The 72,089-nt window shown below is 42.7% G+C and overlaps 1 protein-coding gene across 1 annotated transcript; it reads right to left on the minus strand.

Annotated features, from left to right (window-relative positions):
• Nucleotides 1–2,676: 2,676 nt before the first annotated feature.
• Nucleotides 2,677–36,143, minus strand: tnr (tenascin R (restrictin, janusin); the record flags this gene model as incomplete). Its single annotated transcript, XM_080836479.1, has 21 exons — nucleotides 2,677–2,793; nucleotides 3,532–3,695; nucleotides 3,990–4,151; nucleotides 6,807–6,903; nucleotides 7,185–7,336; nucleotides 7,862–7,994; nucleotides 9,957–10,087; nucleotides 12,040–12,183; nucleotides 13,494–13,613; nucleotides 17,834–17,977; nucleotides 18,110–18,229; nucleotides 20,313–20,576; nucleotides 21,287–21,550; nucleotides 21,818–21,907; nucleotides 22,900–23,103; nucleotides 23,430–23,699; nucleotides 25,596–25,746; nucleotides 27,656–27,771; nucleotides 28,838–29,101; nucleotides 34,441–34,917; nucleotides 35,630–36,143. The coding sequence occupies 21 exons, from the start codon at nucleotides 36,141–36,143 to the stop codon at nucleotides 2,677–2,679; spliced, it is 4,098 nt and encodes a 1,365-aa protein (XP_080692605.1).
• Nucleotides 36,144–72,089: the final 35,946 nt, after the last annotated feature.

Raw genomic sequence — 72,089 nt, forward strand, 5'->3', positions numbered from 1 at the left:
CACATATCCATGGGGGCCTTAGTGCCAGGCCCGTGCCATCCATCTGAAAACGGTCTGCGTTTGGCTGTGAGGAATGAAGACATCACAGACCAGCTTCCAGGCCTCATTAGTAGAGAGCTTGTCAGTAAACTAGTGCTCAGTGAACTGTGCCATATAAATACACAGAGGGACTCGAGCAACATATGGGGCCATTGCTGCTATTTCCCAGCAGTGCCGAATGGGAGTGATGGCGAAAGACAGAAGGGGTTTGTGTGTGTGTGTGTGTGTGTGTGTGTGTGTGTGTGTGTATGTGGGGGGAGGGGTTATGAGGGGAGCGCTTCCCCAAATTCCATCTATCTAAATGACTCTCCAACAGGTCATAGCTGAAGAAATGCCAGTCACTAAGAAAGCAGAACAACATTCAAACTTAAATGGGTCTAATTTTAAGACTGTTCACGTTCTGTATGTTTTCACACACATTACTGTTAATTATGGACTTCTCCCTTGCCTTTTTTTCTCCACTGTGCATTATCTGTTACCTCTCTCTGCAACTGTGATTAAATACAGTTGCCTTTCCATTGAAAGCAAACACAGGAACAAACAGGCAAACAAAATAAGGTCTGCAGGTCAGCACCTAGTTTCCTTAGATGCTAAAGCATGACTTGCATGGTTTAAGTTACATGATTGTTTGTTAGAAGATTATGAAATATATTCAGACTTTAAATAAATGGTTATCAGTAATGTAGACATAGACATGTAGGTGTCAAATGCGAAATGTTATAGATCTTGAGGTAAAGTCACATTGTGTGAGTAAACATGAAATACATCACTTATCAGTTAGCACAAAGGGACATTGCATCTGTTACAGTCTTCAATCTACTTTTCTCCATAAAGCCGTATTTCCATCTCCTGTACAAAATACATTGAGGCAAAGGCAATCTACTGAGTAAATACACATCCTAGTCAAGCTTTAAAAATAAGAACACGTTCGAGGGATAGCCACTCCTGTCAGAGGTCGCTCTGAGGCTGCCCGTCACGTCTCACTTCCTATCTGGTCAATTTGTTCCAGAGAAGAAAACAAAACACTTCCTTCTGCAGACTTTCTCATGACACATTTTCGTGGTTGCGCTGGTGACAATTAATCATACCATGCATGCAAACATTTTACGCCTTGTGCGACTGACTCCGCATAAGTTGTGGCGGTTAGAGTGTTGCTCGAGACGTGTCAGAGCTTCAAAGTGCTTGCTTCTGCTTTAGTCTTCTTCTAAACAAACAGGAAACGACGCTACAAGACCAATTCAACTCTTCCCGGCGCTCCCAATCACTTTTAGCACATGGAAATAATCTAAAAGACACATCGGAGCTCGGAGTTACTGACACACTGGAACTAGGGGTTACTGACACACCGGAACATGAAGTTACTGACCATTTCAAGTTGAAAGGAATGTGAACGTTAAACCACGTAAAGGCATGGGTAGGGTGCAAACTTGCAGTTGGTGTTTATAGGGACACCTTACTCTCTATAAGCCTTGCTTTTCAAATATGTTCAAATGGATACGGATACAGAAGAGGGCTGGTGTTGTTTTGGACAGATTTCTTGGTGGTCAATAACAATAACCTACTGCAATCTATGGTTATATCCAGTAAACACACAAAAAAGTGGAGGAACAAAGCACCTTTCTGAAATAATAAATAAAGCACAAAATACCATTTCATGAACAACCGACACGTATAACTATGATGTGGTTAGGGTCTGCATGTAAATGGTCAAAATAAAAATGAATATTTCATGGGCATTCATTGTCTAACGATTACTTTGATAAGGGTAATTCATAGGTGTATTTATTTGAAATAATCCAAATATTCTGTTACATTTTAGCCAATAAAATGTCAAGTGAGTGACACGTTTGTCCAAGTTTTTGTACATTGCTCTAATTCACATCTTTGGCTCTCCTGAAAGCAACAAAAGAGAAATGGGATCAAGAAGGAACCCTTTCTGTGCGCAATTAACATTTTCTCACATTACCCTTAAGGACTGTATACATTTCTCATTTGATCAATTCAGGGGTTTACAGTTGTGTGATTACATAATACAAACTAAGAGTTATAAATAATAAAGCAGAACTGGGCCTACAAAGTCATTTCCCGTTCATAATGAATGCAAATCTACAATGGCCGGTCAGAGGGCATTCAATTAAAAAATGGTCTCTAATTTGACTAAAAGAAGACTAAGCTTTGTGTCGTGATCCCAGGAATTCAGTTACAATATCAGTTATAAAAATAGAGGCATCTTAAGGGCATTATGTTTTTTGTTTTTTGTTAAAGTCTCTTTTTCTCTCAAACAGGAAAAAAATAACAGCTTCTCTGATTTTTCTTTCTTATGATGTTGCTTGAATGTATATATATGTATATATATATATATATATACCTATATATATATATATATATTTTTTTTAGGGCATTTGTGGTGTGTGAGTAGCACCCCTGATGCCCTCACATCTCCCCAATAGCACTACCTGTTTTACATCAAAGAAACGGCCTTAAGACTACAGCTCTCCTAGGGACGGTGGTGTCTTCTTTTCATCATTTGTAGATTGATGCCGTAGCTTTACCTATCTTTCTCCCAGCCTGTGTAAAAAATAGGGACAGCCAGCAAGACGAGGGGCAGGGGTTAGGGGATAAGAGTATGGGGGATTATCAAGGGGTAGACCGCCTTCGCTTTCCACTTATGCTTCGGTAGTTAAATGGCCGCATCTTCATCTCGACGAAAGGGATGGAGAACTCATGTCCTTTCCAGTGGTACCAGTTAATACCCTGCAAGAAAAAGAAATGGCATTAGACAAGGAGTGAACAGGGTGAGTTTGAACAGTTTGAAATGACAGACACAGATTATGAATATAATCTTAACCATCTGAATATTTCATAAAGGGTGGCTCCCCTCCGTTAAGATCCCCTTTAGACACAAGTTACTGTGATGAGGCTTGCTGAAAGAAACTAAGAATTTTCCACAGAGCTCATTATTGTTATCCCCCAGACATTGATGTGAGACTCTATTGACTTGTGTTACATCACAGTGAGATTAAATGAATTTAGACTGAGAGAGAGAGAGAGAGAGGGAGATAATCTAATTCTGAGACCAAAAGAGAGAGAGAGAGAGATGCTCTGTCTTATTTATATTCATCCACACAGTGCAGATCTCATCGTGTCAAAATGAGATCTGCTCAGTATTTCATTATGCATTAGCTTACAGCACTTTCCCTGACACGCTTGAACTCACTGTTGAATCCGACGAAATCTACTCATTTTTTTACGAACATGACCGCAGAACAAATCACTCACAATGACAAGTGGCCTTGCCCAGGTGTGAAGCACCGACGGATAACATTGCTTTTGAGAAGAGAGGTGTGAGAACACAAAACCCATAAAGCTTACAGTAGGAGCCTTGTCTTTGCTGCACTTTCCTCTTCCTGTTTTTTTTTCTGTATTTTGGCAGTTGACCTAAGGCCTGCAGTGTGCACCCGGAGGAGCTAGCTGGGAAAGGTCTGGGCTCACCTGACTGTGTCTTGACTCCCCGTATTTGCCGTTGAGGTTGGCCCTATGGCAGTTCTTGTACCACCAGGCCCCTTTGTAGGAGAGGGCACAGTTTGTCACGGCAATGTCATTGTCCCTGTCCTTAGTGGAGAAGGGTCGACCCTGGTGGTAGGAGAGAGAGTCCCCTGGAATCATAGAAACAAGTTTCTTTGAGACTTAGTTTGTCTAATCCAGTTTTTATACAATATGCAATGTTATATACCAAAATGTCTCCTTGACCATCACCCGAAAAAAATCCCAGAGCTATGTCAAAAATCCTTTATTTAGAAGCTTTGAGGGTAGCACAGTGGTAGTGCTGATCAAATAGACATTACGTTACATAGCAACTCATCATAAGTAAAAGTACAGGCATGCAGGAAAAAATAAAATCCTGGCTTTCTAGATTGGTACTCCCTTGTAGCTTTCTTAGCTGGACACACCTGCTGTGCCGTTGTAGTCCCCTATCCTCAGTTTGTAGAGGCTCCTGGCATCCCCGAGGGCAAACTTATCGTAGGTGGCATACACGGACTCCGGCCCATCTTTCATGTCAATCCGCATCTCGTAGCGTCCTTGAGAAGCAATCCTCTGAATGTTGTCCAAGCCTGGATTGGGGGAAAAAAGAGACCCAGCTCAGCTGTGTCCATGGAGACAAGCGATACCGCCTATCTCACACTTCAACAAGCACATCGGCTCTGCATCCCTGGCCATCCATGACACAAACTCTCATCCTTTGAATCCTAAAGCCCCCCCCAACCCCCCACCCCTCAAAATGAAACATGTGCCGTGTGCTGATAAGAAGATGCCATGTGTGATGTCAAGGCATTTTCCTGTCAGTCAGTCCATCTCTGGACAAGCAGTGACGATAAGAACCAAAACCCAGCAGATTACATCCCATCCTCCCACGATGTGACAAACTGGGCTATAAGAAGAAGAGAACCCTAATTATTCTCTTTTTTCCAGAAAAATTATTCTGTCATGTTCTAGATGTTCACTGATAGGTAGTGATAGGATTTAGGTAATTTTCCATATCTGTCAAGCAGATCTGCAATGCAGGGGATGGGCATGAACTTGCTCTCATTTCAAGGAACTGAGCTGTGGTGGTGTGACAGCACATGAGATAGAAATCAACATTTCAAAGCCAGGCCCATAGTGATGGGAGAGAAACGATAGCTGTAATAAGATTTGTAAAACACAGTGTGAAACCTCATTTACAGTGCAAAAGTGGACTATCACATAGGCTGAGACTGATATCACCGATTTCACATTGGCTTAATTATAAAGGATTACAAACTGAGGCAGTTAATCACTCCAGTATTATACAGAATATCTTATGGTATAATCTCCTATGATTATATGACCTAATCCTGAATTCAGAAGAAATGAGGGAGAAAATTAAAACGCGATAATCATCTCAGCCAGCAAACTAACCTGCAATGGACCATTGACTGTTTCCTTAAATTGACCATTATTTGCACGGCGGCAGGACACGGAGCTAGGGGAATGTATTGCATTATGGTAATTAATGATAAGGATTTTCAACACTGAAGCACTTTGTGTTACTGCTGCATATGGAAACAATATGACCTCCACTTTCAGAGGAATACCAATTGTCTGCATCAGTTTGGCCTGATGTTAAAGCAATGCGATGTGATAGCATTGCTATTTAAAGGCTTGAAACCTCTTGAGAAAAGGGTTAAGAGGAACTCAAAGAGGAGTCATATCTACACAGATTGCATCACTTGCTCTGAACCACACGTCGGCTATGATGACGGTGAGCAGTGTGCTTAAGAGATTTATGTTTGATTTATCAATAGCAAGATTGGAGAGAGAAATTACTTGACTGGGAGAGCCAGGTCACGTTTGACTGGTACACTGGATGCTCGACAACATGGAGTGTTTTTTTCTTGTGTCTCTCCAGCAAGATTGCTTTGTGCCCTGGATGAAGTGCTACTTGACAGACAGGCTTTTTTTTTCCTCTCTCTCCCAGTTTGCGTACAGTTGAGCTAGATTATAAACAATCTGCTGTTCAAATCCTGAATTCATGATTTCTCGAAAGACATGATATGATTATCTACATCCCCTTAATTTTAAGCAAGTTTAAGTTCGATTCTAGCCCTGGCCATGTATCCAATGTCTATCCATGTGCAAAGGCAGAGTATGACTGCAAAACACTAGTGAAGGATCATTGATCCTCCTGAGGATTCATAGTCTTCTGTCATTTCTTTCAAGTAGAAATAGGAAATAAACAAAAACATCCCATTGATGTTCACACAATGATATCGAAGAAAAGAAACAAACAAAAAAATAACTTAATGATATTCATGCATTCTTTTTATCACCATGACAAAACATAGCCCTTAAAACTGGGTCATGAAGACGATGTTAATTTCTAATGAATGTGTTTGGAGGGTTCTAATGCACTTTGGGGGGACATACCCAAAGCGCAGAGGTGAAGGGAAAGGAGGAATTGTTTTGTATGAAATTGGATATTTTCCTCAAAACAATAAACACTTGAAGAAAATTGGATTTCAAAGCTGGATACACTTCATTACTGATAGGCATGGACCTATTGACACAAATGACACACACACACACACACACACACACACACACACACACACACACACACACACACACACACACACACACACACACACACACACACACACACACACACACACACACACACACACACACACACACACAAATACACACAGGTGCATGTGCACACACATACACCCACACCCACAAGCACACACACAAATATACAGAGGGAGAGAGAGAGGGAGAGAATGATATATATATATATATATATATATATATATATATATATATATATATATATATATATATATAGAGAGAGAGAGAGAGAGAGAGAGAGAGAAAGATACAGTGAGGGCAGGATATGTAAGGAGAAGTGTGAGGCCTGCTAAATGTTAGATAAGGAGCGTGTGGGATACTGGGCACAGCTGTATAATGAGGGACCTCTGTTCATTTCAGAAACTGCCTCTGAGTCTGTCCCCAGTGCCCATGGCCTGAAATGACCAGCGGGGGGGAAAAAAGATGAGTTTTTCTTCGAGAAGAGGACGACGTAGGAACTGAGATTTTATGCTAGCACATGACTGGCTTAAGTATTTTGAACCTTTCTTCCCATCAAATTATTTAGGAACCCATGTCAGCCTGGAAAGATATCTGCCCATGGTAGACATAGAAGACATACCAGACATACCACATCCCCACTAAACACATCCTCTCACCTAGCCAAAACTCATCCTCCTGGTTGCCAAAACCGCTCCGGTAGTCACTCCATTTCCTAGAGAAATCAGTCAGGCCATTCTGGCGTCGTTGAAAAACCTGAAGTACAACATCCACCAAAAAGCTTGGTTAAATGATGCCATGCAACATTACAGAGATGACCAACCTAACATTGCAAAAAAACAGAAGGGTGTCATTCATATGAATGCAAAGCATTTCACTTATATTACTCATACTAATATGTACAGTATCCCCTGATCCAAAACATTTGAACCAATTCCTCTTCTGAAATATCAAGTGGTGGTATAAAATGTGTGGGGTCACAAGTGAACCATGTATAATGTGAGCCACTTCAATGCGGCGGGGAAGCGGGGACTTACAAGCCAGCCCCCGCCATCGGTGGTCATGTCGCAGTAGACCTGCACCCCCTGGCTAGGGTCCCTGTTGATGTAGATGGTGTAGACGCCACTCAGGGTTTCCCCATTCAGCAGGTGTTGGGCGCAGTTCTGTGGGGTGGCAAACAGACGGTTTCCTGTGGCAGGGGCAGGAAGTGGTTAGAAGCTGCACTTGCTTTTACTGGAAAGCTCAAGCATTCAGGCAACTCTGCAAGGAGCCGATGATTCAGTTAATTTGTTGGTTAAGAGCCCATTGATTGTGCCCTGGTCTAGTTTGGAGGTATTTACATGGCGCTGTTTGCTTACACTGGGGGAGGAGAGTGTTTGTGGGCGAACATGACAAAAACAGCGGCTCTGAATTATGCATTGAAAACACTCCAGTGAACAATATCAAAATGGTATGAGGACAAGAAAAACAAACAGCATCTTTAAGGGGGAAGTATAGCTACTTGACTCATGTGTTTACCCTTCTCTTAAACTTAGAGGGAGATTAAGAAGCCTTACAAAGGCAAGTTTCAAATTAAATTAAATCTGAAATTCTGTGAACCAGTTAAATGCAGCTCGGGGACCGGACTAACTGTATCTGGCTTTAGGGGTGGCTGTATAGCTACGGTATAGGGTTAGGGTTTGAGTGAGGGGTTAGCCCCCCTGGCTCTCCGTACCTGTGGTGAAGGACATGGACACGATAGCGCTGGTCTCCAGGCCCCGTGCCGCCTGCAGACGCACCGTGTACTCAGTAGTCTCGGCCAGGCCCTCCAGACGGATCCAAGTGTCCTCCGCATCCAGGATCAGCTCCTGAGAGCCAAGCAGGGGGAGACAAACGGCATCAGAAATTGGTGCCATCACTGATGTACCTCAGCAGGAGACTGAGTGCCTGCTGTTGCATGTAGCAGACCAAAGCATAACCCAGAAAAAACTCTCTTAGAGATTTGTGACAAATCGGTCCCAAACACATCAGTACACTTCAAGTGCATTTCCATGTAATTTCATGTTTCCCTTGGCTTTCCTCATTTGACAAGTATCAAAACATCAACCCCTGAACCTGGGCAAACAAACCTTATCATGACAGGGCACTGAACAGCGTCAACCAGGACGGGAAGGGAATTTATTTTAGTCTTAAACTCTTGACAGCTCTGTTTCCCCTCACTTCTATTTTTTTCCCCTTGCTTTCCTTCTTTTTTGACAAATACACTCTTCTCAAAATGATTTGTTATGAAAGCATCAAGCAGATCCTTTTTATATTTATAGTCTTTTTCTTCCCTTCTGTTAGGACCCAATAACAATCTGTTCCCTAAGTGAGCTGCGAGTGACAGCCGTGTAAGCCAATGACTCTGAGCCCCACATAAAATATGAAAGGGCAGGATGAAATATTCAGCCATTTTGGGGGACAATTTAAACATTTTAAGAATGGTGTTCCTTGAATTATGCAGCAAAGCAGCCCTTGAATTTAGTGAAAATGTCCGTAGGATAATGCTGGAGACTTCACTGAGGTGATTTATAAAGTGATGATAACTTAGAGTTTGGCACTGAACTGCACTGAAGGGCAATGCTGAGTAAATGAAGCATCAGACACTTGTCATAGGCTGTGAACTTCACTGCTCTAGTCTTGGGTAAAGCTTGCAGGCTGTTAGCTCTTGTGCTATAGCTGAGCTATCCATACAGCATACTGTCACTGAACACTTCTTTAATTTTCAATCCTGTCATTCTGGTTGTCATGGTTCTGCTGGAAACATAACCAAACACTCTGATTTATGTCCAAGTAGGTCCACCATCTGGAACTGGAAATCTGGAAATCTGCTAGTCTTGTGCCAATCCTGCCAGTCCATATGTTGACAACTGTTGACTTCTGAATGGGTGGATCAGTGCATAGGTCTAGGTTAAGAATCTGTGGACCAGGCTGTTGCACTGTGCACCACTGACACCCACTGGACAAACACAAGCACTGCCCACGTGGCAGATGGCACTTGAACAGGCCTGGCCCTGAATTGCCATAAGTGAGCCAGATACACTCCATATGAGGGCTAGGACTATTTCAGAGTCACAAGCCACATAGGTAGGAATATGACATCATCCTAACCCTGCTTTACTAACCCTGTGTATTTCATTCCACTATTCATGCAGCATGTGAGCTCAAAACAAATAATCACCTTATCATACGGTTCAATCATTACAGCACTAAAATAGACCCTATGGGATCATAGGGACATGGGAATGCAGATGCAGATGCAGCCTGATTAGTGGAAACAGATATGAAGTAAAACGTAAGGCGGAAGAGTGGAAGTGTTCTTGTCATTAAAAGGCAAATCCCATCTCTGATGACCCTGATAGTTAATTTGATTACATTTTATCTAGCCTACTTGAAAGAGTTTTATTAAAATGAAGCATAATTATGTAGCCAAATTATAAATATGTAAATGGTTTCTTCCCCAAGGCTAGGGGAGGTGGAATATTGTTTTATAATGCGCACATCAGACAGTTATACTTGGTCTACTGAAAAGAACTGTCCGAATGTACCATCTGCAAGTCTTGAAGCAATTTAATAAATTAAAAGTGGCAATCATGCTTGCAATATGCAATACCTAATTGATATTTGGCTTGCAGATATGAATTGGCTTGTTTAAATATGAATGAAGGAAAATTGTTAATTTTTATTGAACACTTCCGTAGCTCCTGGGTGCTCAAGATCTCCAGCGCAACCGAGATTTCCTCACAACAAGCTCCTTATACAAGAGGTGTCGCTGAGTGATTTGCACTTGCCTTACGACTGCCGTCAGCAGACTTATACGTCAGCATGTAGTTGTCGATGTCTGCGATGGGCGGTTGCCAGGAGATGAGTGCGCTCCGGTGGTTGACCTCGCTGGCTGTCAGGTTCTGCGGGGCGTCCATAGCTGCGGGATCAGATGTCGGATGACAGTTACTTTGCGCCTCGACACATTACACACATCGCCCCTTCGTCAACCTGATGGCCACAACCCCTTCACTGAGCAAACTACAGTCTTATTCTGACATAGCACCTCCCCGGCCCTTCAAACCAGAAGCCCAGCCGCTGAGCACTCTTGAGGGACAGCCATTAGCCGCATGTTAACACACCGATAACCTCTGGAAAGCCAGCTGACACGTGTAAGGTGTGGTGACGGCACCTCCCGCGGCTGGAAGAAAATGACACGCTGCGGTGTGGACACGGGAGCAGGTACCATTGCGAGAAGGCTTATCTGACAGACCGCCACTCTCCTAAGCACCTGGGAGGCTTTTTGTGCACCACACACTGATAGGCAGCGAGCTGCTGCTTCCATCCACAAGAATCTAATTTGAGATGGCAGTGATATAAAATCTTTTCCCCCTATTCCATGCTCTTTTTATGGACTGTTTTGTGTTGCAATTTGTGCCAATGAGGCCATCTTGTTTCCCTGAGTTAATTGTGTGTCCAACCTGAGAAATCAGGCAGTAACAATAGGGGGCTGAGTACAAAGTTGAACTCAACAACCTCCCACTCACTGGGCATTCAATAAATGCAATACCATGAATTCATCTCTAGAAGAGCAGGTTTAAATGATGCATTAATTGGCACTGGTAAACATAATCTGTTACTGCAGTATTTTCACCTTATGGAAAGCTTTCAACAGAGATGCATAAAACACAAATGCTATGGAATGCCAGGCAAGTATATCATTATAACTTTATATAGTGATTTGCATTTAGATAGTTCACCTAGAATGATACTGTTGTCCAAATGAGAACAACCATCAGATTTACCAGTATTATCTTCTTTTTCCCATGAGCTCAACAATCAAATCAAAACCTGCCAAAAGAGCATGTCATTCTCACATAAAAAGAGGGAGGCAATAGATAAAAGAATTACTGAAGATGTTTGTTTTTTGGGTGCTGCTGTCATTCATTGTGGGCCATGGAACCATTGTTCATTTTTATCAGAGCATAGCAGGACTTAGTAGAACGGTGTCGTTAGAGCATATCTGCTGTGTGATTAAATTGGCATTAAATTGCCAACAAAAGCGTTTGAAGTTGGGCGAACCCAAGCAGAAGCTATTAGGGGGACGGCATGTCAGGATTTTGTTGGAGGAAAGCTGACATGGGGGTGGCAAAGTCAATGGCCTGTGACTTTTCAAAGTGCAAATTAATTTCCTCTAAACAATGTAAACTAATGAAGTATTCATGGAGGCCGGGTTGATTAAAGACGAGGTTTAATGCCTTTGAAAGAACTTTCCAGTAAGTGCAAAAAACAATCCCATTCCAGAAGCAAGGGCAGAGACAAATCTGATACAACAAAAAAGTATTGTTAGTCAGGTTCCTGGTGTGTGTGTAGCATCTGTGCAGGAAGCACCACCCCCCAGTAGCAGTGCTCTCCATGCTTCATTGCAGTGGAGATCTGGGTAACTGTACTGCGTCTGCTCCCACTGGGAAATCAATGTCTTGCTGACTGGGGCTTTTTTTGTGTGGAAACTCTGAAAACAAAGTTGAACTCCCCCAACTCTGCTAAACTAGAACATTTCTGTTCCTTGTAGTCCCATGGTAAAGGGGGACACGTACATACATCAAGCTGTTGCTCTAAGGATGATGTAAAACCAGGCTGGAGGAATTGAGCAGCCATGTGTCTGACTTTATTTGCTAGATAGTGGAAATGAAGTTAGCCAGCAGTTCTCAAACCCACTCCTGGGCCTTCCATCTGTCCTTGCTCTGCACCATTGCTAAGCTGAATACACCTGGTTTAGCCCGTCAAAAGCATCATGATCACACTAGGAGGGCTCCTGTAGTTCACATGTAGTTGACTGTTCTCTCTGATGCTCTAACACGCTTGTAAGATGAATTGATGGTATATACTTACGGGTGGCGAAGTTGGAGATGACGGTGCCGCTAGTGAGAGGTCCCTTGGTGGCGTAGAGGGCCAATGAGTAGGTGGTGCTGGGGATGAGCTGGCTCAGCTGATACTCCTGCTTGTTTCCCTCCACCAGGAAGGTGTCGGCAGTGACTACAGGGAGAGTCACACAAGACAGATAAAGCTTTAAGTCTTATGATGAGCTTTCGCAAAGCCAAAATGTCAAAACATCATTAAGGACAACGAGAACGATATCAGCCACCCTGCTCGTGTCATGTTCTTGCTCCTTGCTCCTGACGCAGCCACGTGCACGGCACACTGATATTGTATAACATGTAACCTCACAGTGTACTGTTTATTGTGAAAACATTGTGCATGGTGCATGGTGTACATAGTCTATGTAGGTCTGTATTGTACTTCTTTATTGGTTGCTTGTGATGGTGCTTACTTTATGTTAAGGCAGAGAGAGTCAGAGCACAAGTATTTCATCATGTTTTTAATACACGTGACAATAAAGTTCAAGTAAAGTGAAACGCCTGCTTTCATGGCAACTCAGTTTTTTTTTTAAAGTGTCCTCTGTATGCTTCAGTTAGAAGTAAACATGTTATGCACCCAGGATACATTTGGAACCAAATTACTCTTCTTATTGTCGATCAAATTAGGAAACAACAAACAAAAACTAAAAAACTAGTGCTGTCAATCTACTAAGTCATTAATCACACAATTTGCTGTGTTTAATCACTTTTTTTCTTCTTAAGACTGAAGCTTGTAATTAAGGATATTTTAATATAAAATCACAGAATTAATGTAAAATCATCATAAAGGAAGTATATTTAAAAAAAAGTTTCCTTTTAACTTTGAACACAGATTATCTCCTGTAAAGTACAGATTTCCAATAAGACCATCAAGGCCATCAACGTTGCCTGTCATCTTCAAAGGCATATTGTGTAGGAAGGAATTTTAATTTTGAAACGGGGATTGCGATGAATATGCGGAAGAAGACAGGAGAACTTATGTGGATGGAAATACTTTGGAGGAAGCTAGCGACTGGGTCAGCCAGTCGATAGTTAGAACGTGGGGTGCAGCCCGCTGGGTAAGTTGTAAGTTGAATTGCTTTAATTGCATTGCATTCATTTTAATATTTTAAATATTTCAAAGTAATCGCAAAAAAGTAAAGCTTTAATTTGACAGCACTAGAAAAGCATGAAAGTTTAGTGTTTAATTAGGCTGTTTGAGAAGGGATTTGATAAATGCGGAGTGTGCGATAATTACGGACTGTGACTTAATCAGAAGATGGATTCTTAATGAGCACCGCTGTGAATGTGTATCTGTCTGGGATAGCGAGAGGCAGAATATGTTGAAAATTGATGAGAGCTGTATTGAGTGTATGGGCTTGTCTTGCTAGTCTATTGTTGACGGCCATATCAGTGTCTTTTGGCGGGGGGCCATACCCACAGCTTTACCTTGGTTGCGGGTGAGGGTGAGTACGTAGTTGTCCACGTTGGACAGGGGGGGATTCCACCGCAGCAGAGCCCCCTGGGGAGTCACGTTCAGGGCTGTGAGATCCATAGGCATGTCCATCGCTGCGGGAAACAAACGGTAGCGTTGTATTTACACGTAGACAAACATAAACCACTGACGGCTGGAAGTCTGTGTAAAATCGTCCTCATTTACTTTTCAGTGTGTGCAACACATTTCCCACTGTTGTCTGGTAGTAGCAACACTGCTGTGAACCGCTGCCTTGAACAGATTCCAATTTCATTAATTAGCAAGCTGACATCAAAGGGCAAAATGTGCATTGCAATATGCAAAGCTCTGAAAATACTTTCCCCCAGAAACTTGGAGATGCAAAAAAATAAGCACTTCTAACTAAGCTACAATTCTGAATGAGGACTGTTACATGCAAATATTCCTCTTCTTATTATCTAGCAGACCTCACATTGCCATGCTGTGTCTCCCTGTGTGTGTGGGTGTACGTCAGTGCAAATGGTCAGGTCATATTGCTTTACCACCATCCAATAGCGTAGCCAGAAATTTGTATTTGGGTGTGCTTGGGGAATATAAGGTGCGCCAAAGCAGAAAGTATTCTTTAGTTTAGATCAACAAAAGTTTGTTTTTGCAATTTTTTTAAGATCTCATTAAACATTATTCTGAGTACTTTCCTACTATCAGTTTTATGCAAATGTGAATATCACCATAAGGTGCCTTTGTTGTCCTCATCAGAATCACTCAGTCATCATAAAAATGTAGCAGAATCACTCAGTCATCATAAAAATGTAGCAGACTAATTAAACTCTGAGGTCTTATTATAAATGACCAAACATTAACACACATATCAGTACAATGATTTGTCTCCTGAAATGTGTTTCCTTCATTTTATACGTTAAGTGTTTTTTTTCATTGGATGTACGTGATTTTGGCATGTCCCACACACTGCTCTGCTAACTACAGTATGTGTAATAAGTGGTTAAATGAGAATTTTTTTTTTTAAATTATATAGTTCTATTGCCCACAACAAGTTATTTGATAAAATGTAAAAAAAAGTATATTCTATTTTCATAATCATATTGAACATTTTGCGCGTGTCCCTGAAATTCCTGTCCACCCTGTCATTATGGGGTAACTGCCCCTTTAAAAAAAAAAAAACCTGATCTCTTCAGTGACATCACTACCATCATTTTGTCTTTCTTCAATCAAGGCTGAAACAGTGGCTTGTTGCAGATTAAGTATTTACACTTATATTTCTTAATTTTCATCATAGTATGTGTGTAGTCGGATGTTGTCAAGCTGATCATGTCCACCCTGTCATAGTGAAATATCAATTAATATAAAAACTTTTCAGAAATTCTAAATATATTTGTAAAACAGTACACTGTCACCTTGCTAACTGAATCATGTTGCTAACTGAAGGTGCACCATGTGTTCATTAAAACCTAACATCAGCCAAAAATGTCCACCCTGTCATTGTCCACCCTGTCAGCAAGCCTTTGAATTTGTCCATGACAGGGTGGACATTGCCATTTGCATGTACAGTGTCTGCTTACAGTTAATTTATAAAAAGTGTTGGAGCTTGACCAACATGCATTTCTTACAACATAAAATCTACTTAATAAAATTAATATGAAGTTCAATGGAAAATCTCAACTTTTTATTTTAGAAATGGGTAGGTCTCAAAGGCACTGTATAGTGATATTGACCGGCCACTGATTTTGTTAACAGTTGCTTAGCAACATGTGATAGTTTCAAGAAACGAAGTGACTGGGTATGGAATTCCATGTTGATAAGATTAGCACTATTCCTACGGATCCGTTTTAATAGTTCATTAATAGTCTGCACCACCTATTGTTCAATTGTATTGCAGTGGTGGTGCAGTGGTTAGACTCTGTGCACTTTTAGTTAATTAATTGATCAGATTTTCTAATATTCTTTTTCTAAAACGTTTAATTTTCTTTCTCTGGGAGGTCTCTGTGGGCCTAAGGTTGCGTTTCATGGTACTGCTGTATCCTCCCAGCAAGTAATGGAGCTCCCATAGGTGGTTTCTGGACTTGCCATTGTAGTCTCCTTGGACAAAATCATTAATTTTAAGGGGGTTCTCAAGGAATTGTGTTTGCTGTGGACTAACGTAATCAGCTGTCCTCAGGGGCCTTCATCCAGCTTGGCCTGGTCACAACACTACTGGCTGGGTGTGCCAGTTGTAGATTGAGATGGCACAGGCACAGGCATATCCCTTGGCTGTGCTAGTGCCACCATCCCTTCCCATTGCGACTTAGTGTGTGTGTGTGTGTGTGTGTGTGTGTGTGTGTGTGTGTGTGTGTGTGTCCCTGATCCCAGGAGTGGCACAGAGCTAAATTGTGTCTGTGGAGCCACCAATCTGTTTTCGTAGTGAATGTGCCCTGATGCACTCTCTCTCCTCTCTCTGTCTCTGTCTCTGTCTCTGTCTCTTTCTCTCTCTCTCTCTCTCTCTCTCTCTCCACCCCTGTACTGGGTGACATGGGGCGATCAGCGCACCAGCAGCAGCAGTTTTGTCGGCGGTGGTAGTGGCATAAGCAGTGAGGGAGCCATGGCTTTGATTGAGTAAGCTCCCCCCACCACCGCCACTCCCTGTCTCTGACCCTCTCATTAGCTGAACTGGTGACTCGGATCCAACGCATCTCATCCCCTCGTTACCTTTTTAGAGAAAAAAAATGCAGCACTTCAGCGGCTGATAACTGCGCAGCAGTGATCCGGGCCTAAACTCCCAAAGGCTGTGGGCCTAATGCTAACGTCTTCTCTCTCTCTCTCTCCCTCTTTCAGTCTCCTCCTCTTTCTCTCTGTCGTTGCTCCCCCCACACTCTCATCTCCTCTCCTCTTCTTTCGACATCTTTCTGCATCCTCCTCCCAGCATCTTAACAGGCTCCCGGCTTACGGTGCACAGGGCAGTCTCTCATCTGACACACTGACTTTAAGAGCTTCTTCTATAGTTGCTGTTGCTACTCTCTCTCTCTCTCTCTCTCTCTTTCTCTCCCCCTCTCTCTCTCTCTCTCTCTCTTTCTCTATCCCCATCTCTCTCTCTCCCCCCCTCTCTCTCCCCCTCTCTCTCTCGCTCTCTCTCTCCCCCCCCTCTCTCTCTCTCTCTCTCCCTCTCTTTCTTTCTTTCTTTCTCTCTCTATCCTTCCTGTTGGTGTTTATCTCCATTTGAGGCGGGTCTGATGATTCTCTGTAGCCCAGCAGGCAGAGAGTGTAGGTGCCCCAGCATGTTCTATCTCCCTGCTCCCCTCTCCCTTTTCAAACGCTGGGGACTGCTGCACACGAGGCCCCTAGACCCGCCTTAATAAGCATAATTAAGATTATTTAAATATACCAAGGCAGTTTTAGGCAAACTGTTTCCACTGCACTCTAAATACAGACTTCAACTGACAAATTATCTCCACTCGTTCGCTTGGAGACTTGGAGCTTTGGAAATCAACCTGATGTCTGCTTGTCTGTAAAGAATAAATGGGAGAGAAAAACGCTGCAGTATGTTCTCGTATAATTGAAAAGGAATAGAATTCTCGCTACACACATGGTCTTGGGAGTTGAATATTTTGTATGGCTGGTAGGCCAGCAGCGATCTCTAAAACCCATGGATTATGCTGCGTGCCAATCAGAATTCTCAGCCTGTGGGTGGGCTTGGCTGTGTTCAGACGGGAAAGCGAACACGAACACACATCCCAAGTTTCGACCACAAGCAGATCTTATTTGTGGATTTTATTCCAGTCCACTATCTCTTTGCTCCGCTCTGGCATGAAAACTACACTGAGCGCACAGCTCCCTCAGTATGGGGGAGAGAGCGATGGAGGAGGGAGGTGGAGAAGGTATGGAGGTTTAAACTGGATCTATCACCCACCTCTGAGACTCACAACAGTCCCACGGCAGGAGCCTGCTCCATATTTATATTAAATCAAACTCCAGTGGAGAGTACAGCCTGTCCAACTAAATTTGTTCACAGCATCACAGTTTCACACTTTTGGTCAAAAACTAGCTAGCTAACTAGCTAAACAGCAAAAAAGCAACAGCTCTGCGGACACTAACTATAGCTCCCTACCTTACCAACTGATACATTTGGCAACGTCATGCTATAAAAATTGTGTTAGGGTTTCCGACCCAGAATACAAAACTATAGCCTAGGTGGCTTATTGGAACGACAGGTGTGCTTACCATATACAATCAAATGATGAACCTGAGGATGGTATATAAATTAGATACCTACAAAAAATGTAGGATCGTCGACTCTGTGGACCTGTGGGTTTTTAAAGCTCTGGTGCGTTGTTGAGAAAGGGCCTACCTGTGAAAACACTGGTGGTGACGATGCTGCTCTCCTGGCTCCCTCGCACCACATTGAGGTTTATCTCGTACTCAGTGGCAGGGAAGAGGCTGGTCAGGGTGTAGTTAGTGACATCACTGTCAATCACCACACTGTCCACCCTGCCTGCTCATCAATAGACGAATAACAAAACAGAAGCGTTATTTGGAAATGTGTAGCCCTGAGCAAGTCCTGTGTGAATTGCTTTAAGCATAATCGAGACCTTCAAGACAGTGACCCTTTGATGTGTGGCCGTACCTTTCGCTGACTGGTAAGACATCTTGTAGTAGTCGAAGGATGCAAGGGGCTGCTGCCATGATATTGTTACAGTGTCCTCCGTAACATACGATACTGTCATATCCCGTGGGGGGTCTATACCTGCAAAGAACAGGTTCGCCTGATTAAAAAACTGGCAACTAAATTCTGTAAAAGTAAAGTTTGATGATATATAAATGTACTAATAAAGATGCAATTCATCGTTTTTACTGTAAAAAAAACATCATCAATAAAAACATAATGCTACCAAGTAATAGTGTTCACTCCAGGCATGTTGTTTCTTTGTTAGGGGTTTTGGAATTGGGCCACAAAACACTTAAAAACCTTTCAAGTTAATTAAATGTAAAGTTGGGCATCTCCCATGAATAATGAAAACATGGCAGTCCCTGGATGGAACTCAGTAGGGTGCTTCTTTCATTACTACTACATATTTATGTCTGTAAGGGGATATATCACATTTTGTTTATGTGTCCCCAGAGCTCACAGTATCACAACAGCAAAGGTTACCCGCCGACAGGGTGTGCAAATAATTACACAGGCTGTGAGGTTCCGTGTCATTCTAGAGGGTGAAGACATGAAGAACAGATTGACTGGGGCTATTGCTGGAGAGCACAGCCATAAAACAGGGAGTGTAAAAGTGTCCCCTCCCTACCATTCTCATTACAGTAATGACTTTAATTCACAAACTAGGGGTGGCAATTCATAAGCTGGCCGTCAGCCTCATTTAAATGCTTCCGGAAGTTAAATATCCCCATGCAAATGGGCTGCGATTATTCATGAATGCATATCCTTAATTATTTTTCATTCAGCAGAGCAGTCAGTAATGTCCTTGCATTTATCCAACATTTAAAGTGCCGCTCAGACGAAACACTGTCATGTGGAAGTGCATGGTTTTAATTTGGAGTTTTGGCAGTGTCCTGATGCATGCTTGCAATATGTGCCTTTTGAAAACACATGCGCAAAAGACCCTAAAAAGACCTCTAAACAACTGTAAATTCTAAAGTTGTAGACTTCAGCTAATTCAGCTTCAGCTATGGCACAGAGAGGGTTGGCAGACTGCAAATCAATATATTTTTCTCCATTGCATAAGGAAACTTCACAGATCTCTGGGGACACTGTGACTGGTAGCTGTACTGATTATTGTATGTTGTTATTTGAAATATTAAAACATGATTTATATATAAGAGCCTGACAAGTAATTATCATAAAGGTGGACTATGGAAATGAATTATTAATAGACTGTTTAGTTTGCCCTCAGAGTCTGAAAGGCTTTCAAAGCTCACAGACTTATATTTTGGCCTGTTGTGTCTGGCACAGTATTCTGTTTTTTTTAACTTTCCTTTAAAAGAAGCTTAACGACGTGAGGAGGAAGCTTAGCATTCTGACATTACAATTTCAACTGCACAGACAATTCCAAACTCGTCGGTGGCAAGCAACCTGACCAATTGTGTCTTGGCAGAGTGTCTGAAGTGAGACTGTAACGACAGCACATCTTTCTTTCCTTTCCTTTCATCTGCATATAGCAGTGTTGCTTATACAATAGCTGAATATTTCAAGACATCTTCACGTTCAGGCAGAGGTAATTAAGAGCGGATTACAAACACTGGAATTAATTAAGAGACAAAAATAGAGGAAGAAAAAAAAAAAACTGCTTTAGTGCGACTGTGAGGAATCTTAATTAGGTGTCGAGTGAGGATGCACATTTGTCAGTCCAACAACATGGTAGTGGAAGGAAAAGTGCTACTGCTATGCTGATGAAACCCAGACAATACACTTACTGTACATCTGAATTCTTGATATTTATATTTTGCAAGCAGGCCAAATTATTATTGGTGCGAGAGCAGTGTGGTTTGTGCGAAAGTGTAGTTAATTTATTTACATCATATTCATTCTGTTATATTTATAGATATTTACAGGTTCATGCTCATATTCAATGTCAGCAGGTATTTTAGTAAATATATTGAAAATAACTTCTTATCTCCAGCGTGTTCTCTGGGTTGGTTCTTGTTTCGTTGTATAATCTCGAGGCTATGATGAGATGAACAACAGCAGCTGTTCCTTATTCGATAAACACAACTTGCCTGTCTGGGATAACCCACTCGCGTCGCTTGCAGATATTTATAGACTGCTTTCTCACAACCTGCGACCAACAGAAGCACCTGCAGGACATGCAGAAGACGTCTACCTGTAACAACTGTTCCTTCAACAGTTTCAGTGACATCACCACGGACAGTAACCAGGGTGATGATATACTTTCTTGAGGGAAGGAGGTCTCTGAATGCAGTTCTGGTTTTGGATCCATCGAGGGTGACTTGGGAGCTATGCCTGAAATCTTCGGTAGTGTAGCTCAGGACGAAGGTGTCAGCGGGAGGGGCAGGAGCGCCCCAGGCCACTGTCAGCGAATCAGACGTGATGTCCGAGAAGTAGAGCTGGGTAACAGGGCGGAACCCTGCAAGTCGATATGCAGTTGGGGCAAGAGACAGTGAATGATGGAAGTAGAATTCAATATCACAAGTTCCTAGATGGAGAACTTAGGATGTGATTGATCAGCCCCAGCAAGAGATGTTGACATTGGGGGGATTGATGCAGACTTTGGTAGAGAGATTGATGAACAAGTAAAGGATGGAGATTTGTCAATGAAGAGTGAAAATGTGACAGTATGAAAGCAAATCCAGACGTCTTAATGAGCGAATACATGAATAGAGCAAATTAGCTGCTGAGGACCACGAATACAAGAAACACTGATTTAGGTCATTATAGCACACCAGAAAGAAATGAGAAGAATCAAGAGAGAAACGTGAGACAAACAATGCGATGGCTGTTTTTTTTTCATTTGGACGAAAAGATAAGTAGTAAATGGACTGTAGAGTGAAGCTGTTAAGGATGAACAAATGCAATACAATAATAATACCAGATTAGCATATGGAAAAATGTAGTTAACACAAAGTGTCACATTGACATTGTTCTTCATTGCTAGTCTAATGCACAAGCAAGATGCCTTGTTTACAGTTATTACAAATACAATTTGAAATGTTTTCACTGAACTCTATTAGTGTTTTGCTTTGCTAGTTCCATGCCATGTTAGCATAATGATATGTTTATAAAAAAAACCTAATAACTGCAGTTACAGATACTGTGCTATGGTTTTAGATATCATACCTGTGAAAGCATCAATGCTTGCTACTGTGCTTTGCTGCCTGCCTCTCTGTGCTGCCACCGTGATTGTGTACTCAGTCCCAGGCACCAGATCGGTCAGAGTGGTCGATGTGACATCTTTGGGCATGGTGAGTTCAGTTTTAACCCCACTGGAGGATGTGTATGTGACCCGGTAGTGGTCGATGGGACCCTGCACTATACCCCACTGCAGGGTGATGGAGTTGTCTGTGGAAGCTGTCACCGTCAGGTCCATTGGGACATCCAAGTCTAGACATGATTCAAAGAGATCCATCATGACACAAGTCAAAAACTGTGCAACTTAGTGGCATCACAAAAACATTAATAATTATTAATGATCAAGATATGAATACAAAGACATGGTGAAATCAATCTATTGATTACATTAAGAGAAGAAAGAAAGATGGTATTTTGAGAAGATACAGATGGTCTTTTACTACCATTGCTTGTTTTTTTTTTTTTTACACATCTTATTTCTTTGGAACCCCTCAGAGACCAGGCTGTATTTTTTCTCACCCGTTCTGGCGTTCATGGTGGCAGGAGTGCTCTGGTTGGCGCCGAGCACAGCAGATATCCCAATGCCATACTCCGTGCCAGGCAACAGATCTGCAACAGAGCGAGGACAGAGAAAAAAAGTAAGCATAGTGGACTCTCTGAATACACTCAGAAATGATGTCCTATATAGTTGTGTTGGCCTCCACCAATTCCTTTCTTAGAAGTTGAAAAACTCCAAGCAGCGACAGATGAGCATGTCATTTCTGTGGGTCTGACAAGCACCTTCATTTGGTTGTCATGGCGTTACTGTGCAATAAAAAGAAGTGAAGAGTTCTTCTAACAGATGGTGTGCTTAATACCTGCCTACTGAAATCTGCATTCATAATGTCCAACCTTGCCAAACATCACGTTCATGTTCATCAGTGCTTTTTTGGCATGCATGGCCCAGTTTTTTTTTTTAAAGATATAATTAATCAAAGGCAGAATCGATGTGACAAGAGGGAGTTTATCAGTTTACAGAAAATGAGAGGAGAGACATTGATTTCTGTCAGGCCTTGCAGACAAGAGATCCTTCTTATCATTTTAGAGCTTTAAAGACAACTGTATGGTCCCAGCAGAGAGAAGACAGGAGGGAATAGCTGACATTTCATAGCACGATCAAACTTCAGCTCCAATTTCACCAGTAAATCAACTGTTTGAATTGAACAGAAAAACTAAAGTATATAAAAGGTAAGTATAACTGAGCATTATTAAAACTCTTTGTTTGTATGTTGTTAAAGAGCCCAGCTAAAGTTTTATCAATTAGAACTTGGCTGACAAAATTAGATTTTCAAATTAATGTCAAACCCATGGCGTATGACCTACAGCAAGTCAGTATAATAGGCTTGATTAGAGAGTTTATTTTCTGCACTGATATTACCCATAGATAATGAAATATCCAATTATGGGGAATGCTACAAAAGTTAATTACGACAGTGAAGGATTCAATTTATTTTTCTTAATTCACGTTTCCAAACATAATATCACGGTCGCTCAATCATTATGAATGTCATTTATTTTCAACAAACAAACAGGAGTGAGCTGACAGTCTGGGCCTGACTCACCTGTGAGCATCGCCTGACTGGTGGCTCCCTCGTTGCGCGGTACAACCACCTTGTCGTACTGGTCACCGGCCAGTGTGCTGTAGACGACACGGTAGCCCTCCACCTCCGCCTCGCTGTTGTCCCACTCCAGCTCCAGGGTGGTGGATGACCTGGACAGCACGCGCAGGTTCTTGGGCGCGTCCAGCTCTGAGAAAAATGACAGAACTGACAATGTTTGGTCGACTCAGACCGATCATCAGAAGTTGGATTCATGGCATTATACATAACAGATTAAACACATTTAACTTCCATATGTGTATTTACAGTTATTTTGGATATAATAGTCACTTGTTTCATAAGTTTCCCATATTTAACAGAGAGATCCTTAAAACTTTACACAGATCAAAAAAGTTTTTGTTCACTGTCTTTAAAACCCGTGGGTAAAAGGAGCTTTAAATGAATCCTTGACATCTCCCTCTTTAGATGTTCATCTCTATTGGCTGAATGCATAATTTCAACTGGAGCATCATGGATCATGGAGCAGTGCTCACCGGTGGTGAACTCAGTTGAAATGGCTCCGCTCTCATTCCCCTTGCGGACCCCGCTGACAGACACTTCGTATCGCGAGCCCGGCTGCAGCACTTGCAGGGAGTACTGGCTTAGTGTGGGCTGCAGGCGGAAAGTGGTCTTGGGGCCATCCACCCCAACCAGCCAGTAGCGGAGGATGATCTGGTCCACTTTGGCCTTGGGTGGGGTCCACTCCACGAAGGCCACAGACTCCGAGACATCTCGAACGATCAGGTCAGTCGGGCCATCGATCACTTGAGGTACAAAATAAAAACCATGATTGTGGTGGTGAAACTGTTTGAAGAAGCAAATTAGATGTGCTTATTACTCTACCAACTTTGATAAAATCAGTGGTTCCCATTTTCTTAGAGGGGAAGCACAACAGAAACCTGGTGGTATTTTACTGCAAGCATTTGCATTTTGTGATTACTATAGAAATTCATCACGCATAACATTTTTCAATTTCTAATTGCAGTGTTTAATACGCCAGCGTTGTGCAATTCCAAGTTTATTCCAAGACAACAAAACTGCTAGTCATTAGGCTTAATAAGTGGCACAATATGGACTTACTATTTAAAATCTGGAATTTGTTCTGTAAGTAATTAACCTTTTTCAGATAAATTGCAATGAAAGAAGAGACACTGATTATTTAAGACCTTTGGGGTCACACAGCTCTTATTTATCTTCCACCTGGGTAGCACCAACTGAGCCAGTGCTAATTAGGAGGAAATAGTCATTTGTTCACCCGTGTCCCAGTTTTAGAGGGACTCCATTTCTGCCTCAGCCTCTGCCCCGTTAACCAATTCTAAATAACCCAATTAGTGATGCTACTTTGGAGAATTGATAATTATTATTCAAATTAATATTTGAACAAAGACAAGTGCGAATACCATTTACAGATTAATCCCCCCACAAGTAAAACCTGCACCTTCCTGCACTTATATTCATTAATCTGGTGTACCATATGCACAGTCCAAAAACAGACATCTTCAGAATCTCTTCATTACATGACATCATATCTGTAATGCTATATTGATTTAACAGCAGCATGATGTCATAAGTACTCTTTTCCTCTCTTCTCTTCCTGTTACTGTGGAATTCTTCTGTTTTACTGCCAAGGAGGATAATTCTCTTCATGCATAAATAATTGACCAGCATCACATTTGTCTTTCTTTATCCAATAAGGTATCTGTAGTGGACACATGAAATATTCATCAGCTGCCATGCATAAATAATGCCTATTTAATTTGGGTTGACAGTGAGGCTTGGTGAAAATTAATGGTGTTTTCACTGCCAACACATCATTTGAAATGTCCTGGAAAAGTTCAACTGAATCTAATCTCTCAGCCTCCAACGGACTAACAGGAAGGTCCTGGATTTACATTAAGTGCATAATTGCCAGCAAACCGATCCATCCATCAAGGTCATGTTTTATGCCAGCTGTGCTTAATTGATGTTTGTGTTATGTCTAATATCCCTAACCCACTACATGCCATTGTTTTCCCACAGCTTCTTTTCCACTTCTTACAATTCATACTCTCCCCTGGCACCTACTATTCATGAATACAATCTTATAGTTTCAGCTGTAGCAGGTATTGCCTTGCACAGAACCATTTGCCTTTTTCAGACTACTGTGTGTAAGCTGATTACTATCATCAGCCTTCGAAAAATCTATTCTGATGATTCTGAAAAGAATGAATGACGTTGCGATCATGAAGGCAATGAATGGAATTGTATAGGCACCACGTTAATGGCAAACACAAACAGACAGGGCAGATGTTTACTTAAACCCTCTGCCATAGTACCAACACAACCATAAACTTTCCAAAGCAAAAGCTTACTTAGGATCCTGACAAAAATAGTTTTGACTTTGTCATATTCCCTATCATCGTGTCATCTCTCAAAATGTATGACGCTATCACATATTAGTTGAACAGAATACGTATATAGATATGAACTCTAAAATTCTGAGTGCTGCGACAGCAATTATCATTAATGGCATGAAAGTGTCACATTGTTGGACACCAACTGTCGTGTCGACCAATAACGTGATGTGTATGCGCGCCATAACACGTTTATAACATGGTTATTTCTGTGTAATGACACAGGGTTACCACAGGCAGTGAGAGCGAGTGAGTGTGGAGCCTTACTGGTGGTGACGGTGGCCGTGACTGGTTGGCTCCTTCCCTGGTCCCTCAGCGCCACCAGGTTGACGGTGTACTCCTCCCCCGGTCTCAGCCCCGTCTGGTGGAAGGAGGTGATGGTGCTGGGCAGCTGCGCCGTCATCCCCCCGTCGTTATCCTGCTCGGCAGACGGACGCCGCAAAAAAAGGGACAACAAGGACACCCTTCACTTTAAAGGGATGCTTTCATATGGGCATCAAAGTGGCAGCCACACATGCGGGTATGGGGAGGGAGCGGAGAGGAGGGAGGTAGCTTCTGAGGCAAAGGCAACAAACAGCACGCAGCTCTAATGAACAGGGGAATTACAGCAAGCTGGTGGGAGGCTTTAGCCAGCAAACTGTGCAAAGCAACGCGCCAGAAAACTTTGAACTGGGAAAAAAAAAAACGTTCAATAAGCTTTACCAAACTCCTTTGAGTGTGCTAACTGTTAACCTAGAAAACTTTATGATGAGTTCCGTCAGAAGTATTTGGCACTAAGCACTCATGTTGTTGTTCCGGGATTGTAACGCCTGACATAAAGTGATTTTACCCTTACCCTTTATCATTTAAGGAGAAGTATTCAGAACCATAGTATTTTTAAGGTGGACATTCATGGACTGTCACTTGTGGGTTGATCTGCCTATAGGGGGCTGTGTTGTGTTAGCATTGTGAGCCCCTGTTTATGCCTTCTCAGAAGATTTTCTCCGTCCCATCCATCCATTAAGATATTGTCCAGATTCTGGTGGCGGTCTGGCCTTTTTGGATTAAATCCAAAGGTGTTTTAATCCGAGCCTCCACCAGGGGGTTAAGACTTGCACTTCTAATATGATTTCCCCGGTGACTGGGGCCAGGATGGCTCTCCCTCACAGGGCATCTCCCCGTGTTCGGCACCCGAGGAAGATTGGAGTGCTCCACGACCCCTGTGCACCCAAACCTCTTTGTATTCAAAGACCGTCCTCTCAACATTAAAAAAAAAAAGAACAAAAGAAAAAAAAAAAGAAGGGAGAAAAACTTTCTGGTTTGTTTCCATTGTACAGCCTGACTTTCATCTTTAAATTGAAGTTATTTTAAAACCTCTCTTGGGGTCTGGAGCATAGCCATTCTGGGTTCAGATGATGTCTGCAGCTAAGAGCAGAGATGAGATTAAAGAGCCTTATGTTTATGGAGGGCATTAAAGCCAGAGCTTGCCTGACTTTGAACCTGCACCTATTACCATTATGAGCCTACGAACCTGTCCGCTCACAAATCCACTGAATCATCAGTTCAGAGACAATCTGCCACGTACCGCAGCTAGAGGATACGAGCTCAACACCGTAAAATGGGACATAATTCTCACATTTCCATCTCGCATTACCAACAGTATTCCCCTATCTTCCCACGTGCTTGGGATGTTTCCAGCCACATCACTATCAATTTCTCCATCCCAAATATGAAATGCCTGCAGGCTTCAGGTAAGCTCCAGATAGGAGCAGACTCTAGAATGCAGCGGGCCCAGGTCTGATCCTGATGTGGCCCGTATCCGGCACCAGAGCCAGGCACTCTCAGGGGTTTGTCAAATAGTGACTGACAGAATCCGGTCATGCTGGGCAGGCAGTGACAGGTTTGCTTAGAATAAGTTGAGCTGTGTGCATAATGCCAAGACGCTTCCCCACTGTTGGCCATCACGCAGCTAAAGTACAGCTCTGGTTTTCACCACAGTAAGCCTTTATTTGTTGTTCTCCTTATGCGTACCATACACACTCCGAGCAAATCAGCATACATTCTGTAATAATAAACAAACAGTGTTTTCTTAGTTTGAGTGATTGAAATGTGTATGCAGAGAGGCTTTGCAATTTCACGCACTCTTGTGTCAACATGAATCCAAAAACAAAACAAAACAGCGAACCTGCTGCAGCTCCCATGCATACACAAGAATACCTGTCATGCAGGGTAGTGATCTGCATTGAGTAGGGACACAAACAAGTCTATGCAAATGTTGCTCTACCACTAGGCAATGTGGCCTATTGTTAGAATCAATGCCTGTCCAGCCTCCCAAAGAAAAGCCTTACCTTGGGAATGAAGCTTATTTCCCAGCCATCAAACAAGTAGTCGAATGGCTTCCACTGGACCTCCACCGATGTTTCTGTGATGGATTTGAAGACTAAACCGTCTGGATTCGAAAGATCTGGAAGGCGAGGATTGATGCATTATAGGCCTCTGTTTTCAGCACACCCAATAAATCAATGTTTCTCACGGGCAGGGCAACCTCTGCTCACTCCCAGTGGGAGAGGTGGGTTTAAGAGGTGAGGAGAGGCCGAGGGTCTGCTTTGTGGCTCGCTGGCCGCCCATTCTTAATCCTGCTCCAGGGCCGGATTTGTGCCATAGTTGGCTGTTATCTTGATAAAAACACTCTCTTTCATTATTAGCTGTGTGAGCTAACAAATATACATCCATCAAACAGCGCTGTTACTTTCTGACAATTCCCATCTTGTGCTGGCTAAGGAAGCGTGAGAGTTTTTAAGGGGGGAAAAAACTGGTTGCAAATTGTGTGGACTGATCCCAATGATTTAATTTGTTTACTTTTGCTCTCATCATTTTCTGATTATGTCGGAAGTGGACGATTTGTGCACTGAGGTTTGTAATGTTTTACCCAGAATGCCTCAGTGTCTCATGACAAATAATGCTCTGCTTGTGAATGGAGGGAGGGGGGGGGGGGGGGGGGGGGGCAGGGGGGGTGGTGTTCTTAAATTAGGTTTCCACATGGCTGATAGGCATCAGCTGCGGAGGAGCTGCCCTTCAGAAAATTGCCAGTCAAATGGTTTTACTCAGCACTTGGCAGGTGTCTAATCATATCCTGTAAGTAAATATTGGGTAGAAGAATATTGGGCAATCTTAAACAAACATTTTCTTTACCATGTCCTTTCATGTGGCGGAGTGGAGTGCTCCCTACTTTTTTGTCCATGATCAGAACTGATCATTAGTTCCCCCAGCAGTTAGCTAAGGGTCATTAAATGTCTTTTTCCCTTCAAAAGTTAAATATCTGAAGTTACTTTCTGTACTATCTGTATGATGGAGAGATACCAATAGTCAGTTAAGCCTTTGGTGAAAAAAAAAACCCCAGTATATTTTAAGACCATAAGAAAAATCTCCTGAAATATGAAAGATTTACAGCTTTGGTTCTCGGCCTAATAAAATGTCTTTAAGGCTAAATGGAGCAGGTAAAAGCAGACCCTGATCGTAGTTGTACTTACACGTTGATACTTGAGCAGTAACAGGTACGCTGATGACGTTGTTGAGCACGGCATAGACGTTGATGTTGTACTCAATCCCCGGCTCAAGCTCCTTAATGGTGCCATTGGTAACATTGCCTGGTAACCTGATCTCAAGTTGCACACCTCCCGCGCTGGTTGGCACGTAGGTGATCAGGTAGTCTGTCAGCATCACCGAACCCTCCCACTCCAGGTCTATGGTACTTTCTGTCACTCCTCGCACTCGAAGGTTCAAGGGTGGACCCACTGTACAAAAAGAATTAAAGAGGTAGTGAAGGGACCGGTTATTTGAGATTCATAGTTAATAATGATATGCCATAGTCAATAATTCCATCTTATTTATACCTAGTATAAATGTTACTTTATTTGTATTTTTATAGCATGCCAGCATTTCCTGGGTGAATTTGCTTGGGCTTGATCTGGGAGGAAGGTGTGATATTGCTCTCACCTTCCCCCTCCAGGTCGAGACAAAGGGGCCTTGTCCCAATGGCCTATTTGAATAGATGGTAACACCCCTTAATATTAGTGTATAAAGCTCACTATTTCACAAGGGATAGGCAGATTATCTTGAGGTGAAGCTGGTGAGTGGAACTCAAGCTCTGTCTCACAATGATGGCCATCATTGTACAAGATTAAAACCTGAAACATGACTGACAAATCCACGCCTGAGTCTTCCAATATATGGTATAAAATTAAAAACGATCAGTAGTTTACACTTAAATGTTTTTTTTTTTTTTTTTTTTTGCTGTAAACTAAATGATATGACTGTGCTGTGATGAAACACATCAATGCTGGTGTTCATATCTACTGTTTAAAATCATCCAAACTGATGACTGGTTGGTACATCTACGTCATGATATACATACATTTCAATGGTGCCAACTCTGGAGTACCGTGCACTGAGAGCTTACACTTCAAACTTACACTTCAAAACAGATGAGAACATCCCATTTGGAGGTAAGCTAGTACTGTGTGCACAATGGCCAGTTTGCTGTATCTGAGTCAGATATAAAAAGAATCTAACAAAGTTGCGTTGAGAAAAAGTCATCTTTTTAATTGAGTCAGAGCTTCCGCCGTATGCTTCGGGAGCGGAACACTTTCACAGTCTCCAGGGCAACTGGACCAAAGCCAGGCCATAAACCTGAGAGGCCAGCAGTACAGAATGCAAATTAAGCTGAGCCCCAAGAAGAGCAGATCGCATTACCACCTGAGAGATGAGGCAAAGAGGGAGAGAGAGAGAGAAAGCAGGAGAGAGATGTGGGAGCAGTAGTGGCAGCAGTAGCTCCTGTTGTCCCTGAGCGCTGCGTCTCTCTCCTGGGATGGGGGGGCACTGTGCAGCATGAGTGGGTAAGCTCCCCCTGGGGTACCATGAAAGTCTTGAGGAGGTACTCCAGCTACTTCCTCACGAACACACCAGATGGGCACACAACCTGCTTCTTCTTCCTCCTTAACTTCTTATTTCCCTAGTTTTAACTCTTCAAATAACAGACAGAGAACCTGCCGCACAGCTCTTGTTAAAAAGGAATTGAACACGCCTGCCTTGATTTTCCCTTGATAAAAACAGTCACTCGCCAAGCTGTGGTTAATAAACGGTGTAGGATAATCTCCCAGACCGGCGAGGTTAAAACAAGCTGATGAGGCAGGGGAGAGAGAGGACACCCAGTGCCTCTCAAAAGAGGGTAGTTTGTCCTGCCCAGATGCCTGCAGAAAAATGCACCCTGCTCTATCCCTCGTTAATCAGGCAGTAAGTGGACATCTACAGACGAAGAGGTCCTGGCACCAAGACCTTGGGCCGAAGAGGCCAGGCGCCAGGCCAGAATCCTCAGTGCTTGAATGCCAATGAGTGTTCTCCTGCTCTCTCTCTCTCTCCCTCTCTCTCTCTCTCTCTCTCTCTCTTTCTGACGGCTTGTTTGATCCTAAAAGACGCGGTTAGATGCTTGACCGGCTTTCAGACCGAGCAAAGTCTTATTAAACTTTGAGAGGCCGATTGGTCGAACCTTCATCGCGTTTTCACACTGGGTTTTCCTCAATTTCCCTCCAGACTTCAGCCATGCACGCTCTTGACTCTTAATTTCCCAGCTGAGCCAAGGACAGCACCTGCAGCACACTTGCAAGGCTGACTTGAACATGGTTTAAGTAAATCCATTAAGCAAAGCGTTTGCAAGACCAAACTATAAAAACTGTTCGACCGACTCATGGAACTATTTAATAAATTTGCTTTTGTTTGGTTTGTTTTATTTCCCAACTTGGCTCTAATCTTGCTGAGAAACTGCAGCAGATTTAATTATCTGAAGGTGTTGTAGGCCAACTGGTTCTGTATTTAAGAATCTATAATTATATATGCACTGGTAACTAAATATTGCTCTTATATAAACACATAAAGGGAATTGTTATATAATACAATCATCTGCCGCTGCACTCTGATTAAGCATCCTCAGGAGAGGCTAATGTGATCAAGCTCTTCATATTCAACCAGAAATCCCTTAATTAATGTGTTAATTAGGACACAGTGCTCTTTCATCTTTAAATGGTCTTAGTTATGAATGAGAAATCCCTCCGAGCTTTTTGGACATTTTGGATTATGCCAGGGTACTTTAGGCACTGGTTTCCGAGGATGTGACAGAGATGCTAAGAGACAGTGTATGAAAACAGGTTCTTTGATTAAGGCAAAAAAGATTACACACACAGATTAAATGGCATTCATTCCTTGCACAAACTGTCCTTCAGCTCAGAAGTCGACTCATTTTAATGTCAACTCTGACTTGAACAACATACAACAAAAGCAGAAAGAAACATTCTATTCAATTCATCTGAAAAGAAAACAGTCTCTAAAAACTTTTTTGTTTTTGACTAGCACAAAAGCAGATATTGGGTTAATTAAAGATGTCTCAAGCATATGTTGCTTTGTGTACTAATTTAAAAAACAGACAAAATTCAGCAGTGTAAAGACACAAGAGAGCCAAAAGTCATAAGTCAGGTCTGACTCTTTGGTCAAGGTTTCTCGCAAACTGTGACACTGTGACAGAATATGTCGCTCTCTCTAAAATGTTGACTCCCAGCTTGGTGTCAAAGAGCATTCTTAACATGTCACAATACTGCACAGAGGTACTGCAAAACAACGACAACAAAAAAACATACTTCTGTAAGGCTGGGGGGAAATCGATTCAAGACATTTGTTGCAGCATCATTGGCCAATCACTGCAATGCTATGCAAAATCATGTCAGCCAATGGGAGCCATGTCTTTACTCTCTTCTGTACAGTCTATACTCGGATCACCTTGTAGCGTAGTATGCATTGATGAGCAGCACTTTGCTCTCAGACACATGCACGTCTTTATGCATTTGTGGGGATGTCATTTCATTTGGTGCAATATCTCAGAGAGGTGAACTCTGGGTAAGAATTTTCTTGACAGATATGATTTGTTTTGCTCATACCGGTACACAGTCCCTGGCCTTTGAATACAAAACACCATTTCATTAGCGTAATCACACATGAAAATGAAATACAGTAATCGAAGGCTATGCTGCATCCCAGATTTGTTTGTTTTTTCATTTCATTTTATAAAATAGGTGAAATTCTCTGAACATCCAGAACTTCAGGGCATTGTCAAATAATTGAACAGTCTTTATCTTTGTATTCAGCATGTGCTCCTTCAAACGACCCGGCTATTTTTCTCCTAATTGCGGTGAAATAAGCAATTTTGACTCCACTATGTCTTGCAGAAAATGAGAGGAGGGAGTGCTGGACTGGTAATATGATTTGCCCTTTCTTTTCTCCGTTCTCCCGCTCTCTCTCCACGATGACAGCTGCTTCGACCGGGCGGAGGGATTCGGCCGGGCTGCCTTTTCCGAGAACTAGCAGTGAACCCGAGTAAGCGTGGTTCAGAAATTGCCTCGGCCAGCCTAATGTGACACATCTTCCCCAGTGAATGTGAATTTTGACAAAAATTACACCGCGGCAAGTCGTCACCAATTTCTACAGCTGGCGTCGGAACCATGGGGGGCTGCCATGGGGGTTGACTCCCTCTTCTGGGAGGCAATGGCTGGAGACCTAGCTTGCTTTTGTTTGCACATATTTTGATTTGCATTTGCCTTAAAAAAAATGTTTTACAATGCCCCATCCCTGTCAATAGCTGCGTGTTCACCCCTCCAGTAGGTTTTACACTATGCTTTTGTGTTGCTTTTGTACTGGGTTGAATTCCAGCACAGCTTCAGGCTTTCTCTTAAATAAATCTTTGCTTCCTAAAAAGGCAGTTATTTTCTCTCCAGGTAAACCGGATAGAGTTTATACTGTAAGCTTTACTTTATGCTTATATGCAGAGTTAGGGAGTAACTAGTCATGTGATGGAATTTGGCAATTAAATTACAAGATACATTTAATTGTAAACTCTTACAGGTACTTAATTTTTCTTTACTAAATTACAGTTACTAATCAAAGTGTTGGTAATTACAAACGGGTTACAACTGAATATATCATTTTTTTCTGTAAAAAGCCTAACAGCTTATATATAGAATATAAAAGTAATTCTGTTGCTTTGCATATTTTCACCCTCTAGACAGATCCCATTAATTTGGCAAAATGCGCAATTTGATCATTGTTTTTTGAATTTGCACCGCCGGTCATCTGCCAACCATAAAGTAATTGAAAGTAATCAAATGTAATGAGTTACCCTACTTGGTACCACTTTACAATAAGACTCAATTGAAAATGGTTTATAAATGGTTTAAATAGGTTATTAATTAGGTTGTAATTAGGTTGTAAACCCCCCCCCCCCCCCCCCCCCAAAAAAAAGAAAATTACAATAAGGCTCCGTTTTGTAAATGTTAGTAACTGATTAATAAAGGGTTTGTTGTGTAATGAGTAGTAAGCAGTAACTTCATCTTGGATGGATGGATACTTTATTAATCCAGAGGGAAATTTTAGGACATCCAGTAGCATCCAGACACAGCATCCACAAATCATATCCACATAGGGAGAACACGTTCAAAAGGAGTGGGAATGGAACAGAAAACACAAGAAGCCTCCTCCCCCCCCCCCTTTTAGGCAAGATGTAAAACTCAAGCTCCCTATTTGCCGTCTGTGACCTTCTGTAAAAATTGTGTTTATAACTAATTTATAAGGGCTTATTAATGGCTTACAAAGGATTTACAACCTAATTAATAACCTATTTATAAACCATTTATAGACCATTTATAATGGAGTCTTATTGTAAAGTGGCACTACTTTGACAAAGTGATTAAAAAAGTTACATTATTTTTTACATTTTGAAGAGGGTGAATAGTAATCAAAATTAACCTTCCCAACCCTGCTTATACGGTGCTCCCATATATCGCCTATAGAGAACCATTGCTAGTCAGACCTTTTTGAGCCTGGCAACTATACAATACAGAGACAAGTTCTACACATGTGTGTTTTATTTACATTAAGAGCACTTTTACCAAATAAATGGCAGCTGATGGATCTGGCATCTGTAAGTACAGAATCTCTAGAGCACCGTTGGAACCGTAGCGAAATATAAAAATAAACATTTAGATCGTCATACATGACAACTGCTGCAATTAAGCCTCTCCGGACATGAACTCACCGGATGCACAGTCATCTCCCGTGAAGCCCTCTTGGCAGACGCAGAAGCCATCCTTACAGACTCCTTTCTGGCTGCAGTTGTTAGCGCAGAAGACCACGGAGCAGTCCTCTCCCAGGAAGCCTGGGCGACACTGGCATGTCCCGTTGACGCAGAGGCCCTGGTCAGAGCAGTCGTTCAGGCACCTGCTCTGGGAACAGTCGTCGCCTGTGTAGGCCTCCTCACAGACGCACTCCCCGTCGAGGCACAGGCCCCGGTCTGAGCAATCGCCCGGGCAGCGGGGCTCTGAGCAGTTGTCTCCGCCAAAGTCCCGGTCGCAAACACACTCGCCGTCGATGCACACTCCCTGGCCAGAGCAGTCATCTGGGCAACGGGGCTCGGAGCAGTTCTTGCCCGTCCATCCCTCGTCACACACACAGCCACACGTGTCCATGCTGAAGGTGCCATGGCCGCTGCAGTGAGGAAGGAAATCCAGACGCCCTAGAAGAAACACAGAACACACACAAAACACATAAACCATAAACACATAATCACACACATATGCAACCACGCACACACAGAGAAAACACACATAGTCACACACGGTTTAGAAACACAATATGGAATCCATTTTGATCCAGGATTGTTCTGTGTCTGTATAAACCAGTTAAAATCATACAATTAACTTCAAAAACATATACAAATTAATAAATGACCTATCGCCTCATTAACTAAAGAAAACTTGAAGTCATTAAAATGCATGCCACCGCTCTACCATGACCTCATTAATTGTTTTCCTCCAAACGAACGTTTCAGTGCGTCAGCCATTCCTGGGCCATCACTAAAGGAGCCCGTGCCCTTGGCCTGCAGGTGTGGGATTGCTCAGCCATACTAGTGCCATGATGTAACACCAGCCCAACACCGCCAGAGCTGCTGCGGAATCCTAATGCCATCCGCCGCTGTGCACACCTGCATTGCTTTAAGATGCAGTGTGGGTGATGGAGTGGCTTTCAGACCCCCCCCCATCCAACACTATCCACCACACACACACACACAAACACAGACACACACACACACACACACACACACACACACACACACACACACACACACACACACACACACACACACACACACACACACACACACACACACACACACACACACACACAGACACTCCTCCAGATGTGGTCCTGCACACCTCTCTACTTACCCATGGCTGAGCTCTCCCCGCAGCAACTGGAGCTGCACTGCGCCCGTAACAGGGACACCTCCCTCTCCAGCATCTCGATGCGGCTGGCCAGCTGCTGGATGGTGGCGGAGGAAGGGCCCGAGCAGCCGCACGCCTGCTTAGGGATGTTGATGCGGTGCGTGAACGTGACCTGGCTGTCCAAGTCCACCGTCTCCTCCGTGTACTCGGCGGGCGCGGTGGCGGCGGTGCTGCTGCCCGTCGCCTCCTTCACCCCCTGGCTGGGCGCGGCCGCCTCGAGGTCCACTGAGCACAAGGATTCCAGGGGCACGTTGATGTTGTAGACATGGTTGAAGACCATGGGTTGGCTCTGGTTGCCTGCGGAGGCTGTTTCGCCGTCGGGGGCCTGGCGCTTGACTCTGGTGGTCCTCACCAGGTTGCCCCCCCGCGGTGGAAGGGCACCCACTCCAAGGAACACGAGGGAAAGGGAAAGTCCGACCACATAGCCCCGCAACATCATGGGGCGTCCACCCAACATTTTAGCTGGGGGAGCAGAGTTGGCGCGCAAAGTAGCACAGGCAATTACTTAACTGGCACTGCCTGAGAGACAAAAGCAGAAAGGAAAGAAAGATGGAGAGAATAATTTAGATGTTTAATAGTAGCTGTGATTTATCTTGATACGTTCAAAAGACATATTTGTTTCTTTCCCACCAAAGAATTAAATTGTACATAAAAGAGTAATGATGAAACATGGGCTGATCCATGCAACCAACGGGGGCATTTCAGTGATTCTCCTATGCTTTTATCCTCCTCATCTGTCCTGAAAGCAGAGGATGAACACAAAACTCCTTAAAATGACGCAGCATCACCACAGGCTCAAAGCATCTGGTCAGACAGTGATGACGGCAATGCCATTTTCCATCTTTGTTAGGCTCAGTGGATAAGTCTTTAGAGAGGCTCAATGGGAAGGGTAAAAAATGTGAGTCTTCAAGGAAATGACTGCTCAGTGTCGGCTTACAAGGGCAAAATCTATTTCACAAGAACATAGATCGAGAATGGTGGATGAGTGCCGGCTCGCAGAGCTCTACGCAGTTGTAAAAGAGGAGTAATGTCTGAATCGGTCTCAAGGTGATTTGGTTTTTACCCAACTGTCTACGTTTAAGAGTAGAGGAGAGTGAGTCCATGGCAGCACACATTAAGTTGTTCATACTCTATTTGGCGTCCTGTTTCTTCCTGAGACTCGTCTGTAAAAATAAAGAGTTCCCCCTGTTGTTCCATTGTCCCACGGCACTGTTATTTAGGATGGTCTGTATTGTCTGTAAGTACTGTTGAGGTGAAGAAAACAAGACAAAGGATGCATGCAGCATAAAAGGATTTTCTATGATTGGATATTTTACGATACCTCCATCGGCTAGGATAGTGGTCTTTAATGGTTGTGTGTTCAATCCCAAAGTCTGACTGGCTGTGAACAATCTCACTCCTAGATATCTCATGTGTATACACATAAGCCGCTCCACTCATACACCATACGAATGGGAACTATAGACAGATGCTGGAAAACAACACCAATAAATATTGCTTGCTACCCTTGGGGGGAATTATTCACAGATATGCCAACTGATCCTAGGACTGAACTGATACATTCAGAAAATACCACAAAATATGTCTCAGAGTATAGAAAGTAGTGTAAAAGAGGATGTGCAGTAACTGTGGAGGAAAGGCCCTTAATATGGGAGCAAAAATCCTCTTCTCATCCAACCAGAGGACAATAACATATATGTGAAAGCCTGTGTATGGACTGGGATAAAAAATGACCTATGAGAGGCTATCCAGCCTATCCTCCCTTGGTTTGGATCATTGGTAGTTTGCTGGTAGTGTCTTCTATTGCATTGTATTGTTTATCATTTTACCACCAGAGTCAGTTTAGGTCACAAAGACAGAGTGACGTAACTCCTGAAGTGGGTTGATGGGAAAGTTTTCTGTGGCCTGTGGCCTGCTGGCAATGCTTCCCTGCATGGGGAGACAATGGGATGCATTCAGGCTTCATGTCAGAGAGCCTCTCCGTTGGTAGAGTGCCCAATTAGATGTGGTGCGCGGGGGACCCAGGGGGACCTAAAGACAGCGTGCGTCCCCACTCTCTGCATTTTACCTCTGAGGAGCACAGTGTTTTTAGCACCCCATCTCTCCTTTTATTCCTCTAATGGCAGCTCTTACGGGCAGGACTGTAATTAGAGAGGACAGGATGGAGGCTCACAGTACACACTCTCTGCCGTAGGAAAGCGTGTGTGTGTGTGTGTGTGTGTGTGTGTGTGTGTGTGTGTGTGTGTGTGTGTGTGTGTGTGTGTTTGTGTGTGTGTGTGTGTGTGTGTGTTTGTGTGTGTATTTGTTAGGGCTGGGGGTAAACGATTATTTTCAAAACGATTAATCTGGCGATTATTTTATCGAATAGTCGACTAATCTAACGACTAATTGGACGATTAGTCTAACGATTATTTTTCTGTTGCTCGATTAAAACCATAATGTATCTCAAATAAATACCCCCAAAAATCTTAATAATATACTTTAATGAGCACCGTTTTGCACAGCAAAAGTCCAACAATGCATTTCATGTTTATCTAGAGTTCACAGTAAAAATGTTTGGTACTCAAATGAGCCCTATCACATTTGGATGTGGTGCTCATTAATTTAAATGTTTTCAGTGCTTATAAAAACATTCATTCATTGATGAGCACTGCGCACCACCTTATGTGCAGCCCTGTCCTGGACATTGCTTGGCTGCATTAGTTGACATTGGCGATCTAACGTGGTGGTGAATCATGATTCATACTACAAGCTGGCCAACGTTAGTCTAATGTTATGTGTTTGACTCGTAAATGACCACAGCATGAGTTAGCTCTCTGTGCCGTTTGTTGGTGCTTGGTTGGCGTGTTCTGCAGCCGTAAGTTAACGTTTACCAAACTGACACAGCTGTCTAGCCGCTGCCGCTATAGTAGCTAGCTAACGTAACTAGCAACCAAGCACGAACAAACTGCACGGAGAGCTAAGAAGATAGTTAGCCAGCACCACCGAAGTGCGCAGAGCTCAAGCTACACAACACACTGAACAAACGTTAAATACGAGACAATAGGGTGCGTTTGAGAATGGAGATAGAAACGCACCCCATTGTCTCTCGTGAAGGGGACAATAAGTAACGTTGGTTACATTAATTTAACCTTTGTTCAGTGTGTTGTGTAGCTTGAGCTCTGCGCACTTCGGTGGTGCTAGCAAACTATAGCTCTCCGTGCAGTTTGTTCGTGCTTGGTTGCTAGTAGTTAACGTTAGCTAGCTACTAGTGTGTCAGTTTAGTTAACGTTAACTTACTGCTGCAGAACACGGCAACTAAGCATGAACAAACGGCACAGAGAGCTAAGTCATGGTGTTGGTCAGCTTATAGTATGTATCATGATTCACTACGTTAGATCGCCAATATCAACTAATGGCGCCAAGCAATTCCCTGGGTTTCTGCTCTCTCAGTCCTTGCGCAATGTTTGTTTCTGTTTGGGTCAACCACGTGTATGTGGCGAAGCGTCGACGTAAAAATATGGCGTCGACGTAATTTTGAAATCGACGCGTCGACATCATCGACGCATCGCTACAGCACTAGTATTTGTGTGTCTTAACTCCTTTCATGGGCCTCAAAAGTCTCTGCAGGAGTACAGCCAGTCAGAAAATGAGCCCACCACGGGCAAGGCTGGCATGACAGCATCACAGAGCAATGAGGCATTAAGTTCAAATGACTGGAAATGCCAGCCTGGAGACTGCATGAAAGCAATGAAACAGCACCGCCTGGTGAAGGCCCCTAAACCAGCCATCTTTCTGCCAGCGGAAAAAAAAATACAACAACCTTGCCTGTGATCCCATCCCTTGCCAACATTTTGTGCTGCTGAGCTTATTTCAGTTAGAGTGGTGACCACCATTGTGACTGGCATTGGGAGGTTGTTGGAGCTGCTACCGGATGACAGAATGGTTTTTAGTGTATTACATGAGACTGTGCCAGTGGCCCCCGGACTGGATGGCACGTGCCTCCCCTTTACTGATGAATGCTGACAGGCTGTGGCGCAAGCTAATACGCATTGGCAGCTCTGGGACTGCAGTGACAAGCTGTGAACAAAGGGATCGATAGGTGCCAATTTCTGTGGCTGCCTACCCACCACTTGCTGATATGCCTTAGAGGAAGAGTCTACATGTAGACATGAAGACATGTAGGACCCTTTGAAAACAGCACAGGTAAATAAAAGTACAACACCACACAATTACAAAAATTACCCAAAATGATGTATTGATATGTACAATTTGCACGATTACATGCAAGCTTAGATTAGACATACTGTTATATAATGTATTTGTGCTGTTAACAGTTCATCTGCATTGGTCAGACTGCATGTTCATCAGTCGTTGTATATCTTGAAGGAAACCAATAGAAACATATCCAAACAAAATGCTAGTTATGATGTACATAAGCGACATCTACTACGATAGCACGACATAGCCTATGCAATAGCCTAGCCAAGTTTCCAGCACTGCACAGATTGGACAGAATGTAAAGAACATTCCCCGTAGCTTTAAGTATCTTTCTACAGAACTCAGTAATATGTGGGCACTAAGAACATACATCTTCCATAGAATTTGATGGCATCCAGGTGTGATTGAAATGTCAGCCAGAAAGACATGCATGGGCACATTCCATGATTTACAATAATGACTTGTTCTGGTGTCATGAAAGCCTTCCATGTAAATGTCTGCTACTGATGGACCGTTCCCATCCGTACCCGTGTAGCATTCCCAATGGGAACATGTAGTCAATGTCAGGGTGCAGTGTGGACTACCACCCTATCAAGAAATACAAGCTTGTTCCAAAAGAGAAGAAGAAAGAAGCCAAATCTGGCACGTTCGGTAGAGACCATGCCTGTGGCTGTGGTTTTGTCCACACGAGTGAGAGAATGCCGAGGAACCAGAGTGGAGAGTGACCCGATGAGAAGCGATAAGACAGGCAGGATTATGTGAAGGTGAAGCCTTGGCAGGGCGAGGATAGCATTAACCTTCCCCTAAGATAACAGATGGTCTTATTTGTCTGCTTCACACGGCATCTGGAGGATGCTGCCGCCATGTCATAATGGGAGGTAGGCAGAGCGGATGCACCGCTGCGCGCTCTTATGCTGTTGTGCCATTTTGATTTACCCTGTCATAAAGATGCCTCCAGGATGACAAAAACAAACAAACACCAATGACAAACCGATAAAATGAGATAAGATGGCATTTAAACAACGTCAATGCTTATCAGATGCAGTCTGAGTCGCCAAGTAAACACTCCCACTCAGTTACTTTAAAAGAACACACTGTCAGACATGGGAAAAGTCAAGCTCTGATGCACCTTCACTGCCTTCTGTATGAAATTTAAACAGTCATGATGTAATGCAGTTTGTAAGGAAAGACAAAAGATAACCCTTTATATCAACAATGCAATCTTCCTCAAAAGAATAACCAAATATTTCAGGGTTAAAACTAGCTGAGCAGTAAAAAAAAGGGGTTACAATGAAAAGATACCAAGAAATATCTTTCATTGTGTGACATAAATTACAACTGGCAATCCCCCCCCTTTCACTGAAAGTAGCTATTTTGTATGCAGCTGGGAAAAGAAGGGAAAAAAAAGGAAAGACAGGCTTTTTTCAGGACTGTCCAGATCTATTCATGTTTTTGAATGTCCTCTCAGAAATCGGGACAATATCTCTCTTATGGAGATGAAAAACACTGTGATGAGGTGTAGTTGATATTTAATCATATGAGTTCACATTGGGATGATCCAAGAGACTTTTTTTCTCCTTTTCCTTTCTAAATGTAACCATTTTCATTTAGCACGCATGTACAACCATACACACACACACACGCACACACACACGCAAGTTTTTCAAAAGATTGTTACACAAGCTATTATGGAGCACACTGCATTATATATGACAGCAGCATCCCCGTCTTTGTGAGCTGAGCTTGATCAGAGTGTCTGCGGTTCCCCTGGGGGGATGAACGCATCCCCAGCGTAACACAGAGGACTTGCTCTGCATATCTTCATCAGCTTCTCGGCGGCAAAGAAGAACGAGAAAAGGAAAAAAAAAAAACACAAGCCCGCCCGAGGCTTGCTGCAACCTCCTCCGCCTCTTGTAAAACACCATTAGATTTTTTAAATCAACACATGGGCCTCCCATCCTCTCCGGCACGCTTGCTGTGGAGGGCTGAGTGTGATGACCCTTAGGCGCCGATGTCTTCTCAGCCCCATCCTATGAGCTCCACTACTTTTAGGGCTTTGGCTTGTGTCTGGTGCCACTGCATGTGTAATGCCCTGTGTCATAAGAGAGAGAGCAGGAGGCACAGAGAAAGAGGGAGAGGGAGCGAGAGACAGAGCTAGAGAGAGAGAGAAAGAGAGAGAGAGAGAAAGAGAGAGAGAGAGAGAGAGACAGAGATAGAGAGAGAGAGAAAGAGAGAGAGAGAGAGAGAGAGAGAGAGAAAGAGAGAGAGAGAGAGAGAGAGAAAGAGAGAGAGAGAGCGAGAGACAGAGATAGAGAGAGAAAGAGAGAGAGAGAGGATGAAGAGGAGATTTCGCTGTCAGCTCAGTGTCCTTATCAGTCCCCCAAGGCCTCTCTCTCACTCACTGTGGCTCCTCTGCCTCCCTCGTTAGATCTGACCCGAGCCATGGCAGAAGGAGCTGTCTGCCTTTCCTCCGGGATGGCTTTGGGCTTTCCACTCGTGACCCACAGACTCACAGATCAGCGGAGGCGGGGATGGCGCTGGCTAACCTCCATTTGTGCAGGTTAATGTGCAAACACTTCCACATGAGCGCACCGTGCGTCACAACCTCATGCCTGTTCTCTTGCCCTGTCCCTCCCATGTGGAACCCCCGCTGCCAAAGCATTACCATTCTCTTCTCATTGTGGTGGCTGCCAAATTGCCTTGTCTTTCTGGATCATTGGCCACTGAGCATAGCCAGCACCTGCGACCCTAAAACATTTGAAAGTCTCCTTACTGCCTCGGCCCACAGTTCTAATGGCACCATGGACTTATGGAAGCGGTGACATGAATAAACCATGGCACTGGAAAACACTGAGCTTCCCCAATGCCTGCTGGTTTAGCTTTCTTCTCCCCCCTTACTACCATTTAATTACAGTCATGTCAACAAGTGTAGAATATAAATGGCACCGAGCTCTAAATACATCACGCTAGACTGACCAGTAAAATTTTACTCATTATCCGCTTCATGGGGCGACATTTTAAAATTTGTAATTGCAAAACACCCGATTAGGTTCATTACATTGGCTGCCAAATTGATAAAGCACATTTTATGTCCAGAAAGCTCAAAGTTCAATAGCAGAAAAAATGTCTTGAGGCTTAGGAAAACTGTGTTATAATTAAACAGTAAAAAAACAATATGTATGCGAACAGATGTGGCATAAAATACATAAAAAGTAATGAGCCAGTCAGACATGTTTACAGCATAAGGAGCATTCAGACCCCTTCACTTTTTACACATTTCCGTATGTTGCAGCCTTATGCTTGTTTTTCCCCAAATCTTTCTACACTCAATACCCCATAATGGCAAAGTGAAAACAGGAGTATAAGGGAAAAACACACATAGAAATATCACACATAGAAATATCACACATAGAAATATCACACATATTGTGTTTAGTTCAGTTGCCTCCCATTTCTTTTGATCATCTTTGAGATGTTTCTACATCTTGATTAGAGTCCACCTGGGGTAAATTAAATTGATTGGACATGTTTGGAAAGGCACACACATTTCTATATAAGGTGCACAGCTGCATATCTGCAAACTCCAAACCATGCCAGCTGTGTCGAGGCACAAAAAACGCTGCAACAAATTCTGCGGCATTAAAGGTTCCCAAGAGCACAATGGCCTCCATAATTCTTAAATAGAAGAGGTTTGGAACAACCAGGACTCTTCCTAGTGCTGGCTGCTGAGCCAGACTGAGCAATGGGGCGAGAGGGGCCTTTGTAAGAGAGGGGACCAAGAACTCGATGGCCACTCATAGCAGAGCTCCAGGGATCCTGTGTGGAGATGGGGAAACACTCCACCAATCTGGGCTTTAGTGGCCAGACGAAAGCCTCACCTCAGTGACAGACAGAGGAAACATGCTTTGAAGTTTGCAAAAAGGCACCTAAAGGACTCTAACAGACTGTGAGAAACAAGATTCTCTGATCTGATGAAACCAAGATTGAACTGTTTGGCCTCAATGTTACACGCCATGTCTGGAGGAAACCAGGCACCGTTCATCACCTGTCCAATACTATCCCAACGGTGAGGCATGGTGGTCGTTTAGAGCAAGGTACATATCCTCAGTCTGGGCCAAAGGTTCACCTTCTAACAGGACGATGACCCTAAGCAGACGGCTAAGACAATGCAGGAGTGGCATAGGGACAACTCTGTGAATGTTCTAGAGAGGCCAGAGCGCTGACTCAAAATACCATCAAACATTTGAAAGAATCTGCAGAGAAGAATGACAATAAATCCCCAAATCCAGGTGTGCAAAGCTTGTCATATCATACCCAAGAAGACTACAAGAGGCTATAATCGCTACCAAAGCTGGTAAGTACTTTGCAAAGGGTCTAAATACTTAAGTAAATGTGATATTTCAGTTTCTCGCTTTAAAAAAATTAGACAGCACAATGGATTGCATTTTCTATCCATCTGATTCATTGAATTGAGTAATTGTCCAGAAGCTATTCCTGTCTCTGTCCAGCTCTGGTCTCATCTCAATGTCCGTAAGTGTGAAGGGAGACATTGGAGAAAACCTTATTAAAATGCGCAAGGCTTCCCTCTTTATTTCATTTCTATGAACTGATTTAACATCATTCGCAGCTTTAACACTACAGCATTTTAACTTTCACGTTTGCGCTCCTGGTGGGCTGCCAAAAAAGTATCAACCTAAAAAAAACTATTTGAGGTAGGTATCAAGCTATATTTACAGTCTTTCAACAAAGTTACAGTCTGCTTTAAAGTAAGTGAATCCACCCAGCTCAACTATGGTGGATAGACTGAGAAATTCTGAGCAACCACTGAGGGATTTTATTTGTATTTCCTCATTGCACGTTCTCTTTCTTTGCATACCTGACAGTAAATCCCACCTAAGCATTAGATCAAACAGTCTGTCAGAGCCTGTGCTTGACAGTAATACCTCCTTTCTCCTCTGGGCAAACTACGCCTCCAATCCTCCTGTCTTCCGGAGAGAAAAAAAAAATCTACATGCGAGTTACTCTTTCCCTTTCATCTCTCATTGTGCAGAAATGATAGTTTCCCATGTCCCTAAAATGACAGTTATAGTTCTGCTTCGTGTTAGAAAAGGAAATGTTGAGGAGGAATGTCTGTTCTCTCTTCTGGGGGTGGGAAAAGAAACAGGTCCGAGCAGAGTGCCATGAACCATTTAATGAGATACTAGACAACATAACAGTGATGTGGAGAGATGCGAAAGTAGTCATTTTCTATGCTTTATGATTCATGTGACAGGATAGTGAAAACAACCTATAAGGAGGTCAGGAGAGAGGCAAGGAGAGAGTGCGAGAGAGCGGAAGAGGATGTGTGTGTGTGTGTGTGTGTGTGTGTGTGTGTGAGTGTGTGTGTGAATGTGTGCCAGAGAGGAAATAGAGAAAAAGTACAGCTCCTTTGGATCTGATGGGATTTCATACATATTGAATCTACTACAAAAACAGTCATGTTATTAAAGAGCAACCTTATCCTTTCCCTCAGTGAAGCAAGAAAGGTGTTTCACGGAATTTTAACAGTCTTCAAGGAGATATAATTCTGCTTCAAGTCAGGAGCTTGGGTGTCTTTTCCCCGTGGGCGCTACAAAGATGCGCACAATCGCAAACGCACAATCCTCACACGCTCACACAACTCACCCTCTGCAGTCATGCCACAGATGCTGCTTACAATTGCAGCATGTTACCTGTCCACATCCATAAGCAGTAAGATAAATCCATTATGGATAAAAAAAAAAACAAGGCCAGGCTTCCGAAAGCACCTGATGTGAGTTGATTCAAAGCGAGAATACAGAGCCAAAATGGACAGGTTTCAGACTCTACATCCCTCTCAGTCATCCATTATTAAGCTGAGAGGCTTTAGATTGATCAGGTATCACACCAGGCTCTCTGTTCCAGGTCATTGGATGTTGATCTGGCCGGCAGGCTGAGCCTTCCTGAACGTTCCACTAGCCTAGCCACCGAGGTGCTGCAGGTGCTCTGAGAGTAAAACAATTAGCTGCAGAACGGAACATCAACTTATCTCCACCAACGTACCTCAACCGGCCTCATTAACTCATAGCACGGTCCAAAATAGATTGATAGACAGTTAGTTACATCTCGTTATCTTCACCAGTGTACCTCAATCTACCCGATCAAGTCCTACTGCAGCCCAAAATCGATGAGTGGGTGGGTGATGGATGGATGGATGACAAATAGAAAAGACAGACGGACGACTAAAATCTAACCCAAAACACAGGAGAATAATTACAAACTCCCTGAATAATTATGCCACCATTGGCATGAGCTTATGAACTGTGAACTGTGCTATCTCTTAATTCAATCCCTCATAATTAGTCGTGACTCTGAGAGCCCCTGTGGTGTCATCACAATCAGGCTGGTGCTGTGGAAGAGGGACACCTAATCCCCGTCGATTGGAGATCTGTGATCAAAGGCTCCCATGGAGCTCTCACTTCACACCCAGTCCCCACACTGCAATTAGGAGTCCCCCATCAGCATTTCATTAAGACGTTAAGGATGTGACATCCCCTCAGGGGACAGTGCAGGCACACACACACACTCACACACACTCACACACACACACACACACACACACACACACACACACACACACACACATACACATACGCCTCCAGACTAATTTTAATGCTGAAATCATCACGGTTCGTCACACACACACACACACACACACACACACACACACAAACAAGTGCGCAAACCTGAAAAACAACACACACAAACACACAAACACACACACACTGATTTGAGAGAACTACACGAAACTACGTGAAAAAAGCTCCAGTCTGTGCCAGTGCTCTCAGGGGGAGAGCAAAGCGTGACAAGAGTGAAAATCTCCCCATTCGACAAGTTCACTGGTGCCGTGTACCATGCAATGTGTTAATAACAAGCTTGTGTAATGCAGTTGTAAAAAAAAAAAAAAAAAAAAGATTTAGATACATATATTCATAAATAAACAGTGCTTATTTGCAGTTTAGAATAAGCCACGTAAAGGTTAAATACTCCTGCATTATTTCCAGAGAATAATTGTCATACTAAACATGTGCTGGGTCTGCATCATTAATGGATGCTTCTTGATGACTGTGTAAGAGCTTTATGATCTCAGTGGGATACACCTTGCAATGAACATTTATTCACACAACCTGTCAACACTGACAGTGGAAAGCTAGCCACCAGATGAGAGGGGAGCAGAATGGCTTCCTTAGGAGAGATACAGTGCTATCTTACCTGAGGCACCGGTGAAGGTCTTCCCCAGCTGCACTTTAATCACTCCCCCAGTAGAGGCCAAGACCACCTGTTGATGGAAGAAAGACAAGCTTCAGTACAGTTTATTCTTCATCTTCTGTTCTCTTTTTCTATTTCCTTCTGTCGCTCCACTGTCTGTTTTTATCTGTGTCATTCACACACACACACACACACACACACACACACACGCACACCACTTGTTGTGTCCACAGGTCAGGAACATGAAAAGTGGCATGGCTTATTGTTTAACCCTACCGGTCAAAATAGTGGCCGTAAAAAAAAAAACGTTTTCAGTTACAAAGCTTTCAAAATGTTACTGAATGATAAATCAGTTGGCAAGCGCGTATCATCCACTTTATCTCTAAGCACCAAAGCCTCATAGGGATGCATGTTTATTTCACTACTTTACAACTCTTTTTACACATGACTGATAACCATCACTCCCCTCCTATCCTGATAACCATCACTCCCCTCCTATCCTGATAACCATCACTCCCCTCCTATCCTGCTAACCATCACTCCCCTCCTATCCTGATAACCATCACTCCCCTCCTATCCTGATAACCATCACTCCCCTCCTATCCTGCTAACTATCACTCCCCTCCTATCCTGATAACCATCACTCCCCTCCTATCCTGCTAACTATCACTCCCCTCCTATCCTGCTAACCATCACTCCCCTCCTATCCTGATAACCATCACTCCCCTCCTATCCTGATAACCATCACTCCCCTCCTATCCTGATAACCATCACTCCCCTCCTATCCTGCTAACTATCACTCCCCTCCTATCCTGATAACCATCACTCCCCTCCTATCCTGCTAACTATCACTCCCCCCCCTATCCTGATAACCATCACTCCTCTCCTATCCTGCTAACTATCACTCCGCTCCTATCCTGATAACCATCACTCCCCTCCTATCCTGATAACCATCACTCCTCTCCTATCCTGCTAACTATCACTCCCCTCCTATCCTGATAACCATCACTCCTCTCCTATCCTGCTAACTATCACTCCGCTCCTATCCTGATAACCATCACTCCCCTCCTATCCTGCTAAAAATAAATTAACAAAAAACACAGTAGGATATTTTCAACCTATATATTTATTTTAGTTTGTTAACAAACTTACTCAAATTATCAAATTGAATTAATAAATGAATAACAGGCAAAAATAGACCAAACAAGGCCATATTGTATCTAAGCTAGCATAGTTTAGCTGCTATTTTCTAGCTGTGAATTGACATTTATATACATAAATTCAACATACTTTAGAAATTGTCGCAACAATCACAAAGAAGATGCCTGCCTGTACCTCCCTCCCGCTTTCCCTTCATTAAACATGACAAACGTCAGTAAACAGCTGGACAAGGCTTTGAAATCCCAGATTTCATGAGGTATTTGTTTGTTTATGTTTTAGGAATCGCGGACCAGTTGCAACGTAATATTTTCAGCGGCGCTAATGTTGGAGGAGGAGGTAGGAGCCCGGCGGGGGCTTGTGAGCGCCGTGGAGCATGTCCGGGCGAAGTTCTCACAGGAACTCAAATAAATGCCCCGTCAGATATCAAAAAACCTTTGGGAGGAATTGATGACAGCAGAAGGGGCACTTTTCTCATCCAGGGCAAAAGGGCAGGTGCTTGAGCACCACTAGGGGTCTATCTGTGCACATGCCTCATATCCTGCTAACTCCATAATTAAACTTGCAGACAATACCACAGTGCTCAGCCTCATCTTAAACAACCAGTGATGGGAGTGCAAAAAAGCTGGCAGTACAGTGTAACAGTCACAACCTGGCTCTGACCATCAAGAGAAGACAAAAGGAGGGGCCGTGGACTTTTTCATGCCAACACAACCACAAGGACAACACAAGCACACCCCACTGCACATAAGTATGCAGTCGAGAAGGTCGCCAACTCTAAGTTGCTGGGCCTGACAGTGACTGAGGATCTGTCCTGGAGCAGCAACACCTCCTCAGTCCTGGGAAGGCTCAACAGTGCTTCTTTTACCTGAGGAAAATAAAGAATGCAGAAGCGAAACTGTGCTGACATACTGCGTGTCGGTGTGGTTCTCCAGCTGCATGAAGGCGGAGCAGCTAGCTCTTCCCTTACCCACCAACACCCTCTACACAACCTCAGACAAAACCTCTGAACTTTCAACCAGGTTTGCACTACATGCGCTACTTTGAAACTATTACTGTTAACTATGTCTGTGAATGTGTGCCGACTATATCTAGCTATTCTGGTAATAGCTATTTAATCCATTTTATTGCATTTAGTATCACTCTTTCTTATATTTAACGCTACCAAGCTCAGGGAGTTGCTTCGCTGTATCGTTGTTTTATACAATGACAATTAAGAAAACTGAAATTACGTAACTTGACTTGACAATGCATTTCCTAAAAATATTGAAATGATAAAGGGCCTCATCGCAATGTGTGTAGTGTCATGCATTTAGTGAACATAGTCACATGACTAGAGCTGTTTGCTTCCTGGTTGCACCATTAGAAAAGAGAATGACTGCTTCAAAGCTTCCAAACAAAAGGTCAAGTATGTTAACAAAAAGAAAGGACAAAAACTTTGCTAGACATCACCTTTAAGGTGTCGTAGTATTGATATACAGTATATGCATTTGCATTTACTCAACTTTGTTCAGTATGGTCATAGAATGAGTAAACATGTTGACGGTATCAATAGTGACTGACGATATAACACCTAGGTGCATCTAGGCATACACATACTTATACATATAAAAGGTTCTTTGTTAACCTAATATTCTCCTTTAGGTGTTATTGGGTTTCCAGAGGGCCCTCATCCTTGCCACCACACACAGGCATTATCCAGCCGTGGGGGTGCTGGTGCCAGCCCCTGAGAGAACCCCATGCTGTGGCAGCGCCGCGAGTGCTGAGTGGGAGAGGACGGGTGCTTTCATCCTGCCTGCGCTGCCAGCAGTGAATCATGGTATGCTCCCTGCAATTTGTTATCATGCGGAGATCCCATTTCCGATTTGTTGATGCAGGAGATAGATTCCCACCCCGTAACCATTTATCACCTGTCACGAGAAACTCGTTTCACCCTTTTTCTTTTCCCCTCAAGAAAGCAGTGGGGGGTGGGTTGGTGGGTGGAAAAGTCATAAAATGTGTAATCATGGAAACGTGGGTCAAACTGTTGGGCCTGTTGTTCATTCGGGGGAATTTCAATCGCTGTTTTACTTTGGACATGGCAGCAGAACAAGAAATGCAACTTGACATGCATTTCCGCAAGAAAATACAAAGTGTGCTTAATCAAGAGTAGCAGAGGATCGCTGTCCCTTGCCCAGCAAATGACAAATTGTTATAATCATATAATCTAAAAAAACATATGCATCTAGCACACAGTAGGCTTCATGATTAATAAAACTATTATAACTGTAAACTATTAATAAGATGCATGACAGAGGCAAGAATTGAATCATCTATCCATTTCAGTTAAAGGTCTAAAGTGTTAAAAGACTAAAGTGTTACCAAATTCTACCCATCCTCCATACTTTAAGTATAAAGAATGGCAGTGATACTTGTATTACTTTAAAATCCATGTCAATGTCACGGAGTCTGCAGGTACAATGACTACAAATGAAGGTACAGACAAGTAGTCTCACTTTCGAAAAGTCAGAACAGAACAGTGTATTGGATGAAGCAGATTTACCCAATAATAGACTGAGCAACTAAAGAAACACATGTCTTTGAGAAAGTGTCTGATAGTCTTCTGTGTTGCCTATGCTTGTATAATATACTTGGTTGTTCTAAAACTGATTGTTCCAATCCTTGATTGTGATTGGCTAAAAGCCGTCGTAAAATCCAGCATAACCTTTCAAGTTGTCCTCATAACATTCTATGATAACATTCCATATTACTGCACGGCGAATGGCAAGGCAAATTTGCCATCTGGCTGTTGCGTTGCTTCAAGGGTTGCGTGGCAACGATTTATTTAGGAACTATACTTTGTAATGGTGGAAGAATGACGGTTTATCATGAAACTATTGTTTCTTAAATTGAATTGTTTTATTTAATGAAACCATATAAAATATTTGTAGTGACAGTTTTAGAAAAGCAATAAGCCACGCGAGTCCGTGCTTTGCGCTGATTTTAGAACAGGTAAGGGGGTTTTAAGCACTCCGCTTCGCGTTGTGCCTCTTGGGGCTTATTGCTTAATTTTGTATTTGATTGACATTCATTTCCCCCCAAGAGGTAGGTGTCAAAAGCTGAGTTTGACTGCTTAGACAGTAAAGGGCCAGTTCAGACCTGGTATCAACATGCATCCTGGGTGATCCGATCACAAGTGGACAGCTCTAAGTATGTCAGTTCACACCTGGCATTAAAATGTGTCCCCACATGAGTCTCGAGTGACCACTTGTGCTCTCACTTCCCCACTCTATATGCAAATAAACACATAGCTAATTTCCGCTTCCCATGACCAATTTAGTTTTTTTAAACCAGCGGAAAGCAGCAATTAGGAACTAAAGGGGGAAAAAAACCTTCTGTCTGAATGTTTTTCGGGCCAAGTATATTCCACATATTATACATCTGAAAAAAGTGGAGAGTGTCTGGCCTACATGCCCTTAGCCTGCATGAACATTTGCGTTCAGGTCATTAATTGTCTGTTTACCTTTCAAATTTGTTCTACATCTGGCGGTTTCATACAGCCGCTGGGCTCAAGTGTCCCGGACACAAATAACCTATTTAACACTAGAACCATGGCGAGTGTCAAAGTAATGAAAAAAAAAAGCCATGTGTGTGTATTTAATTTTAGGGGGTTCATTTAAGTCAGGTCTTAATATCAGGTCTTAATTGGGATACTTGAACATTATGTTTTCGTAACATGTTTTTAGCTAATATTTCATGACAGTGCCACAAATAGAGAAGATTCATCACTGACAGTAACCAAGGTGTAACTTCATTGAAAAGACTTGAAAAGAAAAACCAAGCTTAATCTACGTACTCAAATGTTTGATAACCTCACAGTGATTCAGCTTCTCTGAGGCATGAAAAGTCTGCAACACTGTTAGCCCGACTGCTGTTTTCTCCCGCTCACACACAAAGCAGTAGCCTAACCTAAGAAAATGCAGTGGTAACCCATGTTTTTTAACATGACGCCATTAGTGCGCAAATGAGTACTCACCTCTGCTTGTGCAGTTAAGTAGGCATTCCTTCAATGTGGCACACAAGTACACATTTGTGTTCACACTGCTTAAAGAATATGGCAATATGCGACCCAGACCACCTCCGAATGAGGTCTGAGGGATTGGATCTCAATGTGAAGGAGTGCGATCACACATTTACTTAAATGTGTGATAGGATCAACAAAGACACATCCCACAATTCTTTCTAATATAATAATTATGGTTTAATTGTTTACTCTTTTAAATGAACCATTTAACCATTTTCAATGGAAGAGAAAAGCCGACACATTTAGTACCTCATTCCACACTGGCATCTTTTCTCCAAAGTTGTAAAGGGCTGGCGGCCCTGCTGCTGAGCTCATTTTGTTTTGTGTATTGATTGGCAATGTGTTATTGGGACTTTCAGCTTGCATTGTGCTTGGGATACAGCATTCCTTGCTAATTATTTGATGTTATGTAAGCTGACCTACACGTAAAGTTCAGCATATTGATATTTTTTGGGCTATGGCCCAACAGCACACAGAACACAGAGGCTGGTTTTAAATGGTTGAGAAAAATCTCTGATAACCAGCCAGATATGCAACTGTACAGTGGGCCCACGATTCAATTAAATCACAAGTCAGTAACCACTGAATAGGACTGCAACTGCAATCTTTGGCTGTGAATACTCCCATTATGTTATTACCTCTGCCGAGGAGGTTCAGTTTGTTTGTTAGTTTGTCTGTCTGTCGGCAGGATTATGCAAAAACTACTAACGCGATCACCATGAATCTTGGTGGAAAGGTGTAGCATGGGCCACGGAAGAAGTCATTACATTGTGAAGCAGATCCAATTGACAGGGTGGCTCCATTAAGTTTTAGTTTCACTTTCACTAATGTTGCGGGATAAGGCATTTGGCCTTGGTGGAGGTCTGCTCTCTCCACATGCCCTTCTAGTCTCTCCGCCATTTTTCAAAGCAAATGAGCAGTACTGCTGGTCAGTGCCTTCCCTGAACCCCAACCCTGCAGTGCTTTAAATTCCCTGCAGTTGAAGTCCTTTACAGTCTCTGTCTTTGACTGATCCACAGCTAAGCACACTCTTTTCAAAAGCAGTAAAGGGTCAAATAGCTCCAACGGTCCTGACCTTAAGTACAGCAGGTGCCCAGATTAAGGAAAACGTTTTGTTATAAGCCTCTTAAGCTATTTTTCTGTCATCAACTGCTGCGCATGTATTTGCTGGTGGTTTTAAATGGCTTTGTCTTCATATCGAACAGTTGATTACTTGGGTCCAAGGGAAAATATCACAAATAAATTTGCATTTGATCATGAATGATGAGGCCCAATGGTTCAGTAATGAGTGCTTTGTATGGTTATTTTACTCTGGCTCATCACCTTCAGCTCAAGCCAGTGATGTGATGAGAACATGATGGAATGCCTCTGTGTCATCCTGTGCTAGTTCATTATGTACAGCCTGATATGGCCCATGTATTATTGATTTAATGAGCTAGCGATTGCATTCAGGCACATGGGTGTGCATTATAGTATATGTATTTGTGAGATTATGTGAATTTCACCTATTGAGCAACTTTCTTCATTTTATGTGAGGCATTTTTGTTTAAACACTGTTTTGAGCCCTTGTTGCAAAAGTACTTAAGATCATCTTAGTATTGTATTCTGGAAGCATACTTGGCTTCTTTGCGGTGTTAACTTCAGGGCATAAAAGACAGTAAAAATCTGAATTGTTACACTGGTATGCGAAGGCCCAGAATTTGCAAAAGTCATGCTCTTTCTTATAATATTGCCTGGCAAATTATTCCAAATGCAAAACTGAAGTGCTGAATGGAGTGAAAAACATTCAGAGTTATAAGCCGTCTCTGAAATGACTTTTCATAATGTTGAAAAATGTTAAGTTAATGAAAATTCATGTGCCTTAATGTATGAGGGATTTCTCATGCAAAAAGCGTTTTCGGTGAAAAATAGTGCCATTCATTTTGAGAAATAAATGGAGATTCATTGTTCTTCTTCGGAAGTTAAGAGAATGAGAGTGTTGCGGCTGGGGGAGTAATTGTGGGGAAAAAGTCATTGTTCGTCTCCATTCACGGCTCAGTCCCTCAGCCTTCAAATGCTAGTTTTCATTACACATACTGCTGAGAAGCAAAATGGATTCAGCCATGGCCACATCATCCTTTTTGAATGAGAAATCCCTCAGAATATTACACAAATAAAAAACTGAACTTGCAATTAAACTTGATTCCATCACCTGGTTCCAGGGAAACAATTATTAAGTGATGGCACTGCAAGCTACCTCTTGCCAAACAGCATTTGCACTCTGATTTCTCAGCCTTAGGTGTTAGGTATGTCCAATGTCCAAAACAGCTATGGCTTAACCTGCTAACAACAATGACTTAACTTGCCACCATATTATGTATTTAACATGCTCTATTCTGTACTCTGTAGGTATACTTCATTCTCAAAACATGAGCAGACCTCACTGCTTTGGGTAAGTACATGCCAGAGTGTGATTAATACTAGCTTTAACGTTTGCTCCGGGCCCTGTGATAGACACTTTTGATAATGAAAAGGCATCAGTCACAGATAGTTGGATCAGGAATTTGAAAAGAAATGTGGTGCTGAATGATACCTCAGACTGCCTCTAAGCCCGCCTCAGTCTTTTTCTCTCGCTCCCCTCTCCAAAGGTCTACTTCTGTATTTCATCTCTTCTTTTCCTCTCTGCATCACTCTGTGGTTAAATTAACCCAAACCTGGGGAGCACAGTCCTTCTCTGCACTTATTCATTCTGACTGCTCAGGTTCCCTCCAGACTGAGAAATGGAATTGGCAGAAACATACCTGTGCCTATCTGACATTTCTGCTGGCCACAGAAGACAACTGATTAAAATCCATAAATCAATCATTTAGTATAGCAGACCATATTTAAAGCTCTGCAGTCCGATGCAGCAAAGTGCCGTTCTGAAAAGCAGAGGGACAGCATGGTTCGCTGTTCTAACAATGCACTGCTTGCTGTCTCTGGAATACGAACAGAAGGGCAGACAAATTTAAGTGGAGGTAGTTCAATATTAATTCAGACTTTTGATAATGTCCTTGTCTGCTGTTCCTTGAGCCATGCATTCCTCTTCTGCTCCTGAGTATAACAACCAGTCTTAATATAAAACTAGCCAGCTTTAAGTTATTTGGCTAGCTTCAGGTAAGATGGGGAATTTAAAGAAATAGAGTGCCATATGTATATCCAACACTTAAAGGCTCGGAAAGTTTGAGAAATAATTTTTTTGACCTTTTCTTTTCATTCTGTCGACCTTATTTTGTCCAGAATGCCACGGAACTAAGAATAAAGCCCCTGCCTTGGAGCTCCTGGAAGCATTGTACCCGTGGTTTCAAAGAGAGTAAATGTAGCCATCAAAAAGAGCATAAAGGAACTGACGGGTCGAGTAATGGACAGCGGACTCGCTGCGTCTGATTAAGTGCTTTTTAAAGGCTTTATTGCTCGTGGCGGAGGAAAACATCAGCCTCATGGCCTGATGGAGCCAGAGTCATCTACCCACTGCTGCTGTTTGAGCTCCCCGGCAGTCATTTTGGGACCAGGGCACTGCTCGGCTTTGTCACACATCTTTGATGGCCGTGATGGACTGGGAGTGCGTGTTCAAGGGAGAGGGATGGAGATTAATCTCCGTGTCGGAGGACGTATTATGACTTGATGAGTACCTACGAATGCACGCCTCAAATGTATTCCGCCATCGCTGCGGTCCAGTCTCCTCTGCATGCCAACCAAACACCTGTCATAGGTGAATTAATACGTTTTTTTCTCTCTGATTCACAATTCTCAAATTAGATGGTCCCTCTCACGCTCCCCTTTCATCGAACCCCTCTCTCTGTCCTTTGGCCTGTTTGTCTCTTTTGGTCTTTCTCAGACTTGCTTTCAACCCGTGGCAGCCAGCCTACTCACGGTCAGAGGTATAGGATGGTGTGTCAGGGCTGGCCATAGATTTCTTTCATGCTGACACATTGTGAGAGAGCGTGGGAGAGAACCTCAATCAATTTTCTTCAAGCCCTTATTGCTGAGGTTAGATGTCTTCAGGGCAGGGTATTCTAATGGGAAAACAGACCTTAGCTTCTATTTATTCATTCTGACAACAACAAAGCATTACTAAACTTTAATAAGATGCATTACTGATTCAGACTTCATTGAAGCTTCATGTTGGAATGATAAAACGCTATGGCATTACGTTAAAATACCACAAATTGGCTTTCAATCACATCTATCTCAATTGCTAAGTGCTTTGTTGTTCATGTCAAAATCAAATAAAGACATTAGATATTTGCTATTTTAGGGGTCTATCTGTGTAAATAGTTTTAAGATCAGGGACATCAGAGCTTGCAGATGTTTTAGATGGAATAGCATATGTTCATGCACAAATTAGTTCTGCCACTGACCAAGAGATATCCCTTGTGTAGAAGCAGGCCTACACTATTACAGCAGTGGAATGTTTAACTATAAGTTTCACACCACTGAGTTGATCCCATGACACTGTGATGTGAAGAGCTACACAAATCCGTTGCTGACTTAATCTGCATCAACAACACTGTAACAGTAGGTGCCTCTTAGAAAGTGAAACTTGGCCCATAGCGTTATGATTATGCCCAAATCACATCCATGCTGATATAAAGAGTAACAACACAAATGCTTACTGTACTTTTTCAAAATAATCCATTGGGATGTTCACACCATTTTTGTAGATTAAAATGAAACCATCGAAATAATCATAAATGTCGCATGAGTGTGTTGCATGTTGAACTATGATGTATAAAACACAATTATTCATTTTCCAGTGACACAGCTCCCTCCAGACTAGTGGCCCAGTTTAGTACTGTTCTCCCCATGTTGTATCTTTTCTCCAGCCCTCTGAAAATGTTCAAACACAAGCTAGAAATGAGAGAGTCTGTTTCAGCTAAGTATCTTTATGTTCATCAAATTCAGTTTTGTTTGTTGTGTATCTCAGTTAGCCAGGTGTATTGGCATGACATTATTAAATGTGAGGATAGAAGATGGAATCCAGTGAGTGTGTATGAAAATCACTAGTTTGCATATCATTTATAGATAACCTCATAATATCAAGGTCACAATTAATTTCAGTCAATAAATATACACCCACCCAAAAACTATATATAAATTCTCACAAAGAAGCCATAACATTGATGTTATCACCTTGATTGGGGCTGAAGACAAGACCATCTGAATAATCCTCCTTTGCCATGTAGGGTTTTGATGGCTTTGTAAATTGCCAATTCTGTCTGCCACTCTGCAATAGATACATATGGCCCCAGGATAGTTGGGTGCTGTGCTGAATACTAATTAAAAAACTGTGACTCAATCAATTGAACTACTTTCAGCTCCCTGGAAATGTATTGGGAGCAGTCTGCACAATCCTGGTGCATTCTGGTGTATGCATGCTGTCACAGTACTCTCTCTCCTCACACACACACACACACACACACACACACACACACACACACACACACACACACACACACACACACACACACACACACACACAGACACAGTCTGTCTTAACAATATGTCTCTTTGACTGCTGATTTATGCAGTGACAGAATGCTGTTTGTAGATCTCTGATGGACCGCCTGGAAAGCGGTTCCACTTGCCGCTCCAGGGCCTGACTGCTTGACAACACACTTTTTAGCTCTGTTTTAAGAGAACCGAGGGAACGAGAGAGAGAGAGAGAGATATAGAGAGAGAGAGATAGAGAGAGAGAGAGAGAGAGAGAGAGAGAGAGAGAGAGAGATATATATATATATAGAGAGAGAGAGAGAGAGAGAGAGAGAGAGAGAGAGAGAGAGAGAGAGAGAGAGAGAGTGAGAGAGTGAGAGAGAGAGAGAGAGAGAGAGAGAGAGTGAGAGTGAGAGAGTGAGAGACGGATGGTAGCTCAGTGTTCTTTCTCTTTAGTTCCATGGGCTCTGGCACCCAGTCCACTCTCTCCCTGTGGTCCCTGTTCAAAGGGGCAGGCACAGAAGAAGAAGAAAATGAAGAAGAAGAAAGCAAAGAAGGGCCCTATTCTTTTCATGACAAAGAGAGAGGCACTGAATCAAATGCTCACAGACACCTTCAAGCCTGCAAAAAGTCAAGTGTGAAAGGTCACTGACTGTGGCTCAAACCTGAAAGCTCCTGGGCCAGACAGAAAGTGTGAGTGCGTAGATGAATCCTCATAGAGGCGTTTTAGCTCATTTCAGTACAACTGACCAAGGTCACAGTATGTGTGTGTTCTCAAGAACCGGGGTTTGTGACTCTGGGGTCCTTTCAGAATCTGGTGTTTGCTCTGCAAACCTCCGTGAAAGTAATACAGCCAGCACACTTTCAGGCATGTTATATGGCTCAGAAGCAGAGGCAGAAATGCTTACAAATCAAATCGGAAGCAACAACACGTCAGAGCATGTCTCATCCATCCTGTGCATTAGGAAATTGTCCCACCTGCCGGGTTAATTGACAGCTCCAAACAGAGAGGAAAATGTGAACGCCTCAAGTAAAAGCGAATGCGACTAGCAAGTGTGAAGGGCTGTCAAGCCGAGCTCGAAACACACAAAAGCAAACCATAATGTCTGTGGCGTGGTGAGACTGAGGTAGCTGTCACAATTGTCACTACAACAGCCACCAAGTCTCGCTCACAGGCTTGCATCTTTTAAGAGGGATTTCACTGACACGCACAGCACTAGGCTTCAAAAAATCTGATTGATAGATTTCATTTCAGTTTTGAACTGTAAGAGGGCAGCCGAAATGTTACCGACCCAGATCCAAAAACACCAGGCTAGAAGATATATGCATGTCTGAACACTGAACATCTGAATGCATTAGAGTGGTAAGTATTGCAGAAAAATACGATTCATTTTACTCCATAACAATCTATAACTTCAGTTTGATAACGGATTCACATGACAACGCGAACGTTTGCCGATAACACACGCCGTCCGATAATTAACACTGTTACGATAAAGTGGTTATGTACCTCAAGACCCATTGCTATGCATTTGTCACCAGCCAATCCCTTAAGGCCAGCAACTGTCCTTGATGCCCCTAGGATAACATTATCCCCACACCAACCCTGGTCAACAGGGTATGCCCAGGCAGAGGTTACAAGGGGTTTACCAAATTACTCAGCTATAGCAGGCACTTCAGATCGCAGGGTAACCATGATCAGACTAGTACCCACATCACAAGGATCAACTCAAGACCAAACATGAATAGTTCACATACATTTACGAGAAGCTGTGGTGTGGCCGCTACCTTTGGTACCCTGACAAACACTGTGAATGATTAAATCCAGGACATGGACTTTCTCAAAGTGAATTCTGCCTTACATCTTCGTAGTCTTCAAATGGATTAGAGCATGCTCTGTCTGCCCTTGGGAGGCATACACACACACACACCCACACACACACACACTCACAGCTTTTTGGTTAGAGATACGCTGCCCCAGTTTTGTGTATGAAAGTGGTTCACTTTGTGGTCGTCCATCAGGGGAGAGGAAAGGAGTGGAGTCAGGACGAAAACCAGCAGGAGGCCTCCCCTGTGTTTGTTTGCCCTCCCAGATACAACATTTCATTGCAGTGAGGCATCCTGGCATGTGTGTGTGTGTGTGTGTGTGTGTGTGTGTGTGTGTGTGTGTGTGTGTGTGTGTGTGTGTGTGTGTACATGTGTGTGTGTGTGTGTGTGTGTGTGTGTGTGTGTGTGTGTGTGTGTAAGAAAGACAAGTATGTGTCTGAGCAAGTTCTTTATCTTTATGACAGAGAGAGTGGTGGGGAGTTTACCTGTGGGGGTTTGAGCATGCGTACCTTTTATCTATTCTTGTAAAACATCAATATAAGAAAAGCTGATTTGATTTTTTTTGTAAACCATGAATCCAGGGACAGATTAGCTTTTTGACCTGCAACACAGTGAGTGCAGCAGGGTTCAGCTCACAAGTTTTGCTGCTAATGGCATCATGAGTCTTTAATATCATACCACCCAATCACATCCAATTCAAGCATCTTCAACAGATTGCTCTACACATGAACGGGCAGGGTAGAAATACAATTACAAGCTCCTCTCTCTGCATCAAAAATAATTATTCTGTCCATGTCTGTATGTTAACACACCATATGTGTTCATTCATCACTGGACAAGTATAGGTACTGTAGGTCAATAGATGCATGTATGTGATATTGATGGAGGAAACTAACAGTTTAATCATAATAATAATATGCCTAAAAATATGCCTAATAATATACCTTACATATGACAGCTGTTTCATCCTGCATGGTAACAACACTCCCACGTACTGCAAAAAAGCTCACGTGCTTTACACACACATGCATCAGCAAACATCCATGTAGCCCTGCCATACCTACAGCAACAAAAAAAGACCCTGAAATTGAGTGTTCTGTGCCATTACTTTATCCCTGAATAATTATATCGCCAAAGCAGAGAAGAAACCCATTTTGTATGTGCACAGACATGGTGTTTGAGAAACGCTAATAACCAGAGATGTTGTAAGGTCATCCCATTCAGAGGGTGAGATCATTTCTTGTAGCCATTGCACTAATTGAGGGGTTAACCTCAGACACAGCGACACTTGAGAATAACTGGGTGAGACAGTGTTCTCTGTTGGAAGGTCACACAGCGACAATGATAGGCATCCAATCAGCCCTCAATTAGGTCAGAACAATGTCAAACCACGGATGAGCTTCTATTTGCATCTCACATATTACATTTCCCACTCTATAGTCCATGCAGCTGGTGTGAACTCTGACAACACAGAGAGAGCAAAACCACAGCTGGCTTCCAGTCGTCCATTTCAACACACAGCTTTTGAATGAGTGTGTGTGTGTGTGTGTGTGTGTGTGTGTGTGTGTGTGTGTGTGTGATGTGTGTTGTGTGTGTCTGTGTGTCTGTGTGTGAAGACTGGGGAGCTGCAGAAGTTCATCAATCAATCTCAGACTGACACCAACAAAAATAGTGGAAGACATTATTCTATTTTGAGAGAATTTAGATAAGGGGGGTTCTTTGTCATGTCCAAATAAAATTTGCTGGCAGCGTTGATGTTTCTTTTTTTTCTAAGACAATGGATCACTCCAATGAGGGGGTGTCATTTGCAGCTGAGGTCAAAACTAATCGAAAGTCCTTTTTACTGGGGGCAGTTTTCCATGTGTGTGTGAAATACAACTAGGTCAAGCCCAGGCCGCTCACCCTTATCGCCATGGAGACACGCTCCAGCGGTCACTCTGAGCTAAGTGAAATATGAAGACCTGTGGCACATGCATACAGGCTCCATATATTAAAAAAAAGCTCAATGAGGGGTCCATCAGAAGGTATTGACATAACACTTGCCATGCGCTATGTAATGACAATCTAAAATATGCTATAAACTGGCAGTTATGTTGCCATTCTGAGACCAATTGCAGATTACTGGTCTTCTCCCACAAGCCACGAAAAAGTGCTACACTCAAAGTACTGATGAACCATGAGACATCCCAATACCAATCACTGGAGGGTCATGCCATTGTGCCCTGCTTCATATGTCTTACACTCTCTCATTTCATCTGTTGCCCAGGTCTCAGTCACAGATGCACAGCAGTCTAACATCGTGAAGAAAACAACCACCCATCTCATCTGCAAAAAGACCCTCTGCTCAAGCACACCCTCATTAAACAAAGGCAGATTTCGCTCCATGCCCTGCTCAACCTTGCTATGCCTCCGAGATGAGCCTGATTAGGGGCTTTTATGAGCACTTAAAATGCAGAGTGACACTGTCGCAGAGGAGATGACACTAATTACAGCTGAACTCAACAGTTAAGTGCCCGCCCCCATCTCACACCTAGAGGAATTATGGGATATCACCAGCAGAGGGGGTTGGTGGGGCCCCGGCGGGACGGGAGAGGCAAATGGGCCCTCTAATGATGCACAACGCCACATCTGTCATGCTAATCATCTGATTATGTTTACAACAAGGATACACACACACAGTTTTGAGAGATAAATGGTAGCATTGTGCTGGACAGCTGACTGCCACCATTCATAATGTTTTCCTCCCTGCAACCATCCCATTCACATTTCAACTGGAGGGGTGGGGGGCAGCAGACCACTGTGTCTGTGTGTGTGTGTGTGTGTGTGTGTTTGGTAGGGGGTGCAGTAATAGGCCATTGAGGTTAAAATAAGTTCATGTTTGAACATGGCGTAAAACCATACAAATTAATCAGTGTAATTTCTCCTACATCTGCATGAGCGGTGATTAGATGTTGACCAATTCAGGGTTTGAAGTTTCATATAAAATCCAAAGATTAGAGTAGAGTAGAGCAAACACATACAAAGCCAGGTGCCATTTGAAAGACAGTGTTTCTAAAGTACTGCTGGCGTTGGTGTGTGTATCAGCATAGTGGGGTTGTTCCTGAAAGACCTACATTGCATCATTGTAGTGCAGGTGTCGTTCACACTGAAACAATTTTCATATGTATGACTATCAAGTTATTGAGAGACAGAGAGATAGATAGAAAGATAGATAGATAGATAGATAGATAGATAGATAGATAGATAGATAGATAGATAGATAGATAGATAGATAGATAGATAGATAGATAAAGAGCAGACACTGAGGTAGGTACAAAACACAGTATTCCACAAACCAAATGTGTATATATAAAGCACTATACTACTCGATATACATTAAACAAATTGAATTTCAGATATAGCTCAGTGCAAATTTAATGTAGAATATGTGTCATATATTGTCAGTCAGAGGATAAGCCCTCCTCTTCTGGCACAGAAGGGAGACATTATATCATACTATTGAGGTGGGCAGGAGAGGGCTGACAGCAGTGTCTCAAGGCTTCTCTAAAGTGGCTGAGGGAAGAGACTTGTGGCTCCTGGTGTATAATAAGATTTGAAAGCGCTGATGCACATTAAATGGCTAACATCAGTCACAGCCAACCAGTGCTGGGTTTACATGGGACCTGTCAATGTCTGTCAAGGACATGGATAAAAGTCAGTGGTTCACAGCTTTTCCAAACTGCACGTCTGAATGCTTAGTGCGGGTATGTGTGTGTGTGTGCGCGTGTGTGTATTCCATCCGTTATCATAAGAATACCTGGCAGACCAACAAGAAATATGTAAGCACGTAGCAGTTCTAAGGTCTATTACTCCTGACACTGAAAAAGCCATTGCTGAGATTGATCTGCCTCGACATTGCTCTCTATCGCAACGTGATAACAAGGTAAGGCACTAATCGGTGAAGTGTGTGGTGTTACGCAGCTTTTATTTTTCACATCTATCACTGTCACAGAACTGGACTGCTAGCCTTATGATATACAGAAAACATCTATTGATAATATTACTTGTGTTATGTTTTCCTAGGTGTGTGCTTGAAGCAGAGCACATCTAGTTTATGGGTTTCAAAAGAAGTTGTTAGTGTCCTTGCTGCCTTACACTGCAGTTAAACAAATCATACAGTTTTACTCTTACTGCAGTATGAAATCCTTGACAATTTCTACAGGCAGAACTGTTTTTTTTTTTTCTGCGATTTTAACTGATAGGAATCTACCAAGGCTATGCACTGTTCCGTAACAAAATCTTTGACAGTTTTCTATTTTTGAGTAGACATTTGATGGTTACAGGCTGAAACGATAGACAATAAAGGAATGACACTCAGTCGCTTAGCCCAAACCATCCAGGCTTAATCTGTGAAAATGTGTGACTCTAAACCACAAACCATTCAGCCCATTCATAACAGACCAAATTGGATTCTATATTTATATTATCTGTAATGTGTTATTTTATGACTCAGAATTTTTACTTTACCTGAGTTGAACTGGTTTCACTGTATTCAGTTTGGAAGTGTTGTTTTTTTCATTTGTCATTATGAACTTTAAAATCAAGACCTTTACCAAAAGTAAACAACTTTGAGGTGAAGGTCTAAGTGTGAAGTCAAATGCTTTTGGTCCCTGAACCGACAAATCCTTCATTAACACCCATTATGTGATAACAATGGCTTCCTCAATGTCAGGCTGTACAGAAGGTAATTGGTTTTTATGGATTGAGACTTTTAATTTATTTATCATGAAGTGACACTAGCAAATGCTATCACTTGGAGAGTAATTAGACACGTAAGCTTCTATGTGATACTCTATTTCAGGTTTAGGCAGGTCTCATTTAGATTTTTTTCTACATTTGAATTAAAAAAAAATACTCTACATACTGTGACTTTCTAATACAACAATAAAGACTTAAAATAACACACTCTTTTGGAGCTTACATAACAAAGGTAAATGGAATTAGGTGGAGATGCTGCTGTTAAACTAAACATATCTCTGCATTACTATGGAAAAATGTTATCATAATTCAACTGATGTCTTTTCTGATGCATTTATCACCAGTACCATGTGTAGACAGCTTGGTGAAAATATGGGAGAGGTTCACTGTGTTTCATGGCAAAAATGCTGAGCAGAACCAAACATTAAGGTTTATTGCGCAACTTGAACAACGTTATTACCAACATGGGACAAGTCTAGGAAGGAAATAATAGCGAGGGAATGAAAAGGAAAAATAATGAAACATCGTTCTGTAAAAACTCAGTGGGTTTATTTCATTACCTCCTTGTCAGTAACATTTTTTTTTTATTTGAGGGGGTTCCATTGTTCAGCTCACTAGAATCAGCACTTCTCTCCCCCACCATCTTACATTTCTCCCTAGCAGCACTAGATATTCTAGGCAGACTGTTGAGCTTTGGTGCGCAGGTCAACTGTAGATGACATTTTTTCCAAGTGCCATTCTCCACCCCCAACTGCATTTGATATATTGAAGTAAGGCTCGTAACTATATAACCGAAATTGAAAATTTATGTTCTTTTGTTTTAGAGATGATTGATGAAATGTAACAAAAGTCGACGTCAGTCAATGTCAGGGAAGGTGGAGGAGGAAAGACCATAGAAAATAATAGAAACATATAAAGTAAAGCAGGCAGAGGTGCAGAACATGTCATGTGGGAACTCCAGGCGCACTGGTTCATTCTCCTCAATCTTTCTTAGTCTCCCTTAACCCGTAAGAATATATGCAAACCCAACCAGAACAGAAAACAAAAAAAGGTTGAGGATTGACCATCGGGGCTAATTGAGCCCAGTGAAGGCAATGAGAGGTTTTCTCTAGAGCTGCACCTGAGCCAATGCCTGCTCTTCCTGAACCTTCCGTTTGCCCTTTTCACTGGCTCCCCCACCGAGCACACAGCCTGGCCCACGACCATCAGCAGAATCTATCATGTGGACAGAATTGCTGAGTGGCTATTACTCCTCCGCAGCCTCCATAAAACCAGGCAATTAAACGCTATTGGTCCATTCTGCACTGTCTTAAACCAGGGAGCCCTGGACACTGGCTGAGGATGGAGATGGAAAATTAAGGACTGTGACAGTTACTGTGAAATTGCATCAGATGAAGAGGACCCTTTCAGCATAGCCATGAAACACTACTTTATCTCCTAAGGAAATGATGGCCACTTTCACTCCTGTTCTCAAAGCTTAGTGTCACCATAAGGTTTAAAGAAGTCCAGCGAAGTTTCTCTCTTGTAAGTGTGATTCTACTTCCAACCATGTCACCTTCTGTGACACAAACCAGTCCATTGGGTTAGTTGTCTGTAGTGTCCTTGCTCTCTATCTTGCTCAATCCACTTTAGATTTCAATCTGATATACTATGGCGCCATGTTTTTATTGAAAGGATATACAGTGTATGTGGTCGATGTATCTACTTATCTTATCTCTGTGAGAGGAGCTGAGCTGAAGCTGGTGATCCCATATGTTTTTATTTACAACACCATCCCTGAGTTTGAACATTTTCATTTTATACCTCAGTGGTTTACAATCACTTCAGCAGCTCCATACACGGCCCGGGAGCCTCCTCTACAGTGTCCTCTCAGCCAATTTGCTCCTGATCGAAAAGATGCCTCTAAAACTGAAGACGCATTAAATATTTATGGAACAGAGTTGCTTGAAGCAAAGGAAGATAACAAGACAGTAAGTCTTAATTATATAGCTTAATGTTGCCATTGTCCTTTTTTTGTACCACTGTATGTCTTGTTTTTGCTCACCCCAAATACAGAAATCCAATCTGCAATAAAGCACTTAGATGATATGATTCATTTTTTGTATTAAGAGATGATCAATTATGTAGTTCGATTGTCCTGCTTCAATCATTGCATCAGCCATATGTTACATATCAGTTACTTATACATACATAAACGTGTCTATACGTGCGCCTCTTTTTGCCATGCTCCTGCAGAAAAAGAATGCTAACAATGCCTCCTTACTATTTATTAACTGATAAGTTCATGTCTTTTCTTGGTAGTGGTACAATGTTTATTTCCCACAGGATGGAAACAATGCCGCGCTGCTCCCGCAACCTGCTCTGGTCAGCCTGAAAAACATTGCCAGCTCTGCAGTCAATTTCTCTCCTGTCAGATTGCAAAAAGGGCCCATTCATTAAAGGCTGCCCCCTTCTTCCAAGCCACCTAAAAATACCCCCCCACCCCCCCCCCCCCCTCCCCCTAATCAAGTCATATGTAGGTACACACACTGCCGCAGAGCGTAGCATGCATGCAGCTCCGGCAAGCATGGCGAATGCCAGGGTGTCTCATTAGGTGGACAAATCAGATTACATTCAATCTGAGCGTCCGTTTGAAGCGAACGGAGCTATCACTCCCCATGCAGTATTCTGCTGGCAGTCGTATGCTGAACGTAAATCCAAGAGCTCTTAAATAATTCAGCCCTTTCCTGAGTATGGTTTGCCATAAGACTAGGGCCCCCTGCCATCAGTAGGTTAATCTGTTTGCACTTTGTGGTACCTGGGGAATTCCACTGTTACTTACCCTGATTAAATACTTCAGGCTGGCGCACAAGCTATCACAAAGCCCATAGCTTGAAATAGTGCAAGTGTAAGTTGATGCTGTTTGACTACTGCATAATGTAGTTGAAAGACAATCAATATGATAAGAGAATGGTTTTGCCGTTGCCCGTCTTTGTAGATATAAGGAAATACCTCACGTATTGTACATGACGTCTGCCTGCTACACTCTCCTGCAATCACATTAAAAGCCAGAGCATATAAAACTCCATTTCCCAGAGAGCAATGCAGTTTGTCATATTCACGGGTGGCAGGCTACCTATGTTCTGCTCTGCAAGGGCCGTATAGAATCCTTAAAGAACTATGTGACAGGGAGTATGAAAACTTTCAAAGATAAGATACATTTATTTTTCTTAACTCCACTAAAGTGCCCGGGGCGCTTCGTTCTTCAAAGTGTATTGAACGCACGCATACTCTAACCAAACCCTTCACTGTTCAAGCATGTTCTGACAACACCAAGGAGGTACCTACCCCTTCCGTTTTCGATTTTTGGCTCATTTTACCCTTTTTTTTTGCTGGGCGCAGTTATTTGCGCCCCCCTATGAGTGGCGCCCTAGGCGGCCGCCTATACCGCCTGTAGGAAAGACCGTCCCTGTCTCTGTGAACTGATCCACTCTGAATACAAATATTGCTCATTTATCGGTCATAGAGCTAAACCTTCGGCCTCTGCGTTGGTCCAGTGACCCAGCGATTTCAGACCGCTGATGCATGCTACCCTTGAGTGAAGCCTTCAGCCCTCTAGTCTCTGGTGGCTGACCTCCTCTGCCACTCTCCAGAACCGAATTGATTCCTCAGTGTTTGCCTACTCTGAATATTCTCACTCTTGGCCTCAAAATAATGCGTTCCCAGTGATCGTGCCCCTGCCTCTCTGGCAGAGCGTGGCCTCAGCTCTGGCTGAAGAGAACCCTGGAGGCCTATCTCACAAACCCCCTCTTGCCTCAGCAGCATTTAATTAGTGCGACTCCACCCCTCTGCCATTTTCCCTCCTCCACTGCTGTATGTGGATGGGAGGAAGTTCCTGTGATTAGGCCTGATACAAACAAACATTTAGCCAATACGGCCTGACACGGGGGAAGGGCGTGTACACATATTGTTTTCCCTGCGGATCGATGGCCGGGCAGTCTGCGCCCATGGAGTCTGTGCAGACAGAACTGAGTGTCCATTTTGAGGACTGTGGCATTCAGAAAGAAAAGACCAGACCCAAATCTTTCTTTAAAATCCTAGCTCAAAAAGAAATAAAATCAATGAGCATTCAGAGTGCACAATGAATGGCTGCTATTAGAGGTAATTACAAAGGTAACCAGACTGCAGTCTTCCCTGTCTGGATGGCCTAAAGGACTTGAACTAGACAAAGCTAACAGCCATGCAATCGAGAAATAGGGATTGTTGTTTACGGTTGTAGTTTCTGACTATATTATACTATTATAAATGCATCTCTGACCATAGTTTTGACAGAGCTGACTTAGCATTGTGAATTTAATTGTAAACTTTGAATGGAAAGCTGCTTCTTCTGTGGCCTCTGGCTAGGGTCTCTGCTCTTTGTAATTATCTGTCAGAGGCAGCCGGGATGACACTGATGCATCCATTCTATGAATATGTTTTAATGGCTCATTCCCTTCACTTCCAGTACCTCCCTGTCCTTAAGTACTAGCTCAAATATGACACACAGTATTGCTATTATCACAGTAGTGTGTGGAAGCAGGCTCTGGACAGATTGACTGCGTGCCTAAATATGAGGTGCTTATTGATTGTGAAATCTAGTCCCCGAAGTGGACAGAGGGTCGATGCTGAATCAACACATTCACTTGTCACAAGGGAGCACCAACACCAGAATCAGCAACAACAGCAAAGATGCACTATTTTCATCACACAAATTACTCACTGGGACTAAAGTACTGGCTGTGGACCTGAAATTTGAGCCCGTTGTTTACACGGTCTAACCACATATCTCTCCTGCTGGCCTAGGCTGAAGTGAATATGTGACCACAGGTATTAACTGACTCTGCCCACACCTGGCCCACATCTGTGTCACGCCTTTCCAGAGGCAGTTTCCCGCTGACATTCCAACCCATGGTTATCATGTAGCTGGTAGGCATGCTGCATGACATGCATGCATTTATTGAACAAAGGTCTCAAAATAAAAAATAAGCATATGTGTATTAAATGTTGGCAAATGAATTGAGCACATGCATCCGAACCGATGTATAGCCACTGTATAGTTTTTTTGCAGCATTGAGAGATTAGATTGTAAGGTTTCGTGAAGCAATATATAATATGAGTTGGAAATGACATGACATGACTGGGTGACGCCGAACCACACGGTGAAATAATTAGGGTTGGCTGAGTCCCGTGGCGGTGAGAATACTTGATCCTGGCATTGCTATGCACAGACATCATCCTGGTGATTAGAGGAATGTGTGTTGGATGGACTTTAGCTATGCAAGAAGGTGATATTTAATTCATTGCACGCAATCTGTCCATTGCCTTTCTCTCCATAATCATGCCATTGGCAGAAGTACAAGTAGGCCTGGTGACTGGATGGCCAAGATTTCTCTATGCCAATACTCACTCTCTGACGCAATGAATAATGATCGCCATGAGCACTTTTAAACCACAGAGATCCATCCACGGGAAGTCGAAATAGTAAATTCAGGTTGTTGTGTTTCTTCTCTTCTTTTTCCATCTTTACACCTTCTTGCGCTTGGATTCATTCAGCCAATGATGTTTTCGTAAAGTATTACATATTGATTTTTGTCTTGAGGCAATGTTTGACTAATCTAGTAAAATTCAGTTTTTAACTGACCTGCTTGCAAATGACCCGAATATCATTAAAAAATATTCCTGCTTGATTGTAAGTGTTTTGCTTCATTTCGTATCAGCCCGTGCATCACTTGTGTGTGTGTGGGTGAGTGGGGGTGTATGATGAAAAGTGATGTAAGTGTAATTGGAAAACTTTCATATCGTACAACGAAAGACCACTGGCATTTTCTGGACATTCTATGGGAACGCCTTGTTCACTTGCCAATTCAAATTATGTGGAAAACCGAGCAGCGGAATGTATAAAAGCACACGAGAGTGTGAGAGTCTACTTTCAGATGGCTAAGGTTAAACACTGATTTTAATTAGCTTCTAATTAAACAATGGTGAGAAGACTATATGAGAGCACTCAAGGGTCACCCGATTCCTTAAGTTTGCCAACTCCCCAGTATGCTGTTCTACATTCAACAGTGCTGTTTTAATCTGCATCACACAGTGCTGTTTTAATCTGCATCACATTCAACAGTGCAGTTTTAATCTGCATCATGCTATTTTCAGGAACTGGATTTACATGAAAGGTTCATTATTTCAGGAATGAAATTTGCCCCAAGTCCCAAAATATACTGCAGCATGAAGAGATTAGGAATCACTACCTGTCACTAACTAATTTGTAAGTGTATTGGACATTAGCAAATACAATGTCAGGTCATTCTGAAAGTCAGGCAGGTTAGGTATATTTAGTGAATCGATTCACCTTCTAAATAGAAGCCTTTTCTCAGCAAGTGAGTATTGTCTGCGTCTGCATCAGTGGCAAAAGATTCCTAGTCACCAGGATGACTTCCATTATCTCTGCAGGAATGACTTTGCAGTCACTTTGATGACTGTGTGCCATTCTCTTTTGAGATGCGTGGTAAAGAAGTGAGCTGATGAGCTATGGCAAAGCGCCCTGTTCCTGTATTCATGTGGGATAAAAAAGTGTGATAGGGTTTAAGGAAAAGCTTTTACTCTTCACGAGGATGCTCACCTTGTCTAGTGTAATTATAGATGTTGATGCAATCGTATATTTGCTCCTTGTGAGACACATAACATGTGGCGGGGGATGTATTGTTTGCTGTTTTATAGGTAAATAAATCTTTTATTCAAGTGGAAAAGTGACCTTGCAGAAGAGCAGGTAGTGAAATACATCAGCAGACTTACAGGTTTACTGAATATGACCTCAGCAAATGTAATGAATTCTGTGAAGTACTGTGTAGGAGTGTAGGTCCATTTGTGAGTGTGTAAGTGCGGGTGTGTGATTTGTGTGTGTGTGTGTGTGTGTGTGTGTGTGTGTGTGTGTGTGTGTGTGTGTGTGTGTGTGTGTGAATCTAAGAGGGAGGGATGTGAAGCACTAGAAAAAAAGGCATGCAGTGACAAGGTGTTATGACCTTAAGAGCCTGTTAAAGTACTCTTGGGAATTGCTTTAACAGAAGAGAGATGAATGCTGAGGTGTGCTGCATATTGAGTAAAGCAACACACTCTTTAGAGCTGTTTAATGCTATTTTAAATATAAATAACATTACAATCATGATCTTGATGAATATGAATACTCAAATACCTTCTTACTCTTTTCCTATAATCAAATCAAGTTGGAATCTAAGCAGGGAACATGTGGTGGGGTGACGACTTATTTCAGCTGAGCCAGAATTATACACAAAAAGCTAACTGATACATATGAGAAAACATGATCACATTCTGATCACGTGGGCCTAATAAAACTGGTTGTCCCTGATCAGTTTAACTAGAGAAAAGGGTGTTGCCAGTGCCACACGCATTGTACCTCAGCTTCCTTCCCTAAAATGGAGTTTTTGTGCTGTTATACTAAATATCAACATGTATTTACTCTGGAGCACCTCCAATCAAATTTCTCAAGTAGACCTAACTGCTGTGTAAAGCTTTTCATGTTCACATTAAATTCCAAGCATTACTAAAAAGGTTTACTACATAGGTTTATAATCAAAACATACACTACAATATAATCCCAATATCGTGAGTGAATCTCATAAAATGTCCCTCCAGAGACAAACTGTTTACAATTGATTGGAAAGAAAA

The sequence above is a fragment of the Sprattus sprattus genome (assembly GCF_963457725.1).
Source record: "Sprattus sprattus genome assembly, chromosome: 4".
In the NCBI taxonomy this organism is placed as follows: Eukaryota; Metazoa; Chordata; class Actinopteri; order Clupeiformes; family Clupeidae; genus Sprattus; species Sprattus sprattus.